This window comes from Temnothorax americanus, unplaced genomic scaffold, assembly GCF_048541705.1.
Source record: "Temnothorax americanus isolate GAGA-0224 unplaced genomic scaffold, ASM4854170v1 Scaffold24, whole genome shotgun sequence".
Lineage (NCBI taxonomy): Eukaryota > Metazoa > Arthropoda > Insecta > Hymenoptera > Formicidae > Temnothorax > Temnothorax americanus.
The window spans coordinates 1,987,886-2,048,833 of NW_027509381.1; the positions used below are offsets into that span (position 1 = coordinate 1,987,886).

General features: G+C 35.6%; 5 protein-coding genes and 3 long non-coding RNA genes across 16 annotated transcripts in view; 5 read left to right on the top strand and 3 right to left on the bottom strand.

Moving 5' to 3' along the window:
* The window catches only part of LOC143898801 (dynein regulatory complex protein 1), a 5,060-nt gene extending 2,669 nt beyond the window's left edge, over positions 1–2,391 (top strand). The window contains exons 4-11 of the mRNA XM_077408527.1: positions 1–237; positions 358–574; positions 630–756; positions 835–1,049; positions 1,110–1,261; positions 1,332–1,561; positions 1,670–2,058; positions 2,157–2,391. The exon at positions 1–237 is cut by the window's left edge and continues 161 nt beyond it. Of these exons, the coding sequence (XP_077264653.1) occupies positions 1–237; positions 358–574; positions 630–756; positions 835–1,049; positions 1,110–1,261; positions 1,332–1,561; positions 1,670–2,058; positions 2,157–2,219 (1,630 nt within the window). The 3' untranslated portion in view covers positions 2,220–2,391. The remainder of the gene's footprint in view (positions 238–357; positions 575–629; positions 757–834; positions 1,050–1,109; positions 1,262–1,331; positions 1,562–1,669; positions 2,059–2,156) is intronic.
* Positions 2,020–5,504, bottom strand: LOC143898809 (zinc finger protein 346). Of its 3 annotated transcripts, none has more exons than XM_077408542.1 (6): positions 5,208–5,504; positions 4,978–5,123; positions 4,390–4,804; positions 4,266–4,295; positions 3,055–3,200; positions 2,020–2,857 (listed from the first exon to the last, which is right to left on the bottom strand). In XM_077408542.1, exons 3-6 carry the CDS (start codon positions 4,790–4,792, stop codon positions 2,684–2,686), a joined length of 753 nt encoding a protein of 250 aa, XP_077264668.1. In that variant the 5' UTR covers positions 4,793–4,804; positions 4,978–5,123; positions 5,208–5,504; the 3' UTR covers positions 2,020–2,683. The 3 variants fall into 3 exon arrangements, with proteins under 3 accessions (XP_077264668.1, XP_077264669.1, XP_077264667.1); XM_077408543.1 differs by lacking the exon at positions 4,978–5,123 and having other exon boundaries at positions 4,390–4,528; positions 4,604–4,804; positions 5,208–5,478; XM_077408541.1 differs by lacking the exon at positions 4,978–5,123 and having other exon boundaries at positions 5,208–5,501.
* A 406-nt stretch (positions 5,505–5,910) lies between these two features.
* Positions 5,911–15,054, top strand: LOC143898806 (uncharacterized). Its single transcript, XM_077408536.1, has 2 exons — positions 5,911–6,339; positions 6,848–15,054. Exon 2 carries the CDS (start codon positions 6,974–6,976, stop codon positions 8,027–8,029), a length of 1,056 nt encoding a protein of 351 aa, XP_077264662.1. The 5' UTR covers positions 5,911–6,339; positions 6,848–6,973; the 3' UTR covers positions 8,030–15,054.
* A 6,573-nt stretch (positions 15,055–21,627) lies between these two features.
* Positions 21,628–24,929, bottom strand: Arp5 (Actin-related protein 5). 4 transcript variants are annotated; one of them, XM_077408531.1, is made up of 8 exons: positions 24,698–24,929; positions 24,422–24,550; positions 23,779–24,093; positions 23,415–23,695; positions 23,092–23,310; positions 22,719–23,017; positions 22,423–22,603; positions 21,628–22,349 (listed from the first exon to the last, which is right to left on the bottom strand). In XM_077408531.1, the coding sequence occupies exons 2-8, from the start codon at positions 24,528–24,530 to the stop codon at positions 21,726–21,728; spliced, it is 2,028 nt and encodes a 675-aa protein (XP_077264657.1). In that variant the 5' UTR covers positions 24,531–24,550; positions 24,698–24,929; the 3' UTR covers positions 21,628–21,725. The 4 variants fall into 4 exon arrangements, with proteins under 4 accessions (XP_077264657.1, XP_077264655.1, XP_077264659.1 ...); XM_077408529.1 differs by having other exon boundaries at positions 24,650–24,929; XM_077408533.1 differs by lacking the exon at positions 24,698–24,929 and having other exon boundaries at positions 23,779–24,077; positions 24,422–24,552.
* Positions 24,930–25,665: 736 nt separating this feature from the next.
* Positions 25,666–27,628, bottom strand: LOC143898818 (uncharacterized). The gene is made up of 6 exons (XR_013257301.1): positions 27,489–27,628; positions 27,239–27,414; positions 27,053–27,140; positions 26,740–26,962; positions 26,502–26,660; positions 25,666–26,387 (listed from the first exon to the last, which is right to left on the bottom strand). It is a non-coding gene; the product is annotated as an uncharacterized LOC143898818 (long non-coding RNA).
* Positions 27,629–28,200: 572 nt separating this feature from the next.
* LOC143898816 (uncharacterized) lies at positions 28,201–32,810 on the top strand. 3 transcript variants are annotated; one of them, XR_013257300.1, is made up of 9 exons: positions 28,201–28,814; positions 29,153–29,390; positions 29,707–29,964; positions 30,058–30,164; positions 30,256–30,352; positions 31,187–31,385; positions 31,476–31,832; positions 31,925–32,095; positions 32,274–32,810. XR_013257300.1 is itself a non-coding variant. In XM_077408558.1 (9 exons), exons 7-9 carry the CDS (start codon positions 31,766–31,768, stop codon positions 32,366–32,368), a joined length of 333 nt encoding a protein of 110 aa, XP_077264684.1. In that variant the 5' UTR covers positions 28,209–28,814; positions 29,153–29,390; positions 29,707–29,964; positions 30,058–30,164; positions 30,256–30,718; positions 31,187–31,385; positions 31,476–31,765; the 3' UTR covers positions 32,369–32,809. The 3 variants fall into 3 exon arrangements, 1 of the variants encoding a protein (XP_077264684.1); XM_077408558.1 differs by having other exon boundaries at positions 28,209–28,814; positions 30,256–30,718; positions 32,274–32,809; XR_013257299.1 differs by lacking the exons at positions 28,201–28,814; positions 29,153–29,390 and adding an exon at positions 29,566–29,602 and having other exon boundaries at positions 30,256–30,718; positions 32,274–32,809.
* Positions 32,811–33,379: 569 nt separating this feature from the next.
* Positions 33,380–39,523, top strand: LOC143898757 (uncharacterized). The gene is made up of 3 exons (XR_013257288.1): positions 33,380–34,851; positions 35,091–35,198; positions 35,509–39,523. It is a non-coding gene; the product is annotated as an uncharacterized LOC143898757 (long non-coding RNA).
* A 2,212-nt stretch (positions 39,524–41,735) lies between these two features.
* LOC143898703 (uncharacterized) lies at positions 41,736–59,977 on the top strand. 2 transcript variants are annotated; one of them, XR_013257277.1, is made up of 3 exons: positions 41,736–44,237; positions 57,284–57,798; positions 58,509–59,977. It is a non-coding gene; the product is annotated as an uncharacterized LOC143898703 (long non-coding RNA). The 2 variants fall into 2 exon arrangements; XR_013257278.1 differs by having other exon boundaries at positions 57,284–57,550; positions 57,627–59,977.
* Positions 59,978–60,948: the final 971 nt, after the last annotated feature.

Sequence of the window (60,948 nt, forward strand, 5' to 3'; positions counted from 1 at the left end):
AATAATGCGCGAGTACGAGGAAGAGATGAAGAAAGTCGTGATCGAGCATCAGGAGGAGTTCCGGGCGCAGAAAATCAGCTTCGAGCTTGAGATTCAGAAGCTCCAGCAGGAGGTGCAGAGCACGAAAGCGCTGTGTTTCATGAACGTCGAGAAACTGGACTACAGTTATGCCGTGCTCAAGCGACGAGAAGACGAAAACACCATAGTGAAAAATCAGCAAAAGAGAAGAATTAATAAGTCGGTATTGAATGCAAATCGAATTATTCCATACGATCGAATACAGCAAGGCTTCGCGCTCCTCGAGATCGCGCGACAATTAATTATGATTAATCTGCAGTAAACTGGCGTGTTTTTCAGACTTCAAGATATAATCAACGGTTTGAAAAAAAATTATACCGAATTGGAAGAGAACACGAGACTTGAGATACAGAGGCTCACCGATCAGGTCATAAAAGCGCATAAGAATATTTTGGATTTAGTAGAAAAGTCGAACCACTTCACGAGAATTAACGACAAGAAGTACATGCAAATTTGGGATATGAATGCGAAAAATGCGAATGAGTTGCTCGATAAGGTACGCTAAAATAGGTTTTTAATTGTATCGACGTTAAAAGGCTAATGCATTTCAGATTTTAAATGCTGACAAAGTCATATACGAACAAGCATTGGGAATGGAGTGGAGTCCACCTGAACAAACCTTGCTGGAAAAGAAAGATCTGCCGTCTTACAGTAGTGTGATGAGTACCATAGAAGAAGGTAACGATCGATTAAACTTTTTTTAAATCGATCCCGCAACAAATTTCCCCTGACACGTACATGCTTGCATTCTCCAAGAGAACAGATTGATCAACGAGAAGAAAACAATATGTGAATCTTACAAACCGGCTAGCACCATCGAGGAAATCAATTTAGAAAGACGATTGCTGAATCGTATTATTAAGAACATTGCCGATCGTTGTGATTATCTGATCGAAGATAGATTGCTCGAGCTGCTCTTACCCTACACCGCGAATGATCAGTTGATCATACGATTGGATAATGTGTTTCAGGTAAACGTACTTACGAGATATCTCATATCGTTTCGTTGTAACATTGTCGTATATTATTAGGCGTTAAACATTAAATCCGAGAAGGAGCTTGGCTTTCTCTTGAATTTCTTTCTGCCATATGCATATTGTCCTACGTGTAGTAAGGGCATGAGCAAGGACATAAGCAGCTCCACCGATGAGGAATTTACTAAATCTCCTTCGCTGAAAACGGAGTAAGTAGACGGTTACAATTAAACTACGTATTTAATAATTTTATAAGCAATATTATATTTCACATATCAGCGTTGAAGACGTCTGTGGAGATGTCTGTGGAGTTGCCGAGGAGTTCGCGGAAGACGAAACTAAATTAATTGCCGCCGTTAAAGAAGCAATCTGTGACGAAAAATCATCTACTCCTAGTGATGATACGAGCATCACGGACGCGTCGTCTCGAAGTTCTTCAACTGAAACGTTACTTCCTATCGCGGAATGCACTTCAACTTCTCATGCATCTATCAGTGATATCGTTAAGGGTACGCGTACTTTTACTTCCGAATTTAATGAGCGGAAATTAAGAGCCGCGGGAAATTTTATATTAATAAGATAATAAAATTAATATTAATTCTATTCATTTCGTACAGACGATGATCAAATGCAACGACGCTTATTGTGTGACAAGGGACACTTGCTTGAAATTGAAGCTACGTTTGTCACCAGAGCATTGCGAGAATTCATAGAAAGATATCATTTTGTTAAATGGAAAGAGATGCCAGAAACATTTCAGGAAAAATTAACGGAGAAAAAGACAGTTGTATCCCGAAATATGACAATTCAGGATGTGACCGATTTTTGGAAGCGATACAGTGAAATTTTCCCAGCAAAGAAGGAACGACTTTGGGATGGTTTATTGATCGGGCTTAAAAAGTATTACGAAATATTAAAAGAACGACATCGTTTGAATATTGAAGTGGAATCTTTACGAACGCAGAACGCAGAATTACGGCGTTTATTGAAAACATACATAATTCAAGTAATGCCAGAAAATAATATATATATCAGATGTACTAAATATCGCGTTATATTGAAAAATGAACTTGAAATATATTAACACCTTGCATTCTTTTCTAGTCTGAACCTGAACGTGATGGATTCTCGCAAGATGATGCACAATCTATTCACGAAGTGACTTAGAATAGAACTTGTGAATACATCAACTTTTTTATAGTTCATTAAGTTCAATATATAATTTTTGACAGCCAGAGTAAAATGTAAATATACATAAATAATATCGTTATATCGCTATATATAATTTTGTAACTCTTGTTATCTCATCTGATGATTTAAACAATGATGGATTCTACAACTCTTTACACAAAAACTTTTTATTCAATTTTAATATTAAGATGATTAATCAACTCGGTGTTGACTGCTTTCATATATTGCTATTTGAAAAAAAAAATCATCCTGTTTTTCTTTCCTTCTGAATAAAAATGTTGCAATCCTTTAAAAAGAAAAAAAATTACGGAAATTTAAATTACAAATATGTATATTTACATTTGTTATATATTTATATAATTATGATTTATCAGTTAATAAGATATATTAGAAACGATCTCGTAATATAACTCGAAAGTAAAATGCGCAAATTATGTAACTTATGGCTGATACGTAAAATATGGGTTCGATGCAAAGCTGTTTGACAAAGATGGTATCTGATCCCTGGGAGCGATATTTCGTTTTGCTTTTCTCCGATACGGATATGGAAGAAATCCTTTATTTGGATCCCTAGATCTCTTCACTTTGTCAGCATGTTTCTCCGAATTCATATGCTGCAAATATATAAACGGGCGATATTAAATTTAAGTATATCGTACATTACGAACTCGATATTTCTATATAATGCAAATTATATAAAGTGTCAAAAAAATTATGCAGATACTGCAAAAAGAAAGAAAAATGTGACAATTGTGAAATACTGTATCCAGATAAAATTGAATGTGCGCAAATACGTATAAAATTATTGTACCACAGTGTATTGAGACGGAGAGTTGAAGAACTTGTTACATATTTCGCAGGTATGTAAACTCCTTTTTACGGGAACAGATTGTTGCGCACTACCAGTCGATTTCAACGAGGGACCTTGGGTGACAACCTCTTTGCCATCCCATTCACCTAAGCATCAATGTGCGATCAACACTATCTATATATCACAGCCGCAGAAGCGGTAATTTGTGATAATAAATCAGCTTGAACACTACATTCATGCTATAAAAAGATTGGTCATTAATGAGCGCATATAATCTTAATAATATAAAATTACTAAGACTATCTCTGCAATATGTTAAAATAAAGCGTATTTTCATGCGAAAGTAATCCATTAATTTACAAACTTTTTATAGCAATATAGGGATCGAATATTAATACCTATATGATGTGTTTTTTTACCAAATATTTTTACATGATTTTTATTAATATGTCTATTACGATTACTTTAAAATTCATAGAATCTTTGTTTTATATGAAAACACAGTCGCGCTCCTTACTTTATTTAAAAAAATTAAATTATAAATTTAAAAAAAATAGACACACACATATATGTATATATAACGCCATTGTATGAAAATTTAATAATTCGCATTATTTGTTGTTCTTTATTTTTCATGAAATATTTTTCATCATAGTATATAAAGCAGTCATTAAAAAATAACAAAAAATATTTCTATAACACAGCAATATAGTAAATAAAAAAGTAATACATATATAAAATTTATACATGAGAAGGAATTAAGAGGTACAGTCAAACAAACTTAGTTTATTAAATGTAACATATGCAAACAAGTCGTGATCAAGCTGCTTTTCACGATAACATGTTAATAAGCAAACAAATATAATATATTACTAATTTTTTTTTCAATGATAATTAAATATTAAATAAATAATAATAAATAATAACGCAGAATAACAACAAATTTGCAATTATCACTAAGCGCTTACCAGCACTGAAATTCTACAACAATAAAAGTTATGCGAATGGCAAGCAAGTTAATTCCACATAGTTAATTCATAGAAAGAAGTGAAAAGCAAAAGTGAGCAGTAGCGTCAAGCATGCGAATGCGAACAATATTAAACTATAAACAAGTACAACTGTATTTTTCTCTATTTTATCCAGGTACATGAAGCGATTAGTTTTAAGACCATATGGCAGTGTTTTTCTTACCATATAGGTTTTATTATTACCTCTCATTAATTTCTTTTTATGACGGGTTCCTGCAAACACATATTTCACGTCATTTTCAATATTACCTTAACTTTATGCCGAACTTAATGATACATCGCAAGTAATACTTAATACTTTCATTACCATTGAGATGCGTCTGTAACTGTTGAATAGAGTTCAGGCACACGTTACAAACATTGCATTTGAGCCCGTTTGTCTCTTCATCCTTGGAAAATGAGATCTTTGTTTCCTCGAGAGTTGCCATTATATTCTTAGATCTCACCTGTAACACAACATATGTTAAATAATGTACACTGTACTTGCGCATCCGATACTTAATGTACATCTTATTACCGACCTGTTTAGCATGACGTGCACCTTGTAAGTGGGTATCCAATACCGCTTGGCTCGTGAAGGAAAGGTCACAGTCTTCGCATCGAACGAGAGGCTTTTTCGTGGGCAGATTGCCCATTATATTGTCGACCACCGCCTTCGTTACGGGATCATCGAGATTCGTGTTCATGACGGTCTCTGACGGCACAGCCATTTTTTTTCCAGTCTAGAACACATTAAACGTACGTTAACCGATCGTCTCCTTCGAGCGAGACGATCGTGATCGACTTGAAAACAATAGCTAGTCGAGCATCTCTCCTTCGTGGACATGAAAAGCGAACACTTGGTTACTATTATCAGAGGGGAGAGAGTTATTACAATATTTACAATTTAATATACCGTGTCTATCGTCGTACGGGACGTCGTTCGCCTTTTATCCTAACTCCTAACGTAAAATCTTTCCCGGCGCGCACACACCACACACACGCGCCCGCGCGTGCTATTGTCGAGGACTTGTACGAGAGAGAATACGCTACAAATTTGCGCTACAATTGTACGATACTAGATCGGCGTAACGCGGCCGTTTCGTCGGAGTATCAAATCTAATTGTGCCGACATGTGATATTTACCGTTACGAATTCCTGCTCGGCGCAAAGCGGTATCGGTGTATAGGCCGCTGTTGTGAGAATACAATTTTTTTTGCTCCGCTCCGCGAAGCCGCCGTGTAAATATAGCGCTTTTTCAAATCACCGTTCTCCTCCCGGACGCACCGAACGACATCAACGTGCGGGCCCCGTGAGATCTCTCGTCCTCTCTCACGCTCTCGGCGTCTCGGCTCTCACTCACTAGCTAGAGAGTCATAAGCTGCACCTGTCCGCGCTTCTCGTGATCTCGTCTCGTCCCGCGTCCCGCCGCTCTTTCTCCCAACAACGCCAACGCTCGATCGTATACATACGTCCGTTTACTCCGTTTCATCCCCGTGTCCGGAGAGTGCAAACTGGTGCAAACGGTGCAGCTGACGAAGAACCGATCGGTAGAGTCTGCGTATCGAGGCACGGCCAATGAGGAGCTTCCGTTCCCTCGCAGGACGAGCGCCATTGGTCGCGCGATTGGTCCCTCTGGGTCCCTCGTCGGTGGAATTCTACGAATTTTCAAATGTCGTGTCGCGCGACGGGTATATCGGAGCTCTTGTCGCGGCAACGCGTCATCCGTCAACAATTGGTACATTATAAATGATCCTTTCTTTTTTTTTTAGAAATCGCGAGCATCAGCTCCTTCGTATCGCCTCGATCTTGCATCAATCGACCTGTTCTTCGCGTTTCTCGTACATACGTTTAATACATTTTCAATACCTAAAACGTTGTCGAGCTCGCGTTTACTTCGAATTACCTGTGACTCCGTTTGTCTCGCAAACGCTCGGCCGCGACGCGAGGTCCAATCGTCGCGAGCGAGTCGGGGACGGCGGGGCGGGCGGGCGCGGCCTAATGGCGAACGGCCAATCAGGCGGCGCGGCTCGCCGCGCCGCTCGACGGCAATCTCGCGGCTCGCGCGCGTGTGCGTGCGTGTGCGCGCGTGTAGGTGCCCGTCATGCCCGTCGCGAAATATAGTAGCAGCCATCTTATATTTTGTGTCGGAGAAAAACAAATTTGACCGTACAAATGTTTCGCGATTGTCCGTGAAGCCGCACGACGCAGGGAGGCGGTGCGCTCGATGAGGCGCGACGTTTTTCGACCCTAGACCCGGACCACTACATCAGCAAAGGTTCGTATCGTGCGGGCGAGCGCGTCCCGTTCGTTTATTCCCTCCGAGGGGAGACGCGCACACGACGGACCACGTACATACCTCCTCCCCCTCGCCTCCCCCCCTTCCACTCGGCGAGAGGAATCCGGTCCTCGCTCGCCGATTATATTTCCGCCGCTTTCTCCGTCGGCCGAGCCTTTAAAAATAGAGCGGCTCGCGTCAATCGCCACCGACGGCCCCGACCGACGGTCCCTCCGCCGTGGCGTCCGTGCCGTGGCGCGACGCGCCCCGCGGTTAAAAGTTATGCAATCAGCTGATCGTGTCTGGCTACCCTCTGTCACTTGTCAAAGATAAATGTCAAAGCGGAACTTCGGGTGTCTAACCTGACACACGGCCGGACCGCGCGCGCCGCAGCCGTCGTCGGCGGGTGATGCTCGCGCGCTGATTGACGCCACTTTTCCTCCCCCCCCCGCGTCCCTTCTCCCATATCCAGGGCGTACCGCTCTGAGATCTTTGTTCACGCACGCAGGTGGATTGGTACGCAGGATATGAGCAGTTTGTCAAGCGCAACCTGACTCTGCTCCCCCATCAGCAAGCAGCGCAGCAGCAGGACGAGCAGTCTCAGCAGCTGGTTCAACCGCAGCAGGCTGACATTATGACATCCATGTTCGATCAGCAGATCAAGAGCGAGCCCATGGGGTTCTATTCGGTCGCTTCCAGTCGCTCGGACGGATCCAACTCCATGGTGAATCTGTCCGACGATCGAGAGGATCTCTCGCAGCAGGAGGGTCACCTGCAGCCTCAGCAACAGACGTTGCAGATGAGTCAGCAGCAGCAGGGTCAGCAACAGGGCCAGCCGCCGAGTCAGCAACAGACGCAGCAGCAGCAGCAGCAGAATCAGGGTATGCAACAAGAGCCACCGAATCGCCAGTCTACGGGCCAGCAGACCGTTAAGGAGGGCTCACGGTCCAAGCCTCAACCTTGCAAGGTCTGCGGCAAGGTGCTGTCCTCCGCTTCCTCCTATTACGTGCATATGAAACTTCATTCGGGGAACAAGCCCTACCATTGTACGGTATGCGAGGCGAGTTTTTGCCGCAAACCTTATCTGGAAGTGCACATGAGGACGCACACGGGCGAGCGACCTTTCCAATGTGAGCTTTGTCTGAAAAGGTTTACGCAAAAGAGCAGTCTCAATACTCACAAACGTGTGCACACGGGCGAGCGACCGTACGCGTGCGACATCTGCCACAAACGTTTCGCCGTCAAGAGCTACGTCACGGCGCACCGTTGGAGCCACGTAGCCGAGAAGCCGCTGGTCTGCGACCGATGTTCTCTCACGTTCACGTCCAAAAGTCAATTTGCGATTCACATCCGTACACATACCGCCAGTACTACTTACGAGTGCAACATTTGCGGACGTACATTTGTACGCGACAGTTATCTGATAAGGCATCAGAATCGGGTGCACCGCGACATGAATCAGAGCAGCTCGAATCACAATCCGGCGACGCCGCAGAGCAGCGGCGCCGGGACGCCGGGCGCCGGCTTCGAGAGTCCGGTCTGTGATCTGCGCTACAGCGAGGGTCCGTCGTCCCTGGACGGTCTCGCGGGAGCTAAGGGCGCGGGCATCGCCGCGGAGATCGCCAGTTTAGCCAAGCAGAACAATCTACAGCTTCCACTACCGCTGCTGCATCCGCAGACCACCAACTAGTGTTTAGACAGCAGCAGCGCTACCCAGTCCCTGCCGCAACACCAATCGCCACAGCAAGTAGTATGTCCCACCTCGGCGTCTTCGCCGTTCACACTTAACTCACCTATATCTCACATCGAGCACACGAGCACACCGCAGAGTGTCTACCAAACGACGGGCTCCTCCGATCCCTTGGAAAGCCCCAACTCCCAACTCTATCCGCACTTGTCGTCCCCTCTAGACCCAACGTCGGAGTCGCGACATCATTCGCATCAGCTGCACCGCGGCATTCCTCCGTCAGGGCTTCACCCCGCGCTCTATCTCTACGCTGCTCAGTATTCGAATACGAGCCCCGCGACTTCGTATTCGGAATATATGCAGCGTAACAATTAAAACGCGAGTTTTCATCTAGCATCGATCGGCTTCCAACGTGAACGAAAATACCAGTGAGACTGGTGCTATTTAATCGCGTCGGTTGATCAAAGTGCCTATCGAGCATCCACTTCCGGTTCGTAACAACGGATGCTCGCTCGTCACGGTTTCGGTTTTGGTGCAGGAAGGGGTACGACTACTCAGCTCGATCAGTCGCGACGTGATTACCGTTCGATAATTGTTCGCTAATATTTTATGTCTTTATATCTAATCTAATGGATTTTATATTCATGAACATCTTTTAACGTGGGATTGAATAGCACCCGCTTGAAGCGGTGTTTTTAATCTTTGAACGATAAAATCGTTCTGATCGCTATTCGCGGATCGTTTCGATAAATCGATCGCTATATATTCGTACGCGATGCTAGCTGAAACCGAAGCGTGTATCGTTTCTACGAGTCTCCACGATTTCAGCACTCTTGTTTCGCCTGATTTTAATCACATTTCTGTGAATATATGTCGCAGGGATTTTGTGTAATTCGTTATTTTATTTTCTTTTTACAAAATTCCTAGAGACTCCACCAAAGAACCGGGATATTGTGGAATAAATACAAATTATACAGTCTTACTAGTGATTTTGCAAAGTCTTAGGTTCTATCAGCGAAAGTGTAAGTTAAAATTTTTATTAATTTATATTTATAAATATATATAAATTTTTATTTATTCTACAATATCCCGGTTTGTTGTGGATTTTAACAGTAAAGATTTCTTTATTCGACTTAACTGGCTATCTTAATAATCGTCACGACGATACCACCATTAGTTTTGGTCAAGACGTTTCGACTATAGTTTTGGTCTTTCTTAATTGATGTAACTTTGACGATGATATATGTATATAACACCCTATTTAACAAATTGATTGCGAAAAATATCGATTATACATAATAAAGATAGGTCAAATAAAAAATCTTTACTGTTAATTATTCACTGACGAAATAAAAGTTGTTTTGGAGAAAAAAAACGAATTACATGAAATCTCTGCGAGATATATACGTATGTATATACACATATACATATGTATATGTATACGTGTGTATATACATATATACATTATGCGAATCATTATGACACATACACATATTTATATTATATTTTTAAAGGAGTTTTTAGTCACTTGAATCTGTGATATAGATAGTAATTATTGTCTACAATGTTTAAACTATTGGTTTACTATTTTGATGAATATCAAAAACGAGGAAAATGAAAAAGCAATGTCACGAGGTGATCAAAAATTTTTTAGCAACGTTGGTCTCTACCGAAGGTGTGTTTGGTAGACACCCTTGTTAATTTTACAACAGCAACAACAGTAACACTCTATACGGCTAATTCTACTATTATCACTGCTATTATTCTAACTACCCACTATCACGTCTATCACCACCACCGACATTTCCCCAATTATATATTATCTATCGCTACTATTACGGCTATTACTACCACTATTACTCTACCGCTACTACATACTACTATACTACTAAAAAAAAAGGAAACTATTACGATCACATTGTCGCTAAGGATACACTCACACATGCGAGAGCGCGCGTTTATTTCGGCAAAGTACGTGTACTGCATATACGACTACGGCCCGTCACATATAGTCGTCATGGTTTCTCTTTAGCTTATTGAAACGCTACGAGAATTCCTTCTGTCGCTTTCTCCGTAGATCGTAAAAACGTTCATCCCTTCGCAACATCGACGGATATGTTCGTATGTGACGAGGTGCGCGTTTGTGATAAAAAAAAAAAAGAAAAGAAAATTGTTCTTCGTTAGATAGTAGAGCACACAGCTTTCAATCAGTTCCATAGTTGTACTTACTTTCCACATATCTCTCGAGGTGTACACAGATATATATATATATTGTATATACATATACATATACGACGTACGAATGTATTATAAAGCGGAAGTGTAGGAGAATGCAGGTCATTTACACAAAAGAAAGAAGTTCTACCACGTAAAAGGCGCAATAGACTGTTGATTCTTCGCGAACGCTCTTAGCCATTAGTTTATTATTAACTCCCTGTTCTCTCTTTCTCTCACAATCACGCTATTACGAGCTTTATTGCAAGCGCGGGGGAACCATGACAACCGCGCGTAGAATTGGGAATAAATCTCAAAGTGCGCGCATCTTAAGCGCGGCCGTCGCTCTTCGAGCTAATCGAAATCCGAGATAACTGCGACCACACGTGTAAATGCAATTCAACAATAATTGCGCGTTTTAAGCACGCGCGAAACCGCGTTGTAGAGCTGCAAAAAGGTACACAAATCGAAAGAAGCTATATATATTTGCGCTGATGGCGTGCCTCGAACCCCCTTATATTGTGCGGTTCTCTCTTTTCTCTTTTTTCCCCTACTCTCTTGTTATCTCTTAGACTCTTCCTTTCAGCGATCTTCTAATTTTCACATCGTGAAATGATCAAAACGATCCTGCGCGCGTATGCCTGAGGCTTTCGATTTAAAGGAGGATGCGAAGTCACCCGGGCAAGACTGATCTTTATCGTAACGAACTACAAGATACGAACGAAATGTTTATTCTCTTTCTTCCTTTTTGTCTATATATTTTGTTTTTTCCTCCATTATATTTTTTCTTGTTCTTTCTGATTTCTATTTGAGGCGCATGTAAGCGCGAGAGTCTTTCATTGATCAAGAAGAGCCGCGTAAAAATGCATATGTTCGTGGACGAAATGAGTTAAGTAACCGGGCAGTTGGTTAACGTAATCCATCGTTTCATTAATTAACGCGTAGTTAATTAATCAAGCGACTGGTCGCATTGATTAAAATTTAATGAGCGATTAAGTTAATTACGCGTGAGATATCGTGAACGCGCGATTTTTGGTTCGCAATTATGTTGAGGAACGAGGTGCAATGAGAGAAAGCAATTGATCTTTTTTTTTTTTTGTCGGCTAGTCATTGGGCAGCTCTACGAGATATTAAGTGTACTATACAAAGCTGTGATTAAAGCCTCCGTGCATATGACCGCGCAGCTCCTAATTATAGTGATATAAATACATATATATATATATTTTGTAGTTTATTATAAATATGTAAGTAAAAGTGAAATTAGATAGCCTTAGGAATATTTAAAAATCGCAGTTCCGGTCGATCGGTTAATTATTCACTCACGATCTCTTTCTTTTTTTTTCTTTTCCCTTTTCTTCGTTTTATATAGACGCATACCTTCGCAGTGTTGGGCAAAGACATATATATGTAGGTATCATAAGTTGAGGACGCGCAATTTGTGCGAGTGTTTAAAGAGAGTTTTATACGAGTGCGCGCGGGGCGCGGGTTTACGTTTTATAAATTTTTTACTGTTTGAAATAGATGCTTGCTTTTTCAGAGAAACCACTCTTATCTTATCTAATGCGCTTTAAGCTGATTTATTTGCCAATCCGAAACGAATTGTCAGTCGTTGATGCACGCAATTTACGAAAGCTATTTGTTTTTCTGTTTATGATATTTAAATATGGTCGCGCAAATAGGAGATAATGTATACGTGCGCAGGCATCCGTTTAATCAAAAGAGCTTGTTTACTTGCGTTCTTAAACGTTAAGACTGGAATTGCACAAAACGATTGTTTCGAAATTTCAATTACGCGGGCGACAAATTCGCAATCTAAAAAAAGATCGCGCTCGCCAACGGCAACGATTCCCGATGCTTAGAAAAATGCGTGCGTCGCGATTGCATCTCTCCAGTGAATGCGATGACCGGCAAATTTCAGTCAGAAACGATCGTAAGTCAGTAACATCAACGTCCTGAAAAATGTAGTGAGATTTTTAACTGTGTTAGTCAATACGCGCGTATAGAATTAGGATCGAGCTATTTCAAACAGTATGTCGCGTATACATATAGGCTGTATGCTATATTTTTTAGGATTGCCCAGCACTGACGTATCATCGAAACTCTCGAATCCGGTAAATAACGATCTCACACACCGACCGCTTCTTTTTCCTCGCGGACGTATCTTCGAGTTCTGGTATTCGCGACATGTATATCAAAAAAATGTGTATTTTCGTAAGAAGGAAGGGAGGGCGGGGAGGTGGAAGACAGGTCCTTCCTTCGGGAGAGCCCTCGTCGGACTAATACATATATGTATATATGGCAGACGATAAAAATGGGAAAAAAAAAGAAAAAAAAGGAGGACGTTTCTGCGGCGCTTCTAAAGCGCGGGAAAAAATACGTCTACAAGTGCTATACATATATACTTACACATAACGCGCGAGACGAGCGAACACTTCGACGTAGAATGCGAGATTGCACATTTTCTTTGTTCATTTACCTCGATTTTCCTGCCTTCCCCGATGGTGTCCATGTCTACAAATTTTTTTTCTTTTTAGTCATCTATCGGACAATTTCGATGCTTTTTATTACCCCCTTTTTTTTATTTAGATAAGCGTAAAAGATCTTTTAATTTTATGTATGATTAAGTATTCGAAATGATTGTCTTTGTCAAAAGATAGCGTGCTAAGTCGCGGATACGTTGCGAGCATATGTATTTATGATGGGGATTTTAACTATAACGCCTGACCGAATTCGTAGATGATTGATATTAAAAAGTTCGAGAATTGTAATATCAACTCTTTGTTCTACTTTCCTCCCGCTCGTGACTAAGATAGATACTCATTGGCTTATTTCTGTTCTCTACGACTGATATTCCTCGTGACGTCTTGGAATTATTTCCGGTATTTCGAAAGTCGATTATCGTCGCGACGGAGACCTCGCACGGCTTAATATTGATTCGCTCTTTCCACTTCGCGTTACAACGTCAGAGATCAATTGGATCTTACGTCAATCATCGATCTGGCGTAAGATTGCTAAAAGATCAATCTTATTATTTGTACGAAAAATTCGACGTTAGGGTATCCTGGTCATCCGTATTATCGAGGATGCGAGAATGTGTGACAGGCCGTCGCGAATCGCATATGAAAGGGAAAGAGACGACTCGTGAACGTGCAATTTCGAAAATTCTGAGAGCACCTTGTACATAGTGTAATCGATAAGGGAATCAAAAGACGTATTGCGCTGGGGAGACAGGGGCGTAAAAACTTCCACGTGAAACGGTTCGGCAAGTTACCGCGCCGCGCGTAACGAATTTCACGGTTCTTTGCGAGCATTGGCGATTTTATTATACGAATACGAGAGATCGAGAGCGACTTTTGTATACTCAAGCCATGCAGTTTTATCCGAATACTAATCGTATGTTAATTCCCGTCATTGCGATAACGAGCGTGTTTAGCTGAAGAAATTGTTATAGTTTGTGACACTCGAGATATAATCTGCTGGATCTAATGATCGATTCGATTGCCATTCAGCTCCTGCACAAATGCTGTCTTCGTTGAATATGCGTTGAATATCTAACGACGTCGTTTAGGAAATACGCAGTACTGGTTTTTTTTACGTAAACGCGCGGATAGGTTTCTTCAACAAAATTTCAACCGCGCAAAAAAATCGACAAATGACAAACGATCTTTCTATATTTTTGTGGTTTTATGAAATTATTGTACGGAGAGCAATACAATAAAGGGCAGCGATTATATTCTGAGTTTTCGATTCTGGGTGAAACAATATTCACGTGAAGAGTATTAAATTATTTGACCTAATAACAACAATATTCGCGAAAAATTGTAATACATGAAGAAATGTAATATAAATCATTATATGTAGAGCATTAAATGTAAAAGAGATAGTATCAACTCATTCTTGCTGCATATTCTTAACGTACGCTAAACGCGTCTGTTAACCAAGTATTTTGGACAATATGTCTTTGTGATGAAGATATATACATTTTATAAGTTTCCGTAAAAAAGTCATGTACAATATACTTGCTATTAAAAATTGGCTGGTCAGATTTATGTCTGTGATTATATTTTATTACATTAATTTACATTGCCAGTGGCATTACTCCATTAAAAATTTTTATTTGGAATCGGCAGCGCAAAGTTGATATTTAATTTAATTTTAATTATGGTATTTAATTTTAACTTCCGAAAGATATACGAGCAACAAAAATGTGTACTCATGTAAATTTTTATCTAACATTAGTGATCATATCCTGTGATTTTATGTTAAATTTAGTGCTACTTAGTTTCCAGGATAGCGAGATATTCTGCAGTGTAATCGTTATATTATCTGTCCACATTTTTTATTTTGCAGTGCGGAAGAAATACGATTATTATACAGATAATAGTAAACGGGCGATAAAGAATGCGTAATCTAGCTGTCTATAAATAAAGATTTTGAGATTGCTGTATCGTTTAGCTTTTCGCGCATTTGAAATATAAATGCTGTTATTTGCCATCCATTACAGTATTAGATATTTTCTCACATTTCTCTATTATCTGAGCAACTTGTAAAGAAATTAGTTTTCAAAATTCATTATATAGGGTAAACTCGGGTAAGATGGCCAACCTATGTATGTTCTTTCAATCTAGCTCGCCATGAAACATCGAATGAACACGGGTTGGCCATCTTACCTGTATAGCCATCTTACCCGAGTTTACCCTATTTATATAATATCAATGAATAATATATATATATTCATTATATATTTATCCAGAAATCATTATATATTTAATGTTATTGTATATTTTGTAAAATATATAATAATTTATATAAAATATTTGTATCTATATTGAATCCTTTATATTATAATTTATGAGATTATGCATGTAGGATATATATCCTACAGTCTAAGGAATTGTTTTATGCAAAGCATAGATTCATGAAATTCTTCCGCACTTTTCTCAAATTATCGCGTCAATGACGATTAATTAATTTTTACTACAGTATCTCTGCCATTTCATAAAATTGATATAGCTGTGTTATATTGGAAGAGATATAAATGAGAGTTATCTTTAACGACTTTATTTTTAGATTCTTTCATCGTTATTATGTTCAGTTCTCGCTAAAAAAAAAGTACTGAAAGAAAAGTTATTTTAATCAAATGCATATATAAAATAATTTATTTTAATTTGACCGATAGATAAATTAACGAATGAAGATTCGAGGTATTAAAGATTGGAGTATCGACACTTATAATTATCTTTTTAAATTACTTCTTGCTATCGTGAAAATTTAATCGAAATACCTCATAAACTCTTCCTTATAGATATATAATTTTACGCTCATTTCTCAATGACGTTGCTCTCTTGCGTTTGAACACGATAGATCGGTGATATTGATAGCAAATGCAACTAGCGATCGCAATGCGTTAAACAACAAAAATCATCATGCGTTAAATTAAATGAATGTCAGTTTGTGGATTCTAGGATGCCATACAGTCATGGAGATAAGAAGATGCTTTTCGAGTCATGATATGGTTTCATGTCGAGAGTGGAAAGGTGTTGATGTTAAGTTATCTGCGTAATTTGCAAAATCTTACACAATCGTATTTAGAATAAGAAACAAAAAATTTTAAATATTTCACTACGTTTTGTAATTCTCAAGTCGTATCTTTTCTAGTAGTATAGTATATGCCATTAGAACACTTATTTATATACTATGTTGTTTATGTATATAACATATGCACACACAACCATATGTTTCTATATAATTTAATAATGAAATGAGGAATGAAATATATATTATATACATAACATATATGTATATGTGTGTGTGAGAAAAGTGATTTTTTTACGTATAGAGATTTACGTTCGTTGTATATTTTTTTATGTATTATTTTTCTGTATAGATTTTTCTATACAGAATATAATCGATAGGTACGTTTTGTTATGTTTCATATAAAATTGAATTTTGCTGGACCTTTAAAAGTATTATTACTATAATACTCGTAAAAAAAATGTCTTTTATATAGAAATAAATAATTTTAATCCTATTTTTGTATTCTAAATTGAGAATAAAAAATCGCGCGGCAGTTACATTGCGATAAAAAAACAAGGAATTATCATCTTTGAAACCGCGAGTAAATTAACATAAAAAAGGTACGGTTATACGAACTATTATAATTGTGCAATTCTATTGGAATACTCTTATATCGTTTATGCTATTTTCTCGATCGATTTATTATAAAAGTTCTTCATTTCATTATAGATGCGTATATTTTGGCATTTTTTTTCCATATTTAAAGTAACGTAATATGCATAATTCAGGCAAGAGAAAGAGGAAAGAAACGAAACGTAGAAAGCATGTGATCAAAAGGAAACACACATTTGAGAAAAATATATTCGTTTCACGATTGTGATTGCGAGACTGTTTAACTTTTTGTTTTCCAATTTTTTGCAGCGCGCATACGACAATATCAACTAACGAACTAATCGATCGATTATTAGATAAAAATCTTGGAACGCTCTATATTTGTCAATGTTAGATAGTTCGTCTTCGTTACGTTGATGAGCTATCATCTCGAATGTATCACGTACTCTAATATCCTAAAATACTCTTATACAATTTAGCTGGTAGTTGCACGTATCTTCCTGATGCATCCTTTCAGTGAATTTAAACCGAAAATGTGGAACTATTGGTGGTGGCACCCTTACCAAACCTCTCCTACACACATATACAGAGTCGTCCTTGGAAATATTGCCATTTTCTGAAATTTGCATTATTCATTGGAAAAGGAAAAACGGATCTCCGTTGCGATCCTTTACTCCGTCATCTCCATTCCCGATACTTCAAAAAAGCCAGTTCCTGGTCCGACTACCTTTACGAAGTGCTCTATCGTGCCGTGCGATCGACTCCGTACTTTGCGATAGCCCTGGTAAGCGCGCACCTGGGCTAACGTTTTATACCCTCGCGTCGCCTGGCACGAGCAGCACGTGATGTAATTAAACCTGACTTTCAGTAGCAGGGGATTCGATCGAGGAAGGTCTCGCAGGAGGGGCGGGTGGATATGATAAAAGAAAATAAAAAAGAAAAGAAGGAATTCGAACTTTCGAATTTAGCGAAATCGGTCTCGGAGTCCGACGAACGAACGGGTTAAGGGGTGAGACACTTAAAAAACCGAACACGGAGGGAACTTGACGAAGCAGAGAAAAGATGGGGTTGAGGAGGGGGGAATTAAATTGACAATGCTCGCGTCGCTCGACATTGCGCCTGTACCATTTTGCTTCTTTAGCAGAGTACAATGCCATTTATTTTTGTAATACGTTTACGTAGGATAGCTCTTATTTTTATAGGGGTTTACTGTGCTACCGTAAGTCTTATAGAGGCCTGCGTAATAAAATAGTGTAGGAATTTTTGTAGGTGTCGCAGAGTCCACGGTGGAATATATATACATATATACATATACATATATATATATATATATATACACATATATACATATATATATATTAAGAAAAAAAAGGGACACGCACTTCTAGTACTGGCTTTAGTTTGGAACGGACACGGAGACGCGCGACATATACACACCCACACATACACGAATACGTAGCAGATAAACTATTGTCAGGGCAATGATTCTCAAAGCAATCTTTCCGCGGGCGAGTGAAGCAGGGAGTGGAAAGAGGATGGGAGGGATCTGGCAGGGATATTTCCGCGTGAGGGAAGAATATTAGCGCAACATTGAATTACCAGCAATAAAGGGATATTCCTCGGCGGGTGCGGCGGTCGCGACAAAATAGGCGCTCCGTTTTTCTTTTTGTTCCCGAGGGAATTCTCCAAATCGTCGCCGAAGCGACTATACGCGCGCGTCGCTCTTTTCCGTCATCGAGGCGGTGGATCGTTTTGACTCGAGCGGTTCGTTTGAGCCCCACGCGCCCCGAACTAGATTTAATACGAATGTAAAAGAGATGTACAAAGTGTACCGGCGCGCGTCAAGCGGATCGCTCGAGGGGAAAGGACGTAAACACACGGAGGCACGTCGGGATTGAACAACCACGTTGAGAGATATAAAATGTCACGTAGCGTAAACGGCGTGCCGTCGACTTTCTCTTTTTATTTCAGATATATTGATATTTTTGTAGCGACCCGACAAGAGATTTGAGACACTTTTCGCATGCACGAAATCTGCACATGTATATACTGCATATAACAACGGTCTTCCTCGTCCAACGATATTTTTTTTTGCAACGACGGCGGGAATGCGCGCTTTGCATTCACTCTTTACAGCTTCACCGTCGCGCTTTCGCAATAATAATGCACAGAGGTGATAGATCACGATGTAAGGGAGGTCCACAATATGTTTTTTTGGAAAAGTTCTATGTAGTTCGAGACGTTCTATACGAACGTTATACGTTTTAAAGTAAGATTTTTCGTGGATCATAATTTACATATGATACTAGTCCTGTTACGTTATATGTCTTAAGTTTGGAAACGAGATACGAGATTGATTTGTGAAATCGGGGATAGTTTTCGAATTTTTATACACGGTAATGTTAACGTTGTCCGTCATATAATCATGTTCGTTATATTAATTATTTCCTAGCTCGCTATTATAAATGTATCTCACCGTTAACTTCCGATCACCGTATAACGTATTACGTTGATTCTCTCCTACGAGCTGTGAAGGGTTAATACATGTTAAATCTGGTCTACCGGGGGGGTGCTAAGAGTCACCAGGCCGTAAGTACAAGCGTAAGTTCTTCTCTATCGCTAATAATTCTCTCAACTCGAGTTTTTGAACGGTGCCTAAAAGCCTTGATATATAAAAAAAAAAGGACGAACGAAAGCAAGTCCGGAATTGCGTGTCGTCGAATCCTTGGCGAGTAACGGGTGGGTATAAGGGAAGTGGAAGGAGCAAGGGTTGCTGGTTAGCCGCGGTATTTCACGTACCCGCGTCAGCAATATCGTGTTAAAAAAAGAAAATCACACAGGAGGAACAAAATTATGAATTCGACGATAAGATATACCTATGTACCGTCGATGCGTATAGAAAGTATCATGTCACGTGTTATATACACCCGCAAGTGTGTATGTATGTACGTACGTATGTATGTATGGTGTAAACAAGGGGATTATCGTAGAGCGCTCCGTTAAGGAAGAATAAAGTATATATATATATATAACTGAAAGGAAATAATAAACGCTACCGAACTAATATAAACGACAATGAAGATGTAGGTAGATCTACGCCGATTTATGTATGTACGTAAAGTAAAATGTAAGAATCGCGAGTAACGTGCACTTTTGTAATAGTCATTTTGCGAAAAACGATGAAAAAAAAAAATATATATATATACAACAGAAGAAACAAGACAGACGATAGCAGAGATAATAAAAAGTTGAACGCTTGGTATAACATAGTTTTTATCGACATATCCTATCCGAACACATCCTCCTTACGTACATACTGCATACCTAGTTATTATTGCAGATACATGTTACATATAGGATATTTTATGAGCAAACGATACTAATATAGTTACGATTATTATTATTGTAATTATTTTGATTATCACATCATTAGCGGATATTATTAATTATTATTGTCACATAATTAACGCGGCGGGTATAGGTGCGCGTATAATATAAAAATGGTACAACTAAGGCAAGCATGTGTTGTACATAGCTGTCACAATCTTTGCCCCCCACCATACGAATGCATATACATAAATATATATGTATATATATATAAAAATGCATACAGCCATTATATTGCAGAAAAAAAACATTAACCGTTGTTGCACTAGTTATTATTGTGAATTATTATTATATTATTACTTTTCATCCTTATATTATTATCATTATCGTTATTACTATTATCGTCATTATGATTATTGTTATCATTGCCATCATCGTCATAATTATCATCGTCACCGTCATCGTTGTCGCGGCGTCATTTTAATGCTACGTATTACTTTTAATGTTACATTATTGTTGACGGAAGTAGCCCCTCACTTATAGCATATATGCGGATCAAAAGTTATATTTATTTGCAGATTGGATTCTACCTCAATCTTATTGTAAACAAAACTACCCAAGTGTCCTCCACGCCTATCCTTCTCTGAATGAAAATTTCATAAGATATAGCGCGTCGTTACGGGCGAGAGATATTGATTTGCAGCGACCTCAAACTGTGATAGTTGTAATGGATATTTAAATTAAGTTTTTTTTTGCGCTGTATCGAGGTACGTATAACTCATCGGTGAATCTTGCGAACGAAATACACGTCTGTAAGCTCATTACACGATTATGTGTGATAAACGTGGCATAAAACAAACTGCATCATCAATTATTATGCGAATGTACCATTTAGAACTTCGTTATCTTACATCGGGGTTGTTTTAAGAATTATATTAATTTTGTAATGAGCTTTGTAATTTTCGTTTGCAAATATTTGGAACACTGTACGCTTTTAATATTAGATTTATGTTGTACCGTTTTTTAATAGAAAGTATTTATATATATCTCAATTTATTTCGGCATGTTGCCTATATGTAAAACTAAAATATGTATTTTATGCAGAAGAGAGATTCTAAAAAAAATATCTTATACATAATAGCAATGTGTACATCACGTTTGTATTTTGTGCATCGTGAGTGCGCAATATTGTGTAAAACACAGAATTGTTCTTTTTTTTAAACTTGATCAAATATGCCCTGTGAACAAATGCTGTGCACTTGTGATCTAAGAGTTTGTGATGTCATCGCGCACGATATGAGTTTTTCTTTCTTCGTTCTACGTCAGATTAAGTTCAAGCAGCCGCGAAAATTGAAGCGTTACATCGCGGTATGGGTTCCTTTATTAATACGTTGCGCAAGAATTAGTAGTGTTAGTTGTAACTGCCTATGGGGCCTCGATGATTTCAGTGTATTATTATATTGTGATGTTAGCTTAAGTTCTCGCGGACCGAGATCGGAGATTTGTAACTGAGGTTGCTGTAAAATCAATCTTATCGCTAAGGTGAGGGATCACTTTCATAATTTTTTAGGCTACACGAAAAACGCCCAGAAGCCGATGTCGATTGTCCTCGAAAAATAAGAAAAGTAAAACGTATCCCGCGTAATTGTGTTGAATGGCGAAATGCGATGTTTGGGAACTGTATATTGTGATCAGCAAACAGACTACAATGTAGTTTGTTCGTAATAAAATGAACAAACAAAAATACTTGTGTAATAAAGTAGGTATCCATGAACAAAAGTTGGTCATATCTTTTGCTAAAATCCATACAATAATAAAAACCTCTATCATTCGTACATACCATGGTCGAACTGTATTTTATACATTTATAAGCTTTATATTTGCTAAAATCTTGCCAACGAGGTAGGTATTTGAAATGTTTCACATATATATGCTTTTTTTATTTAATTATATTTAAATAGTTCGATAAGTATAAACACGTAATAAAAAAAAGTAAATGTACACATTAAAACTTGCGAATTAAATACCTTTATTCAATTTCCACATCAACCACGGCATCCTCCACGATTACTTGCTCGGATGTTACAGGCACTTGTATCATCGGCAAGGGATCGGGCGATCGGGTGTAAGTATTACTTGTCGAGTGTTCTTTGAAATACTCCCCACCTTTCTCCTCGTATTCCTCGCGGCTGACCAAATATTCCGGAAAATTGCCATTTAGACCGAAATCTCTTGCACCGTACCAGGCATCCAAGCTGGTATTTTTCGCAATATTCACTTGAAAGTTCGATCCGAAAGGTCTCATTTCGCGCAGTTCACGTTTTAATCTTTCCAATAATCCTGGGAGAGCTGTTGATCCACCGGTAAGAAATACATTGCTCACAAGACGCGTTTGTTCATCAGGAGTGTACTGTTTTAAAACAAATTCAATTGTCTCGGCAATCCCAGCTTCTACAGAACCAATCATAGACGGTTGAAACGACAATTCTGGCGCCCGTAGACGTTCTACGCCTACATGAAGCTGATGAGTTTCTCCGGGAACCATTGGAACGCTAGATCCGGCACTATCAAATTCTGGATCGTGATGACGTAAAACATCTTCCAATTCCAACAGTTTCTCCTGTTCTAATTCCGAATCTGAATCGCCACCTTCCTACAAAAAATAAAACACATCGTTGAATAAAATATCAATTTGCATAACTTCGCAGATAAGAGAAGGTATATACCCTATTTATAACTTTGTACACGTCCCAGTCTTCGTCTCGCATACCAAAATCATCATCGCGCTTTTCTTTTTTCGCTAATTGGCTAATTATGCGCATCCTCTCCTGTGCGGCGGCTGTTCTTCGCTTCGCCATGTCTTGCCTCCGTTGTCTCTTTGCCATACGTTTGTCTAATATATCTTGTCTATAAGAAATAAAGATTTAATAATTTCTTAATAGATAAATATATACACAATAGATATATAGTTGTATATAATTATTTTATTAATTAAAGTTTATAAAATTGATTGAGAAACTACCTTTTTTTTCTAACCCCAGCAATCCATTCATCAAAATCCTGCTGATCCTTAGGTTGAAGGCTTGATTTAATTTTAGGTTTTTCTTCCATTATAATATTTTCCTCTTGTGAATTAGCAGCAACGATTTTCTGTCTAGTCCTTTCTACTTTTGCTTGTAAATTATTAATCATTTTTATTAAATCAGCCTCGTTTGCAAGAGAGTAGGATTTCAATGCTCGGCCAAATTCATCGATTTCACCTTCTTCTAGAAGATCTTGGACCGCTAGCAATTGATTAAGTTGCTCTTCGTCTTCCGCTAACTGTAAATAGATGCATAATTAAACATCGCATATAAGTAATAATACTACATATAAATAAAACTATGAATACCAACCCTTTCCTCCCTCTTTCTTGCATTAATTTCCATCAGTCGCCGTGCTAATTCCCGTTTTCTCTCTTTTTGTTGCTCAAGCGTTAGACCAGGAGCCGTAGTGGGTGCAATATATGGTAATTGCACTCTTAAAACATGCGTGTCATAATAATCTACATCTGCCCACTTGGATAATTCTTCCTGGTAGTTTAAAGCAATCGTCGAATGCTCGTGTATCAACTCCTGGCGATTGTGAAACAGATATTTAGTAATTGTTGAAAAATATAAAATATGAAATATGGATATCCACTTTATTCTTTCATTTCACTGTAATATATGATACGTACCTCTGCTCGACTAAGCGTTATTGCATTGACGTGTACTGGATATTTCAATTGAAGGAGTTTATGCATGTACGACGCGATATGATATCCACCAACGTTGATCCTTCTCGCGTTCATGGCATCCGCTTTCCCATCCAATATCGGTATTACGTGAGTCGTATGATAACCTACGCTAACTATCAGACCATCAGGTGGGCAATTATTGTGCTGATACGAAAATAAACAGTCGATTCCATATGCCACCGATGGTACATTATAACATTCAAATAATAATTCTGCCATCACTGAAATGTATATTTAAAATGTAGGGTTTAGAAATATATTGGAAATTAAAAACGGCAACGCACACAAATTGCTATCTACTTACAGTTACGAGAATAGTTGGGATTCAGAAATGCTTCTGTCAATATAATTGGATGATTTACGCTACCCTCTGTATCAATACCCATGTGTGTGAAAGTATAATCAAATATCTGTTCTTGGGCCTCAAAATGTGTCACTACATTCCGATCGAATTGAGTCTTCAATTGAAATCGAACAGCTTCGATGTTCGCTATGTCATTCCCTACTTGAGGTTCCCCATCTTTCTTGCCACGTTCCTTCCTTGGTTTTGCTATAAGATTCTTGAATATCAACTGTGGTTCCTTTTCAGTAGCCCAACCGACTCTACAATTGTAGGACCCTAATGTCAAACAGCATTGTTAATTTATAGAATGTGCAACATAATTAGACTATATCGCTCATTTGCTACAACAATAATAACTCAAAAACCCAAGTTTTTCAGAAAATAAACAATGGTTTAAATGTTTTGCAATCATTAAAATTTTATAATATTTTTAAAAAATATGATTTTGACATACCGACAGCTAATTGCAGAGAAATAAAATCTAGCTATACGTTAGATATGTTGAATATCTTCATACCTTTATTCAATTGAAGTCTCACCGTTTTTTTGCTCAAAAATGACAATTGCAACAAAAGAGTGATACTACAAAGATATTACAAATTACCATTGTCAATCACAAGTGGCGTACACTCGGATTTCACTCGCTCCGGATAAAGATGTATTATGTCCGGTACGGCCTTTATATCTTTCAATTCAATCAATTCTATTTCCATTCTGTCAGCTTGGAATACACCTTGTATATATATAAACATTTAGTTTCTATTATATCAATGTGAAAGAAATCGAAAGTCGATCGCAATGATGGGGAGAGAATGACAGTACTACGTCCTACCTCAGAACGCGAAAATACGGTAAATCTGAAGAATAGTGGCCTACTCACCGATTTCGTTCAACTTGGGCTTAATCGACGCGTTTTTGCACGAAACGACCGAATCTGGCAGAAAAAAGGGTCGCTCTGCCCCGCGAAGCGAGATATTAACGGTTAAAGTTGACAGGAATCAGGTTATGATTCCTGTCATACCGACGAGATGCAGCGACTACGACCATGCCCTGCGGCCACACGCGCATGCTCAGTGGCCGCACGCGCATGCAGCAGATCACGTGACAACTGTTTGGTTCCCAGGTAGCAAAATGATATCTAAAAGATATCTGAAAGTTAACCGAAAAAGGACTAGGATGACTTTTTAGTTGGCTAAAAAGATTCCTCTTTGACAACAAAATTGTGTCTCATGATTACTTAAACGGTACGTAATGGATATCCGTACGCTAACTGTCGATGTCCATATGCTAACTGTAAGGCAACTTATAGGGTTTACCAAATTGGCAACATATGGTCAACCTGTATCAGTTGCCAATAAGTCAACGTAAAGTTACCGAATTGCTATACCAAAATGCTGTACAGAAATGACTGTCATTCAACAGATGTCTTATAGATGTCCAAAAGATTAACGAAATGGCATCTAAACGGCACTAATAAATGATGTCCAAAAGATATCTTATTTATGGTATATATAGGACAGGGACAGGTGAACAATAAATGATAAAAGTTTATTGTTATCTGAAATCTGGATGTACACAATATAAAGTTAATTGTATTATCTAAAATTATGAGTACACAGTTAACAATCAACTAGTATATTTTATAACATAAAGTTGATATAATTATAATTAATATAATATATATTATATCAACTTTATATATTATATTATAAAATATACCAGTTGATTGTAACCTGTGTACTAAATAATTTTAGATAATACAATTAACTTTACATTGTGTACATCCATATTTCAGATAACAATAAACTTTTATCATATAGTATATAATACAATTAATATAAATCCATATTTCACACTATTATTTATATATATATATATATATATATATTTGGAACTTTGATAAATATTACTTATTAAACATCCTCACATCTAGAAGCTTAATATTATTTCGCGTGGTAAATTATCGTATCGCATTTTATTCAACTAATGAGCAACATGGACATTTAGAGTAAACTTATCGCTATGAGCAGTGTTACGTGATGTGGGCGCTAACATTCGTATAACTGGACGGGCTACGGAGTAAAATGTCATTATCTCAGGCCAAATTAAGCCGCCTTCAATTCTACGACAATAATCGGACTCTTCTTAAAGTATTAATTCACTCTATTAATAAACAGAATTTGTGATGCCGTTAATCGTCAGTGACAATCATTAATAGAATCTATTAATATCTATTAATCATTAATATTATTAATATCTATCAATGTATTAATTAATTATAATTTATTTATTATTAATCACTAATCAATGTATCGTCATTAATACGCCAACAATATAATCTTAATAATAATTTATTATTATTAATAAAATCTGCGATATATATAAACATAAAAATATATTAATGATATAATTAATTAGAAAATCTGACAATTTTTACGAATGTTAGCTCGCGTTATTATTATATTCGTGAAATAAACGATTAATTCTTAGCTAATTGGACACTATCGTGCTGATGAAGTTACGACAAAGTTACAAGTATCAAATCGCCGTGTAGTGTGAACGAGTTGTACCTATGGCAGAGATAAAGCTTGTTTATTAGCAAAGATCTGAAGCATACTTCAATTTAACGACTTTTCGTTGATGTAACAACGAGCAAAGATGAATTCGAATATATATATATCTACCAAATACAATGCTGAATCCATATCACTGATGTTGAAGATTTTGACGTTCACGACGTTTATTTTCTGCTTTTTTTCGATCGCCCCCACGGCGAAGCCACTCGGCAATTCGGTCTTCGACAGTTTTGATTTTTGTCCCTTCAAATGTGTTACGTACAATATCTGAAAAAGTAGACTATGAGACGTGGTAACTTTTTTACGGCGAAGAACTTAACAAAAATGTTATATGCCATGTACATACCAATTATGACATATGGAAACGTCATCAGGAATATTAGAAGCACGAGCTGTTGGCGGTGAGCATGAGGGAGGACGAGTAGGACTAGACGCAGCATTATTTGCTGCATTTGCCAGGTAAGCGAGATCTGCTTGCACAAGGGCGCGGATTCGTCGCTTTTGCTGTTGTTGTGAGAGCTTAAGGAACGGTTTCATCCGTCTCAACGGAGGTCCCATAATGGCATAATCTATAATATATCGCAATTATAACCCTTCAACTTCAACTATTAAATATAATAAAACACGGAATAGATCAGTATTACTGTGTATATACTCACAACTTTTTCCAGATGTAGAGAAAAATATTATAAAAATAGTGTACGTCCCTTTACTTTATTTATTACTGCGTGTATAACTCGGTATAACCTGAAAAGTACACGTGTATTTTATATAGTCACGCTGTATGATATATGCATGTATATATATATACTAAAAATATAAAAAAAGCGAAAGTATATACTTACACGTTATTAATTACACACTTTTTATCAATTTGTCTCTTTCGTGATGGAATAAAATATCGCATATACGGTCGCGCGGCGCAATAAAATCTCGACTTATTCTAGATATTTCCATAATCAAGAAGACGTCGTAAAAATGATAACTTTCCTACATCGTTTTAATGACGTCAATAATGCCACTACAACATGATATCTAACTGGTAACATCTTTTGGACTACAACAGAAGGCAGAAACAGCGCTACCGATAGATACCTTTTGGACAACTTTTATGAAGATACTTTTGGATAACATTAAATTGATGATATTTCGATGCCTTAAAACAGTCATCTATCGGATAAAGTAAAATGGTGACTTTAGGATAACAGGTTTTCCTCTCCATTAAGATATCATAAAAAAGACATCATTCGGATAACAGTAAACGAGATATCGATTTAAAGGCATCCATTGGTCATCTTATGGTAAAATCATAAAGGCAACCTTAAAACGACAACTTATAGATACCTTTTTGACATTAATGCTACCTGGAAGGTATAAGTCAGAAGTGTAACATAATTTGAAATTATATTTATGTTACAGATATTAAGTGTTGAAGTTAACGAAACAGAAATAAAATTGTTAAAGCAGAGAATAGTTGGTATATGAAAAGTTCATATTTACATGTACTTTTTATATACCAACTATTCCCTGCTTTAACAAATTATTTCTGTTACAAATATTAAGCGTTTAAGTTAACGAAACATAAATAATTTGTTAAAGCAGAGAATAGTTGGTATATGAAAAGTTCATATTTACATGTACTTTTTATATACCAACTATTCCCTGCTTTAACAAATTATTTCTGTTACAAATATTAAGCGTTTAAGTTAACGAAACATAAATAATTTGTTAAAGCAGAGAATAGTTGGTATATGAAAAGTTCATATTTACATGTACTTTTTATATACCAACTATTCTCTGCTTTAACAAATTATTTCTGTTACAAATATTAAGCGTTTAAGTTAACGAAACATAAATAATTTGTTAAAGCAGAGAATAGTTGGTATATGAAAAGTATATATAAATATTTACTTTTCATATATCAACTATTCTCTGCTTTAACAAATTATTTATGTTACAGATATTAAGTGTTGAAGTTAACGAAACAGAAATAAAATTGTTAAAGCAGAGAATAGTTGGTATATGAAAAGTTCATATTTACATGTACTTTTCATATACCAACTATTCTCTGCTTTAACAAATTATTTCTGTTACAGTTATTAAGCGTTTAAGTTAACAAAACATAAATAATTTGTTAAAGCAGAGAATAGTTGGTATGTGAAAAGTACACATAAATATGTATGTACTTACCAAGCAGACAGTTGTCACGTGACCTTCTTTTGCATGCGCGTGCGGCCACTGAGCATGTTCGTGGTCGCTACCAGTCGCTACATCGCGTCGGTATAACAGGAATCATAACCTGATAGTCGTCAACTTTAACCGTTAATATCTCGCTTCGCGGGGCAGAGCGACCCTTTTTTCTGCCAGATTCGGTCGTTTCGTGCAAAAACGCGTCGATTAAGCCCAAGTTGAACGAAATCGGTGAGTAGGCCACTATTCTTCAGATTTACCCTAATTGAACTTTAATTGCCTCTAAAATCAGACGGAGAGAAAACATCAGAGAAAACTGAAGACAGACATGCGGCGTTTTACGATGAAACTCGTTAACTAGCGCCTCTACGCGAACAAAACATTGAACTATGTAGTGACGGATATTTTCGACGGGTAATACATGTTCGCGATCTTCAATTATGCCATTTCAAATCATTCGACTCGAGTAATATACTGGCTGCACATTCCGATATTCACTGTCAGTAGTGAACATCTATATTCTACGTCACGTATACTATAAGATTTTCAGTACTGAAAGTTGTTGACAGTGAAATATCGGAATGCAGCCTGTGCCAGAATCCAGAGTAGCTCGTGGTTCGTGGCTCGGGAAAGGCTGGCGGCGCTGGGAAAAGCTCGCGCATGCGCAGCAAGCGCGTCCCGGGTCACGTGGGCTCACGAGTCACGTCACGTGGATTACGTGGTTCGTTCCACGTGCGCGCTGCGCGCTCGGCTCTTTGCATTTCAACTTCACTAACCCCTTCATCTGTACGTCAAGGGTCCCAAAATGTAAGTATACCAACAGTATTGAAAATCTAGAACAGATGCAATGCAAACTATAGTTTACGGTATTATTTCTCAGAATATATAATATATATATAATATATATAATATATATAATATATATATATTATATAATATATATATAATATATATATATATATATATATATATATATATATATATATATATATAGTGTCTATTTCACTTTCAAATGCTAGGTAAATACAACGAAGCGTCGAGGCGCTTCAAAGTCTATTCGGACAAATAGTTGACGGCAAGTCAACTTATTTTATTAGTCTTTATATCTTTTATTTTCTTTCAGAGAGAGAAAATGATATTCCAATATGTTATTCATCATTATTGTTCTCCATTTGAGGGGTCTCGTCAATATCCGAGTCAATATCCCGATATCAGAAGGATTCCAACAAGAGAGAAGAATCTCTACTTTGTCTATCGGTTTGCGAAGGATGGTAAACATTATAATATCAGTAATCTCGACACATTTTATACTGTCGATTACATATCTGGGCCACCTACCAATTTTCCGAAATATGGAGATTTCCCAAAAACATTCATTGCGGTATGTTTATTTTGTTTTGTAGAAGTAATTGCAGTTTAACGCTTATGCTACAAGATTTTATAACATTTGACATATTTTCACATTTTAATACAGAGAAGTTACGGTTTCGATATCTCAATATCTTCATGGCGTGCAAACGTACCATATCTGCCTTGTATAACATTGGCTGAAACAGATGTCGGAAAGATCAATTGATATTGGTACGTAATATTTTAATCGCTGAATAAAATATTATTAAAGAAAATACGCTTCTAGTGGAAAGAAAGTATAATTATATTTTTTATTTTAAAGAATTCGAGTTTCATGAACATGTATATCCAATCAGAGTCTCTATATACGAAGTATATAATCCTGGAAACAATTAAAATTTGGGCTCGAGATTCTCAAAGTAAGTGGTTTCCATTGTGGGAAGGATCGCCTCAGATTGTGCCCCCGACATCTAGACTATTTTCTCCTCCCTTACAATCGTGTAACTTCAAGACCAACATGCTCAGACTGGAATTTAAGCACAGCGTATTCGACTACGCAAAGCTAGATGCTGTAATGCTTATTGGAACGTCAAAATTAATTCTTCCCAGAATACCTGCAGAGAGTTTAACTGATCTGTTAAAAAGAGTCAACTGCACGACTGCATGTATTCTCGCCATAAAGATGTTCATAATCTAACAGCAGATTACGAAAATGCACACTTGGATATAACCCATCTTCAAAATAATTTTTCTGAACATTGTATTATTTGTAAAAGCCGTAAAAGGTATATTGCAATTGTCAACATTAAGTACATAGATAGCAAAACGTGAGTGTGTAAAATCATGCAAATTATTTGCTGAAAAAAGTTTATGTATTATTGTTGCCACAAACATTGCGTGAACATGAATTGTAGCTCTGGGATTCATATTTATGGTGTTTCGCAGCATAGATGTGTGAATTTTTTTTCCATCGTGATATTTAAAATATAATAATATTATTAATGGAATTTTTTCGGGCGTAAACTGTTGCTATGGAAATGTAACGAGTATTGAATAAACCATTGCTTGAAACTAATTCAATACTGTTGCTGAGCATTTATACGGACGCAGCTTTACACGTTGTTTGCACTCGTCACGAGTTTACGCACATATTTATAAATATATAAGCGTTTTGCTATCTGGGAATATATTCAATCTTTCTTTATATTCTGTTAATAAATAAAAATAAATTAGTTTCGACATTATATTTGCAGCGATGTAGGAAAAATTTTTCATAAGGATGATTTGTGGTACAAAAAGGCATCTATACTTTTTTGGAAGATATATCACATCATCTCTGATGTGCAGGAGATATTATCTATTACGCAGAGATACTTGCATCGTTTTTTAAATTATTATTATGCGAAGTTTATGGATGAATCCAAAGAGCTATCACCTTTTTTTACGCTTCCTGTAAAGTATTCTAAGAAGTTCTATTTTTCATAATGATATTTGTTTCAATGTTATCTCGTGTACTAAAGTTTCATGTTTTATCTTTTGCAGGATGAAGTAATTCTAGAAATATTAAAGCATTTAGACTTGAAGACGTTATGCCGCATGAACCAAGTAAATAGGCGCTTCTATAATTTAACACTGGACCCTCGACTCTATACGCGTTTGAACATGCGAAATATCTTCTGTCCTACCTATATTCAGAATATATTTTGTTACTTTACACCTAGATGTAAATATTTGCAACATTTAGATGTTATACGTTATGCAATCTTTCTTTACCTGCTACTTTCTTGCAATTTCTTGAGAATTGCGGCAGGCATTTAACACACTTACGGTTAATGGCACGCGTCGGTGTCGATCATAATTTCGTATTAAAAATTTCAGAGATATGCAAAAATTTGAAAGGTACGTATATATACATATGTATATATGAAGATTTATATAAATATCAAGATTATAGATAAATTACATATGACCAACACATATTTTTTTTTTAGTATTGGATCTACCGGGGTATCAAGAACCTGAAGACAACCATTTCGAAATTCTCGAAAATCTGAAATCTGAAATAAGGAATCTGAAATATTTGAAACTTGATTATACGATATATATGGGAGTTCAATCTTTTTGCAAAATGCTGCGAAACGAGAAATGGATGCGAAAATTAGGTGTGCACGTTAGGTTTTGTCCTAGTACGAACCTAGACTCAGTTGCAATGGAGTTGAAAAAATCATGTCCAGACTTGGAAATAATAAATTTAGAGGGCAATTATTATGTTATATCGCAGGGTATTAATGCCCTTACTGACCGTAAGAATTTACGAAAGAAATTTGATTTCTGTTACAGAATTCAAATCGTTGATGATAGAGCTTGAACATATTACTTTTTTCCTGTCAACTCCTGGAAGAATTTACATTTGTACTTTCCTACTGTCTCGCTGATCGCAATTTAAAATTGCTAACGGAGTGCAAAAACTTGAAACATTTACATCTCGATGAGGTGGATTTCGAGACACCTGATAATTTTTCCATTATTATCGAGCAAATGTCCTAAATTAAAAAAAATTCTGTCTCCTGAGGTCCAATGTTAGTTCCGACTTGATTGACCAATGGAAGGAAAGTCACCCACATGTGTTACAGACTGATTTTGAACAATGTTGTCTGTGATTTAAATTTTCCGGTGCATCACACTGGCGGTGCAGCACCCATCTGGAGAAGAAAGTGTTTTTTCCATCATGATATACCCAGTGAAAGTTCTATTTCAGAAATCTGTTTTATTATTAAGATAGATCAAGGACTTTAGTTTATCGGGATTTTATATAGTAATAAAATATAATAAAATAAATTTTTATATTTTTTAATAAAATAATGTGCTTTTTATTCTCAGTACACACACACACACAGACTGATCAGACTAAGATTATTTAAAAAAATAAGCTTTTCAAGTGTTTGTCGTGTAATGTTCTTGCTCCGTCCATCCTCTTTCCTTTGAGTCAATTGAGATAAAAAAATATCGGTTTTGATTTTTGTTTGAAAGGCTCTCAGCGTTCGTCGAATGGATTTTAATCCCAAGAGATATAACATCAATAACATAATAAACATCCAAACGAAACGCTAACTCGAAGAGCTTTCTTCGCCATTTAAAGCAGGAGAGAGACCCGCCAAATCACATCCACTCGTTTCAGTCGACACAAGAAGGAACGGAATATTCGGCGTATACGTTCACTTTGCAACACTCCGTAATCAGATTTCTTTTCGTTCACGAGAGAAAAGAATAATTACGCGAGCGACACGTCTCGCACCTCGCACTGACGTTCAAACGCCGCGCGCCGCGCCGTCGGGTGAGACCGTGAGACGTCGAGCGTGATTGGCTCGCGAGTCGAGCCCCCCCTAAGCCGCCAGCGCGGGCGGCCGCGGCGGCGCGACGTCACGCCGCACGCCGCATACCAGGCGCAATCGTTGAACTTGAGAGCGTTGAGAATAGCGTACGTATACAAAAACACCGCGCGGACGATTGTTTTTACCGACGAGCGGCCTTGCCACCTGTTTCCATAGACGTTCGGCGTACCGCTGTTTACGAAAGTTACTCGGCTATCGCGTTCACTCGACGAATCTCGCGCGGATGCGTAAAGTAATCGTGATCCGTGCTGTGTGTTTTTCGGAACTCGCTCGTACGATTGGCACTTGGCACGCCTGCTCCTCGTTCCGCGGGCGACGACTGCGCGAGTACGCGCTCCAGCAATCCGCAAATGTGCATGTCCAAAGTGTTCGTCGGAAGGATGTGTCGTGCGAATCGCTCGAGGTGGAAATGTCGAGGTGAAGGATACGGCCGGCACGTGTGAGCGACGTATACAGTTTCGCTGAGATATTTTCGGGCGATAAATCGCGCCTCGATTGAAGCATTCTATCTCGCGTCGCAGGCGTCGCGCTTTGAACGTTAATTGTGCCGGAATTGTCGTACGATTTATTCTCCGATTCTCTCTGAAGTGAGAAAGTAGATATCGAGTGATTTAAGTGACGTGATACGTCATCGCTCGTTCGCGAATATTTCGCGTCGCGTAAGTTAACACGGCCGGCAATCACGGTTCTTCGTGCGAAGTACTAATTGTGCGGTTTTCCATTCGCGAGATTTACAAATTTAATACCGTGCTGCGCGTGCGATATATTTAATTTCAGTTGGGCATATTTTCGATTAATTAATCGCGTGCCGTTAAACTAATCGTCCACTTGACTCGCGTAGTATCGCGCCAAGTTGCCGCCATTTTGCAAGATTTCGTCGCCATTCGCGTAACGACCGGAACGCGGTACGAATCGGTGTCGAAGACTCCTTCAAATTTGCGCGATATAAATCTGTGTTATAGATCGCGTCGTAACGTTAGGATCCCTCGACCATACGTCGCGGACAACATGCAGTTACCTCCCGCGCAAGTAATAATGTGTGTACACCTGCGAGTAAAAACTCTCGAGAGTAACTCTCGAGAGTGATTCTCGCACATGGACATACTCCTGAGAGTACCTAAAGGTACTCTCCATTTGCGAAAATCAGTGATTCGCGCGGGATTCAGTGATTCGAATATCGGGCGACGAATATACTTGATGGTTAAACGGATATACGTAATTGGCGTGATCGATCTATTCGCTCGTGCGGCATGGCAATAATCGAAGCGGCACGCGACGGGAGTGCCGAACTGATGCCCGAACTTGGATCGCATCGCGTATACTTTTGCGCGATCCGTTTGATTTCAATTGATCGTTTGAAATACGCGTGTATAGAGTCTCGCGAACAATTAACGAGAGTTTCGTGTAAAGTGGCGTCGGTGGATTTGTGTCGCACATTATCGAGAGAGCTGACAACCCGAGAGGTCAACCTGAGAGGAGGAGGAGGCCTAGGAGAGGCCTCGGGCATCGACGTACCAACATTTCTGGTAAGCGTTACTTTTTATTTTTTTGTAAAGATCCTTCAGTTACTTTATATATTATGAAACCATGAGTCGGAAATTAAATTAATATTATACAAGAAATAGTTTGAAAAGTTTGATTAAAGTTGATTCTAACATAAAAGTTATAGAAATAGTAATTTAAAAAAGTGTCAAATTGAATAACGAATAAGATGTTCGATGCGCGTAACAATTATTTAATCGATTCGATTATTTATATGTTACAGAAAATATTCACGCGGGAAGGAGTATCTTCGCATCGAGGGAACGGTATAGCTGCCTGAGAGGAGGTGGAGGCCTAGGAGAGGCATCAGGCACCGGCGGAGCAACATGCGGTAAATATAATTTATTTATACATATACATGTATTTTTTATATTTTATACGGATGGGTCATTTACTTTTCAACCGGATAGTCATTCAGAAAATAAAAGTTAGAGAAAAAGAGTTTTATTTTAGAAATTCTATAGAAGCTTATGTTCAATAGATAGAGTATAATTCTTAAAAAAATTACAAGATTATTTCATTAAATTTGCTTAATAAACAATAATATAAAAGTGTTTAGTAATAATTTTTTTAAATATTAACCGTCTCTCTCTTTTGTGTGTGCCCTGCTTTAATTCGGATTTTATATTTGTTTGTTACAGAATCATCGTAGCGACGTTGCAGAATAACTCCGCTGTTGCGCATCGGTCGGTGAGTGACGATTAAAATTTTATGATTAAGGTAACGGATTTATGACAATTACGTCAAATATATTGCAGAAACGCTATGTCAAGTTATTACAATAAATTATTACATATATTACGTTTCATAGATTCGTTACCTTAAAATGGAGTGACTGCGTCAGATTAGGATTTAACATTTAATCCTGGATAAATTACATAAATTGATTTATCGTACCTTCTGTCATTGTAAATTCCATCCCAAATATCTTTCAGGATTAAGTGTTACATAAATTGGTGCAAGAATCCAATATATATACTATAATTAGAGATGCTTTTAGCTTGCATATATCACGATTGAAGATAAAAAGTACTTTGCGTTATTTTAATCATTTATTGTTATATGTATATACAATCTATTTAATATATTTTTTACGTATAATCTATTTAATAACAAAATTGTGTGTGTTTACGATCATTATTTAAAATTACTTGTTCCTATAACGCACCAATTTTAGCCTAAGCTTTCACAGTCTATTCATATGTATTGATAACTGGTTTTTATACTAGTTAAAGCGATATATGACGTGAGATCTAATAAATGATGTTTCGCGAAACAGAAATTTTTTTGTAATAATTATTTTAAACTTGATTACTTAATTTTGCGTTATAAATACTTGATTTTTAGTAGTATAATTATCGTAATAAGATATCAAAATTCAAATTGTTTGCTCGAGTGCACAAAGTATTTACGTTAGCTTAATATTGTGCGGGAACTTGATTATCTCTCTTGGATCTCACGTCATTAATTCTTTATTTTTCACCCTTTTTTGAGGTGAGACTCGATATGCGAAACGATATCGAAAAAAATGGGCCTTCGATTTTTTCAGTTCGCGTTAGTCAATATTGTTTATTCATTTACATTTTGGATTTTTATTATTTAAGTCCTGCATGCTTATATCAATTTCAAATTAACAGCTCCTAACTAATTAAAATCTTTTTTATTCTTAATCGAGAAAATGATCACTTGCGTAAATTAGTGTATGATTTTGAACGCTAGTAATTTTATAATTTTGTTACAAATGGCCTTTCGCGACGCGGTCGTGTTTCGCGCATCGTGGGAAAAAGCGTAAAATTATTACGCTCATCTGCCGTCTATAATCCAGGCGGCAACAGAAGGAATATTCCTTCTTCTTGTCTCTGCTTTGCTAAAATGGATTTGGCAATAAAATGGTCGAAGGAGCAGAGAAGATTTACACAAGGTAGGTTGGTGTTGAACACCACCAATTTAGTGTATAATGTGTATACAGATAGGGTAATATTTGCACATGATGTACGCGTAATGGGAGACGGAAAAGTGACGTCTCCATCATCAGCTTAATCTCAATTAATCGCGAACTTAACATCTTTTAAACTCTCTTTTAAAATCTTTACTTCCTTAATTTCGGGTAATCGCGGTCGCGACTAATTAATATTGTCATTTTAAATAAACTAATAATAATAAAACTAAATAAACTAATAAATTCGGGTAGGCAGGAATAAGGTGCTAGGTAAATAGAAACATGATAGGAATATGAAATATTAGGTAGGAATATATAGGAATATGGATAGGCAGGGAATACATGCATAGAGATATTACTTCGGGTAGGTAGGAACACGGAGGGATTGTAACTCGTATATACTGTTAATTGTATAGGATAATGTAATAAATTAAATTTTAGTAAATTTCAAATATGTTATAGCTAAGTAATATTATATAATATTATTTAATTATTGTATTACCATTCATATTATGCAATAAATTTAAGATTTATTACATTCTATAAAGAGTATATTAAAAGTATGTAATATTATTTATAAGAAAATTATTGTAATAAGGAATTATAAGGAAAACCAAATGAGAATTTAAATCGCCAGTGTATATTGAAATAATCAGCGTAAGTGTCGTTTACTCGACCCGACTGGCCAAATTTATTAAAAAACGCTACGTTTCGACCCTTGGTTTCGGTCCTTTTCAAGCGTATGTCACCTTCGACAATCGAACGACTAACGAATACGTCGTTCCAACATACATACTTATGTTTTAATTCTTTGAATATCAACGCACAAATTATTTTTTAGATGTGGCGTAGTTTGGGCATTATTATGCTGAACTAATAAATAATTTGTATCTATACGCTTGAAAAGAATCGAAACCACACGGCCAGTTGGGTCGCGTAAACCACACTTACGCTAATTATAAGGAAAATTGTAATAAATTTAAAACTGTATAATACTAATGCCGGATATATTATACGAAATCGACAGAAGACGATTAAGATAATAACACGGTGTTTATCTATAGAATTTTGCATTTTTAAAATTATCGTTAATTATTATATAAATTTCACATAAATGTGAAGGTTCGAATCAACACTCAAATAATAGCTTCTTGCTTGCAAAATTTGACATCTACCTGAAAATTAAAATTATAAAATTATTATACGATTATATTTTTCAAAATTATGAGATACGAAATTTGTAATAATTTTGAAAAATGTAATCTTAATTTTGTAATTTTAATTATTGTAATTCGTTATTAATTGGAATACGCAAGACGGAAAATTATATATTCTGAAAAATTTGTTTGTAAATTTTACTCTGATTTTATTAAATATTCGATACTTTATCGATGTTATATATACCGCATTTCCATGTGCTTTCGCTATTTCGGCCTTTTTCGCTGTCCCTCCCGTCAGATGAACGTTAAAAAATACGTTTGTACCGGCACAGGCGGGGAGTCGTAACGATTATTAACATGGAAGGTTATTAGTTCGTTGCTCCGTTGAAAATCGAGGACCTCTGTTGCGGAACCAGAATTAATTTCTGGTTTTCTTATATCTCGGATCCTTGGAAGCAGTGGTTTCGGCACGAATACGCGACATCGATTAGCGAAATTAATTAGAATTATAAAGAAAAGATTCTATTCTTCTCAATAAAATATTCTTCCATTAACGCTAATATCAGTCATGCTTCTGTCTTGCTGATGAAAAGACATTAAAGTAGATATGGATAAAATAACTGTTTATAAAATAGAAAGAAAAAAGGAAAAAAAGAGAAAAAAGGAAAAAAAAATAAAAAAGAGAGACAAAAAAAAAGAATATTTAGAAAGAGAAAAAAACAAAAAATGCAGGATACAATCACGCTACATTTTATGATATAATGTAGTTACAAACAACTATATTTTATTTTTCAATTTTTTTTCATAGAAAACCATTTCTAAAGATTTTGCCATAATATCCATATTAATTACCAAATGCATATATTTCATGCATTTTGTTATTAAATATACTCGTTTGTAACTATTTCTCGAGAGATATCAGTTATTCTACTCATATATATTTTTAATAAGAGAAATATATATCTCGTAATGGATATATATTTTAATTATAATAAGAAACCTTAATAATGGAAGAATATTTCAAGTGTAGTTACTGTCAGGATGCAGTGATTTAAAAAACGACTGTCGTTAACTCGTTGCTGAAATGACCGCTATCGGGGGCAATCCGGAAGATCAGGGATTCATTCCTTCCTGCAGCGGGGCCCTTGACATTCAACGGGTTATTATTAAACTTTCTTTCTCGATCTTTTGATTTCTCGGGGCTCGAGAAATCAAGTATATTCAGCTCACTTTCCATCTTAAGAGTCGTTCTTTTCTACGTCAGAGTCAGCAACTGGTCATCGGCGGGGGGACTTGCTCTGGTAAGATCGGTGGTCTAGTTATTTCTTATTTGATCGTTGACTTGAATCGCGAAATTTCTCGGATTTTTTTCTATAATAAGAACATTTAGTAATAAAAAATTGATGTTTTATTTTTTGCAGTTTTTGCATTAATCAAATTCCTGATTTAAAAGTAAAATTTATTGTATTTTATATAAATGTATAATAATTCTGCATATTTTCTATTTTTTAATGTAAAATAAGATGTAAATTGTGATAAATAAATTGTAAAGTTATACATTGTTATATATATTGTAATTTCTATATATATATATATATATATATATATATATATATATATGATGAAAAAAATAATAAATAAAAAAAAACATCCAAAGAAAAAAGGACCGCCGCGGTTAAAGTCGGCGGGGGTGGTGGAGGGCCTCTATTAGGTTGATTTTTACCGGATGAAATGTTAATTAAATTTTAATTTTTCACAAATTTAAGGTATAAACTTTGAATTTTCGCACTTCTGGAGTACCCATACATTTTAGTTTTTCACACTTCTATAGCCTACAAGTTTTAATTTTTCCCACATTTAAGGTATAAACTTTAATTTTTCGCACTTCTAGTGTACTTATACATTTTTATTTCTTACACTTCTAGTCTACGAATTTTAATTTTTTGCAGGTATACAAATTTTTTAAGGTATACAAATAAAAGCTATACTAATTTCTAGACGGAGCTACGTCAGCTACGATTCATTTACGCAATGTTTGTGACAACAATACCTATACGGTGTAATATTAGTACTGCAGCTATCAACGGTGATCCAAGTAACGTTGCAATTATTTTTTTATTTAATTTAATTTAAGGTATCTCTCGAATATACCATTATTACAATCTTCAATTTCTTGCTTTATGTAAAAATTATGATTAATTATATGATGCTCATTGATTAAATAATTATTAATAAATTTTTATGTAAAATATAAATTATATTAATGTGAGTTTTATAGCAAGGCTTAGTGATTATTAGCAATTTATGTGGTACATATCATCAAATTATTTGATGATTATTATTAAAGTATTTAGCATTACTTGTAAAACGGATATTTGTATTTAAAATATTCCGCGCGTCCTTTCGTTTGTATTAATTTAATATTAAATGGATATTGAAAAAAAAACTTTTTTATATAAATATTTGTATAACACTTTAGAAAAACGTCTTTTGTAAATAGTTAAAATATATTTTGCATTTTAAAGAAACGTTTCATTTTAAATGTTTCGACTGACTTTTTCATACTATTTTATTGTAAAAAAATACTGTGTCTATTCTTGAATACTTTCTTTTTCTTTACTTTTCTCTCTTTCTATTCATATCTTATTGTTAAAATAATTAATAATAGATATACACATGCATGTATATCTTTCTTTACATTTAAAGTAACCGTTATTATCGCTTTTGCAAATTTCCATATATTTTCCATTTTTACGTAAACAAACTAAACATATAATCATCAGCGCGTGTGACCTTCTCCTGCTGCGGTAACATTTATGATAACGTTACTTGCAATTTCTATACAAGAAACAAAGTACTACGTTAATCTATTTTATGTATTAACATATTTTATATATTGCGGCATCAATCTTGATTTTAATATAGAATAACCTTTGACTTAGAGACGTTTTCTTTTTATTGGTTTGAAAAATTTATTATTTATTAGATTTTTAATATTTAACATTCAGTATGGCAATAAGAAACAATATTACAAAATAAGATTATATATATATATATATATATATATATATATATAAAAGAAAGTAAATATTATATATATATATATATATATATATATATATATATATATAAAGAGGCATAATGAAAAGTGATGACATTGTTATATTATATTATTAAAATCATTAAAATTATTGAGACACAGTTACATAACAATGAATATAAAGACGCACTATGCTGTAACATTTATTAGATTTATTTAATTTCAGCTACAAAAAGCCAAGAAATGGACTTGGTTTACAATATACCTTATACACACTCATACCAATTTTTTTAACTTAACGTGTGCAACTATTAATTCATTATTCCGTACTTTTTTTAAATTTCTTTTAGAAAAACCATTTCTTAAGCCCTAAACGACTTAATCCATTATTTGCACGTTAAACTTCACAACCTAAACTAAAAAAAAATATTTGAACCTAGTCCGCTTCAGCAGTAGGCCAAGAAACGGACATTATTCACCTATACACACACACACATACCTTCATACAACAACGCGCAACAACTAATATTAATATTACTATGCTGTAACATAAGCATCAAATATAGTTTGACGATGTGCAATGGCGCAGATAATGAAAAATAATGTTAATTCATCCATGCATAATTACGCTAAGAAACAATTAGCATGCTGAAGGAGCGATAAAACTGAAAAGCGCGCATGCATATCTTTCTTTAGGCTCACTATGACTCCAGTCTCGTTCCATCGTTGTCGAAGCTCTGGCAATAATGGATGCGCACACAACCATGTTTGAACGCAAAAGTGGCTATATACGATTTCGCCATGTGGCACTTTTATCTTGGGCATTTTCTTTCTGATCAGCTTGGTTAACGTGGGTTTGTTGGTGTATTATTTTGCACCTTATTGTCGCGAGGAGAAACAACTTCAGGCATCGGATGGTGATTCGTTCTTAAATTTTTCGATATCGATAAAGAAAAATTATGTCAAATTATCGAAAGCTGTCGTACCCGATTTGTACAAATTGTGGCTGATACCTCTTATATGGGAGGGCAACTTTACTTTTCATGGCGAGGTAATGCTTTATAATTCAGTGATATTTTTTGTAACGAACAAATTAATAGTATTCTGTTTATAAATGTACCTGCAAACACATTCTAACAAATATCTATTTCCATATATTAAAAAAAAAAAAAAAATTTGATTAAGTGTCGCATTAGGTTTGTTCGCGTCGCACGCCCCGCCATGCTTCTGCTCACTCCAACGCACTCCAAAAACTTATCTGCTCCAATCGCCAACCTTTATCCGTGATCCAAGTGTCTCTGGTGTATATTATTGGAGTATGCGACGCGAACAAACCTATTGTAATATTCGATCTATCTTAAATATAATTTTTAAAATTTGTAGTTATATTTTTTAATTATAGATTATGTCATTATAACTTATTGTTTTATTACAGCTATATATCTATGTGTAGAGATATACGATAAATATTTTTTGTTTGAATTGACTGTCCTTAGAAAAACATTATGCTTTCAATTGTCACTGAAAAGTACTTATGAAAGTATACATATAATTTATTTATAATAATTCTCCAAGTGTGTTTTTTGCCGAGATATTTTTAATAACAAAAAAATTATACCCGGTAAATGTAGAACAGATTGCAGAAAAAATCGTGCTTATAATATAATTTTATAACTTTATTTATATGTACATGCATACACAAAAAAATAAGGCAAAATTTGTTAAATAAATATCAAATTTGTACATCTTTTAATATCTTTTTAGGCTAAAATTATTTCAATTTTTAATTATTTTTTATAATTCTTTGTTACGCAATATTAATACTTTGTGGACATAGCAGTTAAGGAATAGAATCAAACAATCATTTACATAACATGGAGCAGAATCTTGAATATAATATGTTACCAGCTGGAAATATCCATAGCTACGTAGTTTAATGTGTACGTTTTATGCACATGGAGGCGCCAGTGAACGGGTTCCTTCTAAAACGTGAGCACGTCCATTCTCAGGAGGTTTCTCTCTGGTTAAATAAATAATACTCAATAAAAATTTACTGTACGCTAACGCCCTCTTAGGAAATATTGCGTCTAATGCAAGAGCCATATCAAAAGAACCACAGATGATAACAGCAGAAAGACATATACCTTTTTATTAAAACAATAATTGCTTAATAAATTTGTAAAATTAATTGCGGAATAGAAAATTTTTAAATTTATCTTGATAATAATATAACTGTGACACACGCGACGTGCATATTTATGGTAAAAAAAAAAAAATCTAAAATCAATCACGATAACGCAAACAAGTTTAATTTGGATTGCTTCATCAGTTATTTAAATTTATTTATATAAGTATATTGTGAGAGCAATAATTTATATACAATTTTCAAGCCTTTTTTTATATTTGAGATATAATTTTGGTATGCAACCTCTATAATTTTCTACAAAACAATACATTGTGAAATAGATTAAATCGTAGTGTGCGTCGCCGTAAAATCATTAGCTTGAGAAAAGGCTAGATTACGTGGCAACTTGAGAAAGAGGATTGTTAGCGTATGACATCTTCGCTAATTAGAACTTTAAACTTTATGAAATCGCAGGTGGTACGACACCGACATTTAATTATGCGAATCGAGGTTGTCGCGGATCTACACGTTTCTCACCGAATCTCCAACATCCGTATAGGAATTACACAATATTGTTACAGCGAAAGAATGTAACTTGAGATGTAACAATGACTTCCTATATATTACATTTGCATACAGGCTACCTGCATTATCATCATTTTAACGGAAAATGAATAGATTATCGTTTACAGCTCTTTAAATTCTAGCATTATACATCTTAATAATTACTCTTTAAATTAAGTTTCTATCTTTAAAAAATGTTTATGTAGACTCGCAATCAGAGAAGAAACAAAAATTTTAATTTTGAGTTAATTTTGAAATTTCAATATTCAATAATTACGTAACTAGCTAAATTTGTGGAAATATGTGATTTCAGAAATGGGTAATAAACATTTGTTGCAACATTCCGACGAAATATAAATCTGCTGAAATTAAACAATATAATTGTATAGAGAATTATATACACACATGTATTTATATGATGTTTATGTATACATTTAGATTCAAACATATATAGATACATCTGGAAGATAATAATCCAAGGAACACAAATTATTCAGTCTTGTTCATATATTTGCGGTTTAACGGACGATCCGATGTGAAAGGTACGAAGTCATATTGATTACTCTGCATGAAGGACAAGTAAAAGCAAGAGAAAGAGCAAATAAGATATGAGTTAAATATAAACAAGATGTTTTGAAAGGACTTCGACTTTAATTCTAACAATAAATTTTTCAAAAATTAAGTTAATACGTATTTTTTTGCGAATAAATATATGAATACATAATAAATAACAAAATATAAAGTATTAAAAAATAATTGAAATAAATAGATAAGAGATAACAATCTCATATATAGATTTACATAATATATAAAAGAATAATTATTACTTTAAATATATAGGTACTTTACATTATTAATTTACATGCACGTAATAGAAAAGAGCTGTTCTTGAATACACGCCAAGTACGAGATAGATATGAACAAAAAGATTACGCTTGCTCGTAAAACGCCATAGAAATGGAACGTCAGTGCAGATATTTCTACATCCGACATCGCCGTGTGAAACTGCAAGCAAAGGGACCGGTGCGAGAACCTGGGAGTGCCTTTTTAATGTCACGGAAGGAGTTACCTTTAAGTATCGTCGATGTCGAATCACATGAATCGTTAGATTGGGAGAGAGCCCGATAATAAGAGAGTCGGAGACAAAGACACGGCATTCCGCGATACGGATTTTTGTACCGAGGACCCGACGTGAAGATGGACCCTGATGATCTTCGGGGAGCGGAGAGAGAGAGAGAGAGAGAGAGAGAGAGAGAGAGAGAATGCTGCTTCAACATTGGCAACTACTATCCAGTTGTCGCTCGCAAACGATTAAATTATGATCCGTGTAAATCGTAATTACACGTTCCAGCTTAACATAATTCATAAACGTTAACGTTTAAGCGCTATAGCTGCAATCATATCTGTACATTTTTATAGAAAATTTTATCGCATTTTTGATTAAACAGAAATCGATTCTGCGTGAAAAAGACGGCGTTTTTTATATGTAAATATTAAAAATTTTGTCCTATGAGAGATTAAATTATAAAAATAAATTATGCGAATACAGCAAATTATGAAGCAAATTTAGCAAGTTATAATACTGTTCAGGAAACGACAAAAAGAGGATAATATAATAAAAGAAATGAAAAATAAATAGAAAAGAAGTAAAAATGCAAGAAATTATAGGCAAAGAAAGAAATAAAGAATCAAATAAAAAGAAGAAAAAAGTGTAAAAGAAACGAGGAAATAAAGAATGGGAGCTATACGAAGAAATCGGCGAGATCGGTTATCGTCTATTGCGTCATCGAATCACCGCGGCTGCATCTGTTATAAGTTATACATTATGTTCAATGAAATGTGCACCTGGTAGTCGCACATTATTATATCAAGATTATCACGAATCCCCCGGCGAGGAGCGAAGCGCATAACGATCGAGATATATCGAGGGTTACGTAGTCCTTCGACTTCTTTCACGAGAAGACGGTTCACCTGAACGTTAATTGCGGCCGCGCGCTGTGTTGCGGTCGAAAGGGTTGCCCCGCGCGCCTTCTGCGCCATTATCGGGGATTGTATCGGCATCGTCGGCGGCTCACCGTCGGCGAGAGGGGGATTAAGTCCGTGCTTGTTTTAACCTTCCTCCTCGGTGACCTTACCCAGCCGCTCATCATTCCACAGCGCGCCGCGCAGCATCGCCCGGACGATTTGCATAAGATCGGAGTAGGTACCGAGCGCGAGCGCGAGATCGAGTCGCCGCGCGCGTATATATAGAGATATATACACGTATATGGTGCTTCGACGTGAGGTCTCGCATCGCGGGCACGACCTGGCTAATGCATATATGCTATTCTTTACTCACCGATACGACAGGGCGCACCGTGAATTTTCTCTTTTATCCGCGTCTTACAAAGATCAAATTAGCTTAAGATCCTCCTTTTGCACATTTGCGCGCTTAAAGATATGGCTGCTGGTGTTGGAGTAATCCTCCGGATAAAAGATCTGAGATAAACGAGGATAAATAATGAGTGTTAGAAAAGAGAGTCGGGACCGAGCGCGAGTACTGTTGCGCGCGTTTCGTTTAGAAATCTTCGTTGTTGGAAGGAAATAAATAATTCTACTTGTATATATATAGAAAAGACGTGATCACATAATTTCTATTCTTTAATTTCTATTTTATATCTAAAATATTTATAATTATTTTGACAATATTTTGTCCAAGTTTATTAATTCTACAAGCTATGTCTAATTTTAACCAAACACGTAACACCGTGATTTTGTAATGCTCTATAGAAATATAATAATAGCAACGTCATGTTAATGTCGAAAAGTTTCAAGTACAACTACATAATGAAGCTTGTCAGTATCATAAATAATATTTTGTATCTGACAGAAATCTCTTCGCGACCCGCAATCACCATATTTGACGCATATCGATATCATGCTTAGATATCGACGATAAATAAATCTTCATCGAGCGCTTTACCTGGATTTATCGACAAGTGTTTTAAGTTTTATGCCTACAGAAGTCCGTTTTTATCTCACGAATGTATCTTGTAAACATTTTCTATCGCTAATAAGTGTATAAATAGTAATTTTGTAAATATAATAATTTTGAAAAATATTTCACAAAATATTTTGACCATATCATATTTTTATTGTTATTAAAATTACCTTTTTTTAATAATGTTCGAAGATACTTTTCTCGAATCTGTCAGAGACTCATTTTAACATTTTTAACTATAAACCATAAAGTTTCCAAATGTTATTCACGATTCGAAACGCTAAACCAACCATTAATAATATTAAATGCGTGTCGCGTTTTCGGCTCGTTATGAAGTTCTAAGGTTCATTTGATTACGTCTTGCCTCGTTGATCTTCTCTAAACGGCGTCCTAACATCTGGGTTTTCCAACGTCTTAAACACAATGGTCTTCCGACAGGGGCCCAATCGTTAGTCGGGCCCTTTTCTTCACAAGCGTTTCTCCATACATAGCGCTGTTGAGAAAGATGATAGCTTCGATAGAAGGATTGCACCAAAGATCTGTTACAACCCGTGATATCTCTATAACAAGTCGATCCTAGGAATGAATGTTGCAACAAAGATCTCCAAATTTAGATTACAGTCGTGATTAATCTTTCACGGACAGTTTATGCTTATGACAGTTCAAAATGTATACTAGATTATTTGTTAAATGTATACGTGTTACAAAAAATTTTAAGATGTATATTTTCTATTGATATTCTTTTAATTTGGCTTAGCTAAAAATATATAATGCAGATTTTATCTTAATTTTAACTTTAAAAATCTGGAACTACATATATAAGTTGCCATTGTTTTTTTTTTTTTTTTATTTAATTAATTCCAATTATTATCAATGCTACGCAATACAATTTTACATACCAGAAATTTTTTAACAATCTCTTCTTTCCAAATTTAGTTTATTTTTAAATAACTACTATTACATACGCACATACATATACAGTATTAAGAAACTTTTTAGATTTACAAGGATATTACACAATTATTAAATTTAATTATGATTTAATAAAATTATTGAATTCATTTGTTAGACATTATAAAAATATTGATAAATCTAATTATCAACATAATTATTTAAAGTTAAATAGATTTTAAATAAAATGGTATACAGAGAAAATATAAAATAATACATTGATTGACGTTCAAAGTAAAATATTGATGTTATTGTATTCACAATTTTAGTAATATTGAACATAATTTATTAATTAACTAACACATCACACATATCAATACAAGGCTAGATTCATCTTATATTAACTATCTTCGTGTGATGAGAGACAGGATATTTATAGTCTGCAAGAGTCATAAATATAAGCAAAGTGTGCGGAGTAGCGAATTATTATGCAAGTGCTTAAACGATTTAGCTATATTAGCATATGTGATATGCCAAAAACAACTAATTAAGATTAAATTTACTCAACCAAAATTTTATTAAGTCTGTATCATGACATAATAAATAACAAAATTACACTAATTTAAATTAACATATGTTTTAAATATTTTTGTAATAACGTATATGATCGTTAATATAGTGCAATAATAAATGTAGGAATAGAGAATTAAAAATAAGAAAATTGCAATAGAGAGTAAATATATTAATATATTATTACACAATATTATATATATATTACATATAAACAACTTGGCAGTTACAATACGTATAATTACAAAACATGATAATTACAATTACGATAATCAGAAATAACTGCAATAATAAGTTTTTTATATAGACAGAATAATAAATTTTATTTTGCCAGTGAATAGAATAACAATTAAAGGAATTTAAATCGACCGTAACTGGCAATATATAACGTCTTTACCGATATGAACATTGAAAAACTGTGAGCCAACTTGGTTTGTCGGATTCACACAGCACTTTTTTCAGTTTTGGTCAGTTGATGTAATTGTTGACCAAAACCATGGTCAAAATTAATAATGTCTCGATATTGATCTGAAAAAAGTGCTGTGTGAATCCGACAAACCAAGTTGGCTCATATAGTTTTTCAATGTTCATATCGGTAAAGACGTTATATATTGCCAGTTACGGTCGATTTAAATTCCTTTAATTGTTTTTTTATATAGATTCAAAAATAATGTAATGAATCTTGAGCTGCAAACTTCTCTCTCTCTCTCTCTCTTTCTCTCTCTCTCTCTCTCTCTCTCTCTCTCTCTCTCTCTCTCTCTCTCTCTCTCTCTCTCTTTCTCTCTCTCTCTCTCTAGCTCGCTCATATTGTTTAATTTCAAATCTATTTTTTATTTATTAAATCTGACCTGTACACACACACACACACACACACCACAAACCTTTCTTAAATTCTATTAGAAGTACTCGTTTACTCAAGATAAGATATTCATCATAGTTAATTCATCTATCGTAACGTTAATAACCGTTTCCAATAATCTTGTTCGCTCGTTGACATTTCCGATTGTATCATAAATCAGAAATTCGATGCAATTTCATGGCGTAACGTCCCGATACGTGTAGCAACGTGCGCTACAACGAGCTAATTACAGTCCAAGTCAAATCCTGCGGTGTATTAGCGCATACATACGTACGTTCACGTGTCGAAATGATGTCGGTCGACCTGGCGCGAACATTTTTAACGTCTTCCGCGGCTCGTAAAATTTTCTTCTCACCTCGGCGCGGTTTAGCGCCGTTAATATCGGCCGCGGTTGACATGCCATCGCTGAGTTATGTTCCAGCATTAATCCTCGCGCACGTTCGTGAAAAGCGCGATGATTCGAAACACATAAAGTATTCGCCACACTTATCGGTGAAGAAAGGTCGCGGATAACTTGCGATTGTCCAACTGACGCGCGCGCGATCACATTGTAATTTCAATATTATTGATGAGAAATATCCCTCATTAGATAAACGCCACGCTGCAATCTGTCTTTGTTTAATTTTGAATCACGCAATCGGGCGCATCTCGTCGGAACTTTAATCCGAGCTCAACATTGAAAGTGACTACATATATTATATGTATGTGTATACGTACTATCGTTCAAATGAAACTCAAAAGCATACATCATGTATTCATACTAAGAAGATTAGATCTTAATGTTTTCTTATTACATGATTCTTATTATATATTTATTATGTATAGAATTTTTTTTACTTAAAAAAAAAAATTACTTCTTTTTCAAATCATACTCGAATACAAATCGTTCCGTATGGATTCAGGATTAAAATGCGCGATATCAAAACGATTTAATACTATCTTTTATTTTTATTCATGTTATATACTTATTTTTTAGTTGCCTTTTATTTGTTGTTTATATTTATTTATAATATATATCTCGTTTTTGTCTCTTAAAGATGTATACTACTTATAGCTATAGCTATAGCGACATACATCTTTAATATTTCTTTCGAAGATTAAATTTTTCAATTTATGTTTTGCGCTCAAATATAAATCCGTTTTGTATGAATCACAAATCGCGCGATTCTAAAGTGACTGAATAAATTTCATTCTTTATCTCTATTTATTCATGTTAATTACATTTTGTTCCGTTTTAACATTATTATTGAGAGTTTTACTCGAGAGTGCGAGTCGTTTTGTATGGATTGAGGGCGGCGCAATACTAATAGTTATTGCGGGCGTTTAGCGTTTGGGACAGTACATTTTGCAACCGGCGTCGTGCATATCATTAGTGCAATCGGTGTGATCCCCACGTGTATTAATACCAGATGCGATCTCGTCGAAAAATTCGCCGGATGTCTCGCTATGTTCTTTGTCCGCCCGCGATGAAAGGGGGCCCCTCCCCCCTTTCGTCGCTCCTTCCGTACTCCCGCTCATTTCGTCACAGGGCGATGGGAACAATTTGATATTTCGTTCGGTTTCGTACACGATGTGTATCCTCCCATGTTACGGTATATACCGTTTAGAGAGAGTCAGTATTGTCGAATGGAGACGATAAATTATCGTATCCCATTTAAATATCCCATCTCCATCCAATGTGTTCGGCGAGGTGCTGATTATTGTTAATCACAACAACTAAAATATAAATATAAATATAAATTCTTAATCACAACAACTGAAAACTTTAATCGATTTTGTAATTTGAGAATTGCTTTTTATTTTGTTTCAGAATTTGCGTCACATATCTTAAAGACATAGCCGCGTTATCTTATACTTCACTAATTATTAAATAAACGAATAAATTATTGAACAAACAACATAAGTCAGTAAATCAATGAAATGATCACCAGGTTCAATACATGACATTAATTTAGCTTCGTTTTGCTGCAAATTTGAAAAGAAAACTGTGTAAATAGCGCCGGTGCAAGATGAATGAGGGCATTTATATACGTTTCTCAGGATTTTATGCATTTCTCAGGATGCATGTTCCACCTATCACTGCATACGATTGCGAGATAGCGAGATCTCATTTGTAACAATGCCAATTGCTATATGATTGCAACTGCAATAAATTTGTAACGGAAAACACAATGAACGGACGCAATACGTATGCCACATGTTCGGTCACAAAAAGAAGAGCATTATTTACAAAATTTGAATTACTGTCTTACACCTACCAAGAATCGCAACTTCTTTGGTAATAATAAAAATCCACGAAATATAAATAATATAAAAGTAAGAGTACTTTGCGTGTACTTCTTAATTATTTTAACCTAATCTTATTTTTTCAATCTCTAACAAAAGAAGATGATCTTTAAAATCGCGAGGTCCTATTGATAAAAAAATCATAATGTAAATCAAAATTTTATAACTAAATCTTTTTTAATGTTCCTTTTTCTAACGTCTACATAAATAGAGATAATTAAAGAAAATCACACGACTCTCTCACTCTTCTTTCTCACGCAGTTTAAGCAACTAATAACTCCAAGCTTTCCGTCTTAAATATCGCAGTATATCACGATCGGTGAAGTATTCGATTTTTCAAATAAAAGGCATAGATATCATATGATTAATCGCTGGATCGAACAAAAAGGTTACAATCGCAAACTAACCCGGTGCGGCCATCATTGGCATGATGCTTTCAATGCGCATTACAGGCCTTGATCTCACAGCATGCTCCCTCGTTCAAGTATGCGTCGAAACCTCCTCCATTGTCGCGTTTCTGCCGCGCGCCGGAAAAAGAAAATCATTAAGGTCACGTCGCAGCTAATCATGTAACTAATTTCTCTTTGTTTGTCCACCGAACTATACCTGAGAGATTTGAGCCTCGAGTCCCTTTCGTGCGAATATCTCTTGCTCTAGCCAGTTGCAACGCAGCTTCATATGTCACTAGAACTATACACTTAATTGCACTCTTCAAAAATATTCATAGTGTAATAAAACTTTATTCGAGGACTAATTGAGGGACAGGATGTTCGAATACCTAATCATTTTTTCTCGGAGAACCGGAATAAATACGTCTCGATTAATTGAATGTTCATGCAGTTAAAAGATGTTCAGATAATAGAAGTAAAAAAATTAAAAAAGTTATATATGGGAAGATAATATTCATCTAAGTGTTTGGTAAGGAAAGATAATAAAAAGATACCTGCAAAGTCTGTCTAAAAGTAAAAAAAAAAAAAACATTTTTTATAAATACTGATTTTTAATGATTAAATTATAATTTAAATTTCTATCGAAGCAGCGACAATACGTCTCGAAAATAGATTCTCTTTTTTTTTAAACAAACATTAAATTGGTTCGTCGAACTTATAACATTTATATTGTGTTATTTAATTATTAAGTATAGAACTTTTCAAAGCATGGTGATACGGTTTGTAATTTATTTTGTTCTAAACACATTAATATAATAATTGAAGAGATTCTTATCGATATGCTGATTGCGTCGTGAAAGAAAATAAAATAATACATAAATAATTAATATAAATATAACTTTGAAGCTTCTTGGTCGCAAAGCCTCTCTTTTAAACATATCTCTATTTTATTTTATCTTTACTTAATATTATTATATCTTTATATATATAAAATATATATATATATTATATAGTATATATATATAAGATATATAAAGATATATATATATATATATATATATATAACAAATAAGCTTTCAGATTCTGTGAAAGTAAATTTTATACAAAATGGATTAAAGAATATGATTTTACCTATTTACTCTTTTGAAGTTTAATTTATAAAACAGTCTTCAATTTCTACTGTTAATTACTCAAAACCTAATTACGCCAAAACCTTGGCGCTTGAATATTTTTACAAAAGAAAATTAAGTCCTTTTCGACATCTTTCTCTGGATTGACTTAACATCAAGAGCTAAAAATAATGAAATTAGCATATTAATATAAGATATTCCATATACAAAATTTATGCTGAATGATTAATCGTTACGTGTGTCAGAGTTATTACTTCATTTAAAGATTTGCTTTGCTCGATACGCGAGTAGCTCCTGAGAAAGTTAATTTTCCCTTGATGAGACTGGCAAAAGTGTACTACATTCTTCGGGAATGATGTCAAGTACCGTGCGGGGGTTTCAAAACGCACGCATGCATACGCACGTACACAGGCGAGAAGAGAATATACTCGGCAGGTGCGCATTCAGAAGCTAATTCTAAGAGTGTACGGTACTACGGTGTATGTACGTATGAAGCAGCAAGTATAATGGCATAATTGCAACGTAAAGATGAAGTAATCAGGCGTGCGCAGGATTCGATAGTTTTGCAAGATAGGACATCCTTGTACAGCAGAAGAAAAATAATGAGAGTCGGAGTGTCTTGAAGGAGCAACTAGTATTTTAATGACATGTACAACGTATAATTCTCGAAAAAAATAATAATATACTTGCGTCCTGAATTATTAAATAATTTTTCGTTTTAAATTCAACATAAATGTATCTTTAACCGATTTAAGCGGTTTAACAATTTTATGAATTATTGGAAAATAGATTTATGTATTATTATTTATATATGATTCCGAAAACTTAAACGACACAATTAGATAACTATTTTTAACTGTCTTTTGCAAAAAAGAGAAACTGTCCCAGAATAAGATAATTTTTTATTTTCAAGCATTATTAAATACACCAAAAGATAAATACGACAAAAGATTTGAGAATTTTATGTAAAAATATGTCCGTCATTATATTTTGTAAATTTAATTGTATTTTATAAATTTAATACTAAATTTCATTTTATCTAATTTTCGTTAATTATAGCGTTCTTAGAAGAATATCTACTATCACAACTCAAAAAATTTCGATTTTGAATTGAGCCCATAAAAAGTAAAATATGTTACCTACGTGCTATAATAGTGTCACAAGTCTGTACGCGAAATCCGCTGCACAGGGCTGAAGCGTCGTTATTCTTTTAAATCGGTTATGTTGTGGTCGCTGAGTGAGTATAGTTTCACAACTGAATTGACAAGTGAATCACAGCAGACCTCTTCAAGAAACAATATAAATTTATAACAAAATATCGTAATTATAATTGCGTTAGTTATCTCACAATTAAAAAAAAATTGAATTAAATTTTTTTTTCTTTTCTGAAAATTGTGAATCTTTGAGTTGTGACAGTATTCTTTCAGGGGTGCGATACATCAATAACTAAATTAATTTCAATTTCAATGTTTGCATACTGTATTTCTTATACTTGATTTTTGTCGATAATAACTTGAAAACGGCTACAATAACCATAACTGTGTTTGCTCTTTACTATCATTTCCAACGTTTAAAATACTTTTAAGAATTGTTCTCACATCGCGCCGTCGAAATCCTCCTCGAGTATCAAAAGTGGAGGATTCAGCAACTAATTTGGCGGTCCAATTTTCTTAAGCGGATCGCGCAACACGAGATAGAGGAGGCGGGGGAAAAGGCAAAGAGGAGTCGCGAATAATGCCACGGCGCCATGCGCGATGGAGCACCCAGATTCTCGGCAAGCAGTAGGTCATCTCTCGCGAGCAGAGCGAGGGGGTTTTCACTTTCATCGCGACCAAGGGAATGCCTACATAGATCCGCGCAACGGACAAAGGCATCGCCGAGCGTAGCGGCGGCTTAAGTATGACACGCGCGGTCTTCGACAAGAAGATCGGGTATTCAACCTTCCATTGAATTCGCGCAGCCGTGCGAATTCTACGTTCCACTTGGCCCCTTCCGATGAGGCCCCCGCTTGCAGAAAAGCATCCTACGGGGAAGAAGACGCGTTGCGCGAGCGTCCTCCGTCTTTTTCTTCTTTTCTTTCGCGCCGAAAGAATTATGGCGATGATTCGCGAATAAGAATTGCGTCAAGGTCGACGTGATTGTCTATACAATAAATGTCGATGTCGCCTCGCTAAATTTTCTGTCTTGTCAGTCATTACTTCATGTTACATAGATCAAAATCTGAAACGAGACAACAAGAATCGTAAACCGAATTTATTCGATTGATATTATTACTGACGCGAGCAGAGTTCTTCTCAAATTTAAATTCTTCCAATGTTCTCTGTAATACATGACTTGACGTGCAACGAATTGTAGATAGAACTTTGTCCCGAGTTCCGAATTGTGTGTCTTGCAAAAAAACAAGTATAATGGAGACAGTGAGGAAACTACCTAATATAATTTCTGATTGTTTTTTTTTCTTAATTAAGAATTACACGCAACGATATCCGACCATCCGTCTCTTTCTCGCGCGGATACACACCAGCGTCCTCCCGCGATTCACGGCAGGGCATCGCCACGGCGAAAAAAGGATCGTGGCCTCCAACTACGCTCACTTCTTACGTCACACGATAATAAGCGCGCTCGGCATCGAACGCGCTGTCTAGGCACAGCAGCCGCTCGCAGCAGCTTCTCATGGTGCAATCTTGGATGCATTTCTTCTCGTAGGATTTGGGCGAGTCAAGGAGGGGAAGGGGGGGTCTCTACGGAAGATCTCGCCTCGAGGTCGCGAGAAGCGAAATTTCAAAAAAGTGAACGATTAAGACCAAGAGAGTGCAAAGAAGTTTAACCAGAAATAAGGAGATTTTCGCGAACAATGTTTTTTTTAGAAATATAGAAAAATTCTTTAAGAATTAATAAATAAAATAGATAGATAAGTAATGATAAAATGTTATTCTACGCATACATATAAATAAGTAACGAGCTCGATACAAGTGTAAAGTATATTGAAGTATACTGCACGCAAATGGCGAGGCTACATTAAATGCTGCTATGATGTCTGACCCAGAAAGAGTCTTATAACAAGATGTGTAACCATAAATATACATGTAGAAGAGATGACGAAAATGATGAACACGTAAAGAAAATTACAGAAGGTGACGATAACACGCGGATAGTAAGTTGATCATTGAATTAAAAGATGAGATATAACATAATTATGTAAGATCGATACTTTGATAGTAAAAAAGGAAAAAAAGTATGCAAAAATAACGCGATAAAAAATATGGAAATTAAATTTTAATAATAATTTAAAAACAGAAGTAAAATAAATGTATATTGGCAAAAATATACAAATATTCAGCAAGAAGTAAATGGTTATTAACATTTTTGCAATTGGATTTTTTTAAATAAAAATAGCGTAATCGATCTAAATACATACCTATATGCATGACAAAATCTGTTACGAATGTTTACTGTACATTCATGTATATACGAGATATACGTATATGAAAAATATGCATATGAAAGCGTATTTAACGTATAACGTTCGCAACGCGAGCGATATCTACATTGTGGCGAAGCTGAAGTATTGCGGCTCCGGTAACCTACGACCAGTGCAGCGCGGCGCGATCTTGGTGCTCGGACTTTAAGATCGAGGAGAATGAAATGTCACGAATGTCTTCGAACAATAAGGCGCGCGAACGAGAACGGGAAGGACGAGCAGATGAGGAATACGTCGCGCTCGCGCTCGCGCTCGCGCGACACGGCTATAAGGTGGAGAAGAAGAATGCGATCCATTCAGGAGGGCGCAACCGCTCTGCGATCCAGAAGCGAAGTGTTAATGCCACACGCACTTCGAAATCAGATGGAATTCCAATTCGACGAACCTTGATCTTTAAAGTGCGCTCCTCTCGGAGCGGCTTCGCGAAACGCCAACGAAATACCGAGGACGTTATTTGTCGAACAAGAGGGCGATGTCCTCGAACTCCTTGTTATACGGAATTATTGCTTTATTGTCAGTAACGAAATTGATCGCGCAAGGTCCTCGGTTTCCACCTTGTTCACCTTTCGGCTGCACGTCTGCAAGTTTGAAATGCGCTTTGTTCCGTAGACTCCGTATATCATCTATCAAGGCGCCGAGAGAAGGCGCCAAGTATATTGCTAATAGTAATTAAAAAGTGATAGGCATGTGCTCATAAAGATACCATACATATATTAAAAAATTGACAAGGGGAAATCGCGCATTCCTCCTACCACGCTTTTTCTATCTTTAGATGTACGATTGCGCAAACAATATTTCACGAAGCTCAATTAATTTAACGTATCAATCAATGTTTATGATTTGAGAAATAAGATTTTAAGAAATAAGAAAAATTTAAATACAAACATTTAAAAAAAAATTTTTTGATTATATAAATAAATTTGAAAACATTTTGTATTATTTAATTTGAAAACAAAAGTAAAAAAAAAATAACAGCTTTTTCCTTTCTACATTTTTTCTAAGGAAAAATCAATTTCGAGATTTTGAATGTTGTAAAGGGTTGAATCGAAACTTGTATAAGGAAGACATCTTACATGATACATATATCTTAAAAGATTAGTAAATTATCGATTAAAATCGATTAAAAATGATGGATGAGTTACATATATTCCTGGTGATTGGAATATGGCTAAACCGTTCACACGGCAATGACGCGACAAGGAAAAGATGGGACGAAGAGCATACTCGAGCGAGTGGTTGATGCATCTCGTTTCTCAATGCGAGTCACACGTAAGTCCGCGGGCAGAGACAGGTGGGCGTAACCGCGATTTCTAATTATTCGATAATTCGTGCAACTGCATTCCAGCGAAGTGATGCGTTTCGCAATCAGAGATGCGATTAATCCTGCGTCTTCGCCGTGCATTCGACTGGATTTAAGCGATTTTGGAATGCACGCGCGCCATTACTTACTTCTCCTTTTCGGATCATTTCCCACGATATAGCCAGTCATCCAACGGCGACTTCAGCGAACACGACACGTATATGGTGCATTCGACAGTCACATACTTAATTCCACACTGTCGATCGAAAGCGTCATGACTGCGGTCATTGCGTAACATCGCGGAAATCAGCGATGTCAATTTATCAAATGATTTTTATATACCTGTTACATTTTGAATATATTATCTCATTTTGTTTTACTTCACACGGTCAACTCAACATTTCAGTATCAACGCATTATTAAACGAAATTAAATATTACTCTAATTATAAAAAAATTATTTTTAATTATTTTAAGTATGTGATTATATTATTATTATTTTATATTATTATAATTATAATATAAAAATATAACGATTTAATGTTTTACATTACAGATAACAAGTATATGTTATCTATATAATGTTATTATAATGAAATATTGAGCTATAAAAGAAATTAAGTTCTTTGGATGGTATTCAGGATACTTTCTCTACGTATTGATATCACGAGCAACAACCTAAAACGATATATCAATCAGAATTTGACTTAATTACTTTTCAGTAATTAAGTATAGTATACAACGTATAATTAAATAACTTGCCGAAATTTACTGCCCAATATTGCGTACAATAGAAATTAAATTTCCGTCATTTAATGAGCTATAAAACCCGCTATTAAAGACACAAAAAGTGTGCGCAATATATCATATTGGCGGAACTACTAATTACGTATATATTTTTGCGGATACTGAATTGCGGTTTCTTTAGAAAACGGACATCCAAGTAATAATAGGAAGAGGAAGAACTGCAATTTCTCTTCTCGCACCTGGCTGTTGCGCGCGCGTGAGCGTGCTTGTTTTAATTAATCGTGCTATGCTCATCGTGAGGAAAGATTGAGGTAATCCCTGCACTGTGCTCTGTCCTGACCTGCTCTCGCTGGATGCGCATTGAGTGATCAAGAATGAACGAGGCTCGGCAGAATAGGGATTGCTCGTCGAGCAATCCAGACCGTGCGTGCATGCCTTTCTCCGACCGATCGCCGTCTGCAACTTTGCGAGAACGCGGAGATGCAAATTGTACACGTAAAAATAAATTTTATATCTCGACACTTGTCCACCATTATACATGACAGTTGCCGGAGTCGACGATTGCCGGTCTCGTAATTAACTATATAGTTATATTCAACAACAAGCTTAGAAGTGAATATGATACAATCTTATGAAGAAATACTCTTTATTATTATCAAATTAAAATGGCATTTATTTATATATTAATAGCAGATAATCAAATGCTTGAGTATGATATTAGTTTGTTGCCTGGTGGATAGATGTCAATCAAGATTGCAAGCAAAAATCTTAATTTTTTAAATATATGAACGTAGAAAATATGTACAGAAATATCTTTAAGCGAATAAATTATCATCGATACAAGCCATAAAAGACCAATCGACATTCTCCTAGAAATCCTCCGCAATAGAAAGGAATGACAAATATCAATTAATAAATTAAAGATTATTATATCATATTTTAGTAACAAGATACATGTATATATTTTTATACTAATTTTTAAATATGGCTAACTATAAAAAAGGTTTTTAAAGATATCACATAAATAATATATAAAATATAATGTTTCTAAATTACACAAATATTTCATTTATCTTATCATTTTCACAAACAATCTTGTCTTAATTATTTCATTGAGAAAATATCATGTAGACAAAGTAGTTTGCTTGTGCAAAGTGCATTTTTGTCAGCGTCAGACATTTTACGATATTCACAATATTCACATCCGTTGATACGAGTCATTCATTTTAAAATAAATTCTTAATGTAATAAAAGACGATATAAAATGCGAAATATATTATATATGTTACATTAATATAAAAATGTGCTTATATTGCACAAGTCGAAGTGCGATTCATGGAACGCGGTAACTCTCCTTATATAAAGCAGTAAAATTTTATGCGACAATATTTATTAATGTGTAACGTTCGCTGGAAGATATTGGCGCAGTAAGTGAAGAAACAAAAAGAAGAAATGAATAAAAGAAAAATGTATGAAAAGAAAGGGAACTGATAATGCATTTCATTATACGATCAAATATTATTCGTGACACGGAAAAACAGGTTTTCGTACAGGGAACGTAAAGAGATAATCATTTACATCCGCATCGACAAAAATAATGAAATGATCGATTTCTCGAAAAATATGTAATGCAAATGGAAAGTTGGCATCTCGCCAATCTTCCATTTTGGGTTTAATGAGAGCGTTTCGATTACAGGCGGATAAGAAGTTGCGAAATGGAAAATTGCATTCGCGAGCTATCACGATAGCTTACCAAAGTAATCCTAAGAATGATTGCTTTTGCCGCATCCAATAATTACCACCATTATTTGCCTAATATATCTTTAGAAGATCCCTCCTTAACAAATAAAATTTGAAAAAAAAAACTTGGGTTTTTTAAGTAACAATATATAATTAATATTGTTTTTAAGTCATATTATTTAAGTCATTCAGTAATCAATCCAATGTAAAAAATAATAGAACATGTTACATTTATAAAAGGATTAAAAAAGATGAGAAGAAATTTAATTCAGAATTAAAGAATGCTGAAGCAGTAATTATGCGATTATGGAGTAAATATTTCGCGCCGTATAATAGCGTTTTTCACTGGCAGAGCCGGTGCGCACTCACTCAGTGCACATTAAAGCCGTCGTACACAAACCAACGTAAAGTGTATGTTTAATATAATCGGGTTAAATCATGAAATCTCAATATTCTTTATTGCACTATTTGGTAAAATATGTACTGAATATTTTATCAGTCGAAATATTTGCATTTTACTTTAAATATTAGAGACTAAATCAGTGTACAACGGCTTTAATGTGCACTGAGTGCGCACCAGTTCTGCCAGTGAAAAACGCTATAAGATTGACAAGAAACGGAAATGAAGAAATATAAAATAATAACCGCGCTGGCAAGGCAAGTCATCATGCTTTATCCGCGCGCGAAGCAGCTGCAGATCGAATCGCAATATTTCTCATTATTCATCGGGCGAGCTATTGCCCGCCTCGTCGATTAAAGAAAAAAAAATACCGGGGAAGAGAATGTCTTCCTTATGATCCGTTCGATATCATCCCTGTGCTAAAGGCTTACTTTCTCGCAACGAATTAGCATTCCATAGTACCATTTCAATCAATTGTCTA

Bases quoted from the DNA above. Each gene is read 5' to 3' on its own strand.
- LOC143898809 (XM_077408542.1), bottom strand. From the start codon at position 4,792: ATGGCTGTGCCGTCAGAGACCGTCATGAACACGAATCTCGATGATCCC. The intron at 4,296-4,389 runs GTAATGAAAGTA...ATGTGTTTGCAG, and splicing joins GTTACAGACGCATCTCAATG to GAACCCGTCATAAAAAGAAA. The intron at 2,858-3,054 runs GTACAATAATTT...ATATATTTGCAG, and splicing joins CTCCGTCTCAATACACTGTG to CATATGAATTCGGAGAAACA.
- LOC143898806 (XM_077408536.1), top strand. From the start codon at position 6,974: ATGACATCCATGTTCGATCAGCAGATCAAGAGCGAGCCCATGGGGTTC.
- Arp5 (XM_077408531.1), bottom strand. From the start codon at position 24,530: ATGGAAATAGAATTGATTGAATTGAAAGATATAAAGGCCGTACCGGAC. The intron at 23,696-23,778 runs GTAAGTAGATAG...TATACATTTCAG, and splicing joins TCCCAACTATTCTCGTAACT to TGATGGCAGAATTATTATTT. The intron at 22,350-22,422 runs GTATATACCTTC...TATTTTTTGTAG, and splicing joins TGTACAAAGTTATAAATAGG to GAAGGTGGCGATTCAGATTC.
- LOC143898816 (XM_077408558.1), top strand. From the start codon at position 31,766: ATGGCACGCGTCGGTGTCGATCATAATTTCGTATTAAAAATTTCAGAG. The intron at 31,833-31,924 runs GTACGTATATAT...TTTTTTTTTTAG, and splicing joins GATATGCAAAAATTTGAAAG to TATTGGATCTACCGGGGTAT. The intron at 32,096-32,273 runs GTGTGCACGTTA...TTTCTGTTACAG, and splicing joins GAAATGGATGCGAAAATTAG to AATTCAAATCGTTGATGATA.